This window comes from Larus michahellis, chromosome 2 (assembly GCF_964199755.1).
Source record: "Larus michahellis chromosome 2, bLarMic1.1, whole genome shotgun sequence".
In the NCBI taxonomy this organism is placed as follows: domain Eukaryota; kingdom Metazoa; phylum Chordata; class Aves; order Charadriiformes; family Laridae; genus Larus; species Larus michahellis.
Genome location: NC_133897.1, coordinates 28,688,736 through 28,760,824, shown reverse-complemented (window position 1 = coordinate 28,760,824; position 72,089 = coordinate 28,688,736). Strand labels below are relative to the sequence as shown.

Below are 72,089 nucleotides of genomic sequence, written 5' to 3'. Positions count from 1 at the left end.
CTCCATTGTTTCTGGGTGCCCTGGCCAGGATCCTGGAGCTAAGAAGTAATTAGTATTTTCCATGTCTGGAAAGATGGAGGTTTGGAGAACTTGGCATCCTTCACACTGCAGCTTTGGCAAAGGAGAAGGAGCTCAAACCACCTGCCCACCTTCTGTGCACCTACTCCAGCGCCATCCACGCGGCTTCTGCCCAGGGCATCCTAATGGCACGGTGGCATCCATGGTGGCATCCCAAATGGCATCCCTAAAATTCACTGGATGGGGCAGAAAATATCCAGCCTGTCTTTTCTGGTGAAGCAGCGGAATTTTTAGATGCAATTCAAAATGACTATTTTCTCCTTTTTCAGAGACTTAGTCCAGAAAGAATCAGATGTACAGTGGCACCTTCATACCAACCACATAAAAATACCACTTTATGGTTCAGTTACCCGCAGAGATGTAAGGGGTTTGGATGTAAATTTGGACTCAAAGGGTTAGGATTACTAGGGATTTTTAAAAGGTACTATGCAGGTGAGCTACTTTTGTGGCAATATTGACAAGAAGCTATTATCAAAGGTAATTACAATTTTGCTGCTAAGAGCCTTCCTCATATGTTTTTATGAGCAAATGATGACAAAATTTCTTCCCTAAGAAGACAGGTTTGGGACTCCAAGCGTTCCTGCACCGAAGGAGCTCACCTGGCCTCGCTGCCACTGGGGAAGCCGTGCCGACTCCGAGGGGAGTTGTGCATAGGAGTGTTGGCAAGGGCAGAGATGCTGGTGTCTTCCGTGTGATTAATGCAAGCCATGCTTGCGAAAGCAGGTGGTAAACCCTGACCCGCATTAATCACATTAGGAAGGGCGATTATTTTGCCTGTCACCACGATCAGGCTGTGTCGGAAGGCAACTTTTTCCACGTTTGCAATTATTAATATTTGCTGAAATGCTTTAAAGCGTTATTTAATGAAGCTTCTTTTGACTATGAATAAGGCCCTCTCTTGGTCTTCTCACCCAGTTGTCTGTATCATGCTGATAAGGGTGCTTTTGTCCCACCAGCCTTTGTGAGGTTTGCGGGATTTTTTTGCTAGTTGTGGAATTTTTAGTGTTTTTTGATGAAACTGAATCATGAGCTCTTCTAGTCTCTGAATTGTTTCGCCCTGTCGTACAAACAGGAGGTAACAATGACACCTAAGGGATATTTGCCTTCACAGGGAGGAGCTCACGGCTGGCCAGAAAACAAGAATGCTCTTTCACACACAAAAAAAATTCACACGTGATCTGGTTCCATGCAGAAATTACAGAGATATATTTTCTAGAAAGGAAAAAAAAAGAAAAAAGACACATCAGGGAAAGCTTAGACAAGCCAGTGAAGACTGAGATACGCAGCATCAGCAGGAGTTTGAATCTGGGTCTGCTGCATTTCGGTCCTCAGCTCCCTCCCTCTCTCTGACCCCACCAAAATTAAAGCAAAAGATTGTATCTGAAGGGATGCCCTTCTGCAGGGATCTTCATCTTCAGCCAATCTACATTTTGCAATGGGAAAACGTTTCATACACCAAACCTTCAGTTAATTGTAATATTTCTAGGAAACAGAAGTTTTAAAATCCAAAACTAAACTGAATCAAGCTGGAGACTTTGCTTCCAAAGAAGACTTCCTTTAATTATTTTTTTGAATTTCAGCACTGATCCATTAACTTATCAGGGATAATGGAGAGCATGTTGCTTCTTGTGTTACAGTGCTAATGTATAGCATTTGTCAGATATGGCAATTTTCTCTTTACAGGAAGCCAACATTTACCAGTCATCAGCCTTTATCCTTTTCATCTTCTTGCAGCAAGGAGTGATCTGTATTTTGTCCAGTGGAGTCATTGAGATTTGCAAGCCTTGGATCTGATATTATTCACAATGGGAACACTCTCTCAAATTAACTTATTGGAGAAAAAATGTAAATCAATTATATTTACAGCTCTCAACAAACAGAATTAAAATCTTCCACCAGTCTGCTTCGAGTTCCTAATCATTTGCGTGATTAACCCAGTCTCTGGGATTTGCAAGAGAGCATGAGATGAATTGGTTTCTCTTCATTATCTGACATGGTTCAGTTATTCCTGAGGTGTCCTACAACGCCCAGCAAGCAAACAAACCCCCCCTTAAAATCATTACCATTTAGAAAGGGATAACACCCACTGCCGTTCCTCAGGACCGATGCACAGCATATATGCAAGTTGGAAGGTCACGCTCTTGAGACGGCAAATGAAGCAAAATCAATCACAGGCCAAGGATAAAGGTCTGCCCAGCCTGGCTGAGGTCAGCCTGCCCGTGAGGGAGTGTGAGAGAGCGAAAGAGCGTTTGGCATATGTTATATAGAAATGGAATTCTTGAAAATAATGAGGAACAGATGAAAAGGTGAAGCTCAAAGTGCCGCTCACCTCCCCACTACAACATTTTAATATTGTCCCCCTGCAGTAGCCATTTCCCATTGATTCCACTTCTTTTGGACCAGTACAGCAAGGAGGCTTTGCTGATCCCCAGGGTCTGTCTGCTTTTGCAATCACGTTAAAAGACAATCCCTATCCCACATGTGTGATTTGGTTCCCGGCTCTGAAGAACCCTGGAGGGGTCTGCCCCATGCCACCCCACAGGTCCTGCTCCCGGGCTGACAGCCATGGGGGTCGCATCCGGGCTCCCCACCCCTCTCCTCTGGAGAGGAGGGATGTCTTTGGGCAGGTCTGAAAGCCAGTGCATGGGGATTTGCCAGGATACCAGGCTGGAGCTCTTTACCCTTCTCTACGGTGATGTATCACCATTTTTAACACTACCACCACTTTTGTCTTCCCAGCGCTCGTGTGAGGCAGAAGTTGCCCCATCATACAGATGGGAGATTGAGGCACAGCCCAAGGCCTAAGGGAGCGCAGGCTCCCAAGGTAACTAGCTTCCACAGAATTGCATTATTTCAGGAGAATCTGGTGTCCAGGTAGCGCCTGAGTGCCTACACAGCTTTTCTGAGATGCAATGGCTGGGCCAACACCACCTGAGAAGTCAGGAGGAGCTGCTGGGCAGGCTGTGCTTGCTCCACTGCAGGAAGAGTTCGACCAGACAGGAGCAAAAGGACCAAACCTTCACCCAGAGAAGAGATGAGCCCCCACCCAGCAGGGAGCAAAGGGACGAGCCTCCATCTCTGTGAGAACCCCAGTGCACCCCACTCTGCCTACACCCAGGCTGCCATGGGACACGCACTTGCAAATCATAGAATCATGGAATGGTTCAGGCTGGAAGGGACCTTAAAGATCATCTAGTTCCAACCCCCTGCCATGGGCAGGGACACCTCCCACTAGACCAGGCTGCTCAAAGCCCCATCCAGCCTGGTCTTGAACACTCCCAGGGATGGGGCATCCACAGCTTCTCTGGGCAACCTGTTCCACTGTCTCACCACCCTCACAATAAATAATTTCTTCCTAATATCTAATCTAAATCTACCTTCTTTCAGTTTGAAGCCATTACCCCCTGTCTTATCACTACATGCCCTTGTAAAAAGTCCCTCTTCAGCCTTCAGCTCAGTCTCCCCAGAGCCTTCTCTTCTCCAGGCTGAACAACCCCAGCTCTCTCAGCCTGTCCCCACGGGAGAGGTGCTCCAGCCCTCTGATCATCTTCATAGCCTTCCTCTGGACCCACTCCAACAGGTCCACATCCTTCCCTGCAGCAAAAGGCAGTTGCAGGCAGCAGGAGCATGATGTTCTTAGAAAGAGGAGTGTGCTGTTCTCAGCGGCCTTCACCCACTTCTGAATTTCAACAGCCCAGATCCTTCACATCCTTATGCAAATCACCGCTCATTCTAGAGTTTGACAAAATACATACCTTACGCACAGCCTGTACCAATATCTATAAATCCAGCATTTAATAGCTTGACACACTGATGAAATATCACATTATTTATGCCAACCTTATAATCAGAAAGTCAGAATTACAGTAAATGGAATCTTTTCTATCCTCTGTTTTAAAAGGTCTAATTATTTTATTACTCAATGTATGTACATGCGGATAAGTAATAATTATTCTGAGTATTATCCTGCATAATAGAGCTAGTTAATGCTCAGAGATAATAGCATAGAGACAGCTCATTATACCAATTTGTGCAAAAATAACAGAATTATTTTTTCTTCTGAACAAACTTGGTCTGCTTTGATAATAGCAAGTTTCATCGCTTCTTTATTTGCTGAAAGATTAAACTATGTGCATCATAGTGATTATTATTTCAATAATGAATCACCACGTGCTGGATTTATACTGGATTCAAAGAGGAATTTGAAGACAAATTTGTGTAAGGCGACACTAAAAGAAGGATGATCCTGAAATTATTGCACATCTGCTTAAAAACAGCCTTCTTACAGGAAGTGTCACTTATACGTTCATGCTGCTAACAGCTGAGAAAACTCGGATGAGCGTGGAGAGGAGGAAACGGTGATGTTTCCCAGTATCTCAGAACCACGCAAGTTCGAGGTGTAGAAAATCAGTTCAGCCACGGAGTGCGTTTGGTTTCGCCAAGGCTGAACTTGAAGCAGAACAACTGCAACACAGGGGGTGGCTTCCCTGCAAAAAGAAGACAGCTTTATTTCCTGATGAGCCATCTGCCCGGAATACCCCGTACTCTCTGGTGGACCTAGCACATGGAAGGGAAGTCCTGTGACAAAGCACGTGTTTTGTTTTTCCAGCCCTTTTTTCTTTCACCTCCCTTGATCCAAGCTCGCTTCATTCAGCTCCTCCTTACTTAATCCCTTACTCCTCTGTCACCCTGAAATAAAAAAACTCTGAAAAAAACCGCCAGAAAATATAAAACTTTCACTTGCCACTCTTGGATTCTTTCTCTCTTACTCTTGTTTGGTTTTTCCTGCCTGGAGGCCACAGGGGTGACATGGCCTGAGGCCACAGCCAGGGCCACCATGAGACCAGACAACCAAGCCCAGGGGACACGAAGCATCAGCCACCCCTGTGCTGCACAAGCCGTGGCACTGCGGGTGAGGGACGGAGAGGAGCTGGGTTTTCCCAGCCCCAGGAATTCCTCTTACTCCAAAAAATAGTCTGTGGCAGGGGGGCTCAGGGTGGGAGTAAGGAGGGAGGCTGCCCGCCAGTGCCCAGGGGAGGCCAGGATGGAGCGGGACAGCCCGTCCGACGCTGCTAACGAGAGGGGTTGTGTTTCCCAGCAGGGACCTCCGGGTCACCGTCGGACAAATGTGATGAAACTGCAGAGAGCAGGTTTCCAAGGAAAGGATCAGTCGGGGAAATCGAACCAGAGGAGTGGCTGCAGGTCCTGGGGGTCACCGTCTGCGCCAGCAGCTGACACGTGTTTCTGATGAATCCCCGTGTCTGTCTGTCCATCTGCTTAAAGGCATGATGCCACTGTCTCACATTTAGCCACCGCCTCCTCCCCATTAATCCTGTTTAGGAAGAGCTACAAATCTTTGCCATAGCCATTGTTGCATTCCTCGAGGGAGTCATTTATGGCTCTAAATTTATAAGTTTATAATCATTGCTAATTTTGAATAATTATTGAGGCATTTGTTTCTTCTTTAATACCAGCTTGATTCAGAGAGGGAGTTTGTAACGGGATTCTGGTTGGAAGTAAAAGCTGCTGTTAATGCTGAGCCAGCCAATGTCGCTGCCATGAGTTACCAGCAGGTTGGAAGGCACGCAAGAGGTCATGGAAGCGCTCGTTTGGCCCCTGCTGTATTACCAGTAATGCCCTCCCAGTCCCGCAGGCAGGTGTGGAAGCAAGCAGGACACCACAGCAGAGCTCCCGGGTGGAAACACCCCACCGCCTGCCCTTCTTCCAGCTGTCACCTCCCTGGGCTGGCAACACCAAAGCCATGCCCCATTCAGGAGCAGGGTCCCGGCAGGACTCAGGAGCCATAGCCACCTCAGTGACACCCACAGGTCACGGTGCATGGCCTACAGCAGAAGAAGAGCCTGGTCAACATTACCAACAGACAACCACCTTCATCCCACACCGTGTGCTGCATTACCAGTACACAGAGATTCCTACCAAACTCCCAAAACCCAACCTCACCTGCCAGCCCCTTGCCTAAATCCCCATGGATGGAGAGATCCCCACAGACAGAGCTGGGCTCGCCCATCCCCTCCAGATGATGGGTTGGCGTCTAATCTGGATAGTTGTATCAGAAACTGGCTAAACTTGGCTATTTGAGACTTTGTACAAGTACCTGATTTATTTTCAGTTTGCATAAAAATATTTTAAAAACCTCCAAACCCAGCAAATGTACCTGTGGGAAGAGCTTGGTCTTCTTCCAGCTGAGGAGCACAAGCATCTTTGGCTCTTGAGGGCAGTTTTGACCGGAGGATCACCAACCGCAGCATCCCCGCGAGGTCCCCTGGGATATCGCCTCAAAAGGGAGGCAGCTCACCCCCCACCTCACAGACCGCCATGGGGGTGGCTGGGGCTGCAGCTGGCATCTCCCCCAAAGCCAGCTCTGCCCCACAGCTGCGTCCGGGGAGCAGGGCATGGCCGGGCTGAGCAGCAAGGAGGAGACTGACCCGCCGCCACCTCCTTTTCTTGTGGGATGGGGGCTGCCAGGGCAGTGCCAGGGGCTGCTGGCACAACGACTTTCAAGGAAGGAAACTAACGCCCAGAGGAAGGACTAAAAATCTCCATGGAAAAGGAAAAATTTCATTTAAAGCCTTTCTGTCTTACATCCCTTGGAGTCCTGTCCTGCAGCGAAAAGAGAAAATCATGGCTATATTGAACACAATTTCATAGCTCAGTTCTGCTTTTGATGAACACTCATTCCTGTTTTGTTTTCTGCACCAATGTTTATGTGTGTGCCCAGGGAACGGGAAGGTTCCCTTTAACCAAATGAAATACTGTTCCTGCCTCTGGACAGACATTATGGATCCTTGCAATTTCTATCTTCCAGCAGGGGAGGCTGAGACTCTGAATTTATTTGTCTGTGGATTTGGGGGTTTTTTCTACTCTGGCTGCATGAGGGTGCATGAGTGATGCTGCTGCTCGGCCACAATCTGTCTCTGCTTTGACTGGAATTCCAGGCACAAGTGGTACCAGCCTGGTGGACCCAGTGAACTTTGCCACCTTCTCCCCTGAATCCGGGATTTATCAGAGGAACGGTGCTTGCCCATGTCCTGGATTCCAGCTAGTCGATGACGCTGATGGTTGCAAATCTTATTTCTACAGCGCTGATGGGTTCCTTTTCCGTAGATTACAAAGGGCATTTTTATCATCCAAATTGCATGAGTCAGCAATACAACTCACTAGAATATAGTACCTCTATAAATATTTCATAGAAAGATGCCAAGTACTATAAATTGTCTCATACAGCCACTCCCGAACGCCACTGGAGCACGGTGCACAGCAGAGGCATTGCAAGGCCTGTGGTCCGAAGCCTAGAGGAGGAGCTGCCCGTCCCTCCCATCTGTTGGCAAGGGGAAGAAAATACACTTTAAAACCTTTCTCAGACAAAGTATTCACCAGCACACCACCCTCTGTGACAGCTCTGAATTGTTATGGCACACAATCTGGGCAGAATGTCATGGAAAGATTAGGAAAAAAACCTTAATAATTATGGCAGAGACTATGAGCCTAGTGATGAGCCCCATTCCTGGGGCTCGGGAAGCCTTCTCCTCCATGCTGAAGGAGGCTGACCAGGGACGGCATGGGGCGGGGGAGCGGTGTGTGCCCAGAGAGCCGCTGTACCAGGTGCCTCTTAACACCCTTTACAACCTCTTATATCTGTTTATCCCTCTTATATCTGTACATCGCTCTCCAAGGGCGATCTCGGTGCCTGCCCCCTCTCCCCCTGCTGAGCAGATGTGCTTTTTACGCAGCAGATGTTGGTGCTTGCTCTGAGGTAAGTAATAGATCTTTCCATTGGCACGAGGAGGGAGAAACGTTTCTAAAAAAAAAATAAAATAACCGGCCTGTTTTGGGGCTTATTGCCAATGTTCATTAAAAAGTTTATGTTACGTTTTTTTTAAATGTGGCATTTTTAGGGTATTCTGTTTAAAAAGTTGGTGCTACAGGCCTTATGTGGTGCCCTGAGGCTGAAAAAACCAGCCTGGAAATGCTCTGATCTCTGATGTGTGAATGCCCGAGGGGAGGCAGCGATAGCACGTGGGCTCCTGAGTTGATGGACAAACAGTTCACAGGAACCCAACATCTGAGCAGCCTGTCCACAGCAGAAACTTCAAGTAATTTCCAGAAAGGCTCACCGGCAGTCCAGGACAGAGAAAAGGTACAAAGTTTCCTTTCTAATCCCCTCTGTGGCATGGTAAAAATAAGTCAGAAAGGCAACACGGATCCCTTGGAGAGATGCTGGAGGCCCCTGCTCATCTTGACAGAGAGGACCTTTTGTGCGGATCCCGGTGCACTGAGTCCCGAGTTTTCTGAAGCTTCAGACATTGCTGTAAAATTGCATCAATTTTAATAATCTTAACCAGGTTTGCAAACCTTAAGCAGGTTTGCTTATCTGCAAAGGGGCAGAGCAAAGGACTCTGCTTCCAGTCTAGTCTTTCAGTTTTTTCAGCTGAAAAGCAAATAGTTCTGAAAAGCCAATAGAAACGCCACCTTGGGACTGGAATAACCGTAGTCAGAACAAACACAGTTGGGACTGCGTTTGGTTTGATGCAATTTTCGGTTTCTTCCATTTTTTTCCCCCTGAGCAAAAGGTAGGGGTTAGCTGTGGGCACACCACCGCAGGCAGGAGGTGCTTCACTGGTGTGTTGCATGGGGAAGACGCAAACCCTTTGCAGTCCAAACCTCAGCCCCCTGCCGGCAATGGGCAGATCCCTGCAGGATAACGTTAGGATTTCCCTCAGCGGCTTTCTGTGCCATGACGGAAGTGTCCTTTCTTGCCATGCAGAGGATGGAGGTGGCTGCCCCGAGCCCCCTGAAGCTGGTCACACTGCCTGGGGAGGTACCAGGAGTGGGGACCGCGGGAAATGGCCCTGGGGATGGGTCACCCTTTCCCATATGGGGACACTCCCCGGCTCCCACCAGCACCAGCACTCTTTTGGGCCCCGGAGGATGCTGCAAGGGTGTGCCATCCAGTGAAACCTGATTTAGAAAGAAGCCAAATGAAAGCCTGAGAGTGGGGTTTAGCTTTTAATCACGGCTACGCATCACGCCTCGCGTTCCCAAAGCATCTGTGCTACAGCCATACGCCATTAATCATCACAGCTATTGGATCGCAGCAATCGAATCCCACAGGTAGCACTGATATTTCATGTTTATAGCTCTCCCCAGCTCCCTTTAGGCAGGGAACAAAGTTTTGCTCTTACAAATGACTACACCATAACTAATTACATAGTGATCCGTTTGTTTTAATAGAAGGGGTTATGTGGTAATGATGAGACCCAGAAGCGATCATAAATCACACGTAAGGTTCATGTGACGCATGCACAGAGCTGCCCAGAGATCTTGCTACGTATATTATGTTCAAGAGTAAGCAATAACATTATTCATTTTCTAAGCCTTTTTTTTTTTTTTTTTTTCTGGAGTATAGCCTAGGAATTTTCAGATTTCTAACAGTTTAGGTACTTGTAGGAACTTTTTTGTAGTGGTCTTAACCCTTGCCATTAGTTTTTGTAACTATTCCTGAACTTGTAAAGAAATTGCTACAATTTTTAACTTATCAAGTAATTCTTATGGTAATAAAAAGCTGAATTAAGCAGAGTGAAATATGAAGAACAGCAAAGCTGGTCATCTGGGATCCCATACCAGAGGGTAATTTCAACTTTGTAGAATTAAACAAAATCACCACCACCACCCCAACTTTATAGGAATAACCAAGGAAACAAGCTGGGGCAAGATAAAGTTACTTACGTGGAAATTCATGCCACAGCTTAACTATCACAATGCACAGAAAGTTAGCAAAGCAAATCCTGCAAAGTTTGGGATTTGCTCTGAGAAGCCCCTTTGACTCCTCGGTCACTGTGAGCTAAAGATTTGTCGCAGGTAAGAGCAGCAGAGACAGCAGCTCCAGCCCGCATGTGTGACCTGCTCTGCCCGGATCGCGCCACAGAGGAAAAGCACCGTACGTCACAGCAAGACAGAAGAACAACTGACTTTGAGATAGTATCAATGTCTTAACTTGCACTCGGCATTTGAAGACACTCGGGGGTTTGAAGGACCTGCTGCACATCTCCCACCTCCCTCTTCCAGTTCTCTAGATGTTTTCTCAGGAGCTGCTTTACTCTCCCTTCATTGAAAATTGATTTTTACATGGACTTTTGGAGCACATCCAGTTTTTGAGATGGGGGGAATTATATTGTGGCCTATAAACTTGCTGAATATTGGTTTCAAAATAACTACCTACATTGTAGGGTGTCAATAACATCTAAATAGCTTTTATGGGATTGCCTCTAACTCCAAGTACACCCTTGGCATACCAGGTCGATATTCCTTCCTTGCTTTGTCTCGCTGTATAGCTTTTAGTGAGCTTTTATTGTGATACCTAGTAAAATCTCTACCACAGTTAGGGATTAGGAATCAAACTAGTAAATTCCTATAACATGTTCCCTGGCATCTCACTTCTGTTTGGTTTTTTTGATTCTGAAAGCCAATTAGACAGGCTTTGAATCACTGCCAGTCAGCAGAGAGGTTCTTACACCCTCAGCCGGGCTGCTTTTAATGCAAGGAGGCTATAGAAGATGTTTACGAACAGCCAGGAGGGGACCTCTTGCTTTGGGAGCCAGCTGTGGCTTTGCAGAGCCAAATGTGAACAGAGAAGAAAAGAAAATGGAGAAGCCGATTCCATCCGATTTATTTGTGCTGGAGCATCTCCATTGGGTGGGCTGCTGTTTCTGGACTAACACACATCCCTGTGGGAAAGCACAGGGATTCATGTATGTCCCGTATCATGACAACCAGAAGAGGCTGCTGATGGATCCAAACGGTTCGGGATGGGGCTGCGCAGCTGCTGCCTTTGCTTCTTCAGCACGGGACTTCAATGCTCATAAACCAAAAGGGGTATTGCTCCACGACCCTCTGAAACCTGTTTGACCGCTGTGTTAGGGATGCCTTGTGCCTCCGCTCCAGGGCTTAAATCCTGTGACATCAAAATAGCTGTAGTCTGGCAGTCTCACTTTTTGGTGTGGATATGTTTGTTTTTTTTTTAAAGGGCAACCTATTATGCCTAAGAAGTGTCATTTTTTGATGTTTCAGAGCTGCTTTCAAAACTGTGCCTAAGGAAATACTGCAATAATCTATTTATTGTAGCAACGTGACCAGACACGCTTCATGCTTTGATCTGCAATGGAGCAGGGTACAGACCTCATGCAGTGTCATCACACCATTACTGATCATGTGCCCACAAGGAACAGGTACGTCTTTGTGCCTTGCTACGCTGCCGTGCAGCTCCTGCAGCGGGTTTTGCCTCAGGCAGTGGACTAGCAAGGGAAGGCCTCATCCGCAACCATTTAGGAGAAGGTAAACTCCCTGAATCCATATCCCTCTTGTCCAAAAACAGGGATTATAGAGAAAATGTGGGCAGGTCTTATTGTTAGAAAGCGTCATGCTGCTCTCTGAGCATCTGACTGTGACCAGTGCATGCGCTGAGGGGCTGGAGCAGTGGCTCTGGACGGGGAACGCTGGATCCTCCAAAGGACATGCAACAGGTGGTTGCCCTTGTGTCCACTAAGGCCCTGGCTCCTTCTCTAGCCTCTTCCTAATTCCTTCTCTGCAAAAAGAGACTGTCTTACCACAAAGACTTTTTTTTTTTCTTTTCCCGTCAACATTGTATTCCTTTGCGATACTGCTGAGAGGTCACTCGAGTTGTCATCTCATGTACCAAAAAATCATGTCAGTGATTTTTTGTGTTCTTTTGTTGGGGGAGGGCGTAAGATGAAGGAGACGGGAAACAGAACAAGTCATTACTACATAAACTCCAGTCTCCATAGCAACAATGAGAAGAGTTTTCCTTCCTCAATTTTACAATTCCAAACCTATAGTCTCACCTGAGGCTTGGGGGAGCAGCGAGAGGTTAAAACATTTCCTACCTTACTTGCTCATTGCGGAGGGGAAGTACAAGGAGGGAATCCCTCTGCGAGCAAGAAACGTGAACTGTGATCAGCTGAATTAGCCTGCAGCTCCTTATTGCCTCTCCACAGCACCCAAAAAGGGACAATTCAGGCTCTTTCTGTTTGGGTTCCTCACCGATTCCCAATGTGGGTGATATTCAGGATGATACTCATCCTATTTTTGATGTGGGTTTTTCGTAGAAGGGAAGAGCGTGGCCCGTTCCCATTGCTCTGGCAGACCTTCTGTGCTATAGATTCTGTACATTATTCCACCACTGTAAAGCTCAGTGATATCCTCCCTCTGGTACAACCCCAACAGAGTACTGCCAGCTTACTTTCCTCTACATATTTTACTGGTTTTGCTGTTAATCTCTCAGGATAAACATAACCACTATTTTAGATTCTGTACTAGTTGTTTTTCCAGTCAAAACCAGAAATAGGGACCTTTGGGGAAAAAATGGTAAATGTGTTAGCTCACTTAACAAATGATTTAAATTTCACTTCATCCCTCAAGGAGCGTAATTGGCATAAACCAGCAGGCTCATCTGTGCTGGAAACGGTGTTGCAAATGGTGGGATTTCAACAAACTACTTATTAAGGGCTTTGTAGCAGTCATACACACTTGTCTGGATGTTCCTCAGCATTTATAACAAGTTGACAGACATTCAGTAACTAAAGGTCATTTTATTAAATACGGGATTCTTGTTTTATAGTCTCAAGTACTAGCTTTGAAATTTTTAGAGAGCAGATTAAACACCGAACTCCCCCGACACAAGGATCCGTTGCGCAGCACCATGTATCACATAAACGGGCTTGTTGAAACACCTGACATGTACTCACGACACACACTGCTACAAGCGGCAAAACCACTCAGTTCTTAGTCATTTATACGTTCAATTTATACATTGACTTCTCGCTCTCAGTTTCAATGAATGAAGAATACTTTGTGCGAATGAAGAATATAATGGTTGCATCCAAATAAAATTTAATTCTCTGATCTTCACGTGCCTTAATCAGTAGACACAAACCACTGGAAAAGCTGGGAGGACTCAGTACTGTCGAGCCTGTTCCCAGGGCAGAGCCGTGGCCACTGAAACCGCTGAAAATGTTCTTGCCGAAGCCAGTGCTTTTGCAGCAGGTATGTAACCTCCATGAACAGCAGCACATCATTTACAATGCCATTATTGTCACTTCTAACACCAGCCATTCCATTCGCATCAGTCTTTACAGTGAACTTCCTGCTGTGGTTCAAAGGGGAGGATTCCCCAGTAGCACCACTCCTCACGGTGAGGCTCTTGGGTACCAAACGCTGGCAGGTGCAACCAAGGCTGGTCCAGCATTGGGACATGGATGGGTAGGAGGAGGTGGTCAGGCAGTTCTTGTTATCCAACAAGCCCTGCAAAACCTCTGTGGCTGCACCTATACCCTCCAGCAGGAACGATTTACCTTGAAACCCTTTCCAAGAGGTCTGAAAATCAACAGTTAAGCAGGACGGCCCGTAGAGACATCTTTTGCCCTAGAATGGGAGATGCCTTTTACAGTGATTCAGCTTTCACCCTTCCTCAAAGGTACGTGGGCCTGCTGTGTTCACGCTTGGAGTAAATCTGTCTGCTGAGAGAGTCAGCCCTCCCTCTGCTAGTAGTTTGGCTATAGAGAGTAAAAATTAAAACAGATGATAACAGGCAGGGAAAGGCACAGTATTGCTCCTTCATTAATTTTCAATATTTTTACCTAGAAGCCAATGAAAACTTGGCCACTGACTCATCGGTGAATAACCAGCCTCTCATAAATACATATCCAAGACGAAGAAACAGAAAGTCCACTGATGATTCAAAAAGATTAAAGTAAGTCCAAATAGCTGAGAAATGAAACTCCTTCATAAATCCTACCTTCACTATGTTAAATTATTAATTTATTTTTAAGCAAGAAATAGCACATTATAATAGCTCTTGCTGGACAGCCAGTTAAAAAAGCATAAACCCACATGACAGAAACAGTAAAACACTGAAAGAATGACATTTTTAGTTGTTCTTTTTAAGATGTATAGCTTTGTATTTTGTATATCAAAACTGGTAATTTTTAATGAGACAGATTTCTGAAAATTGTTTGCTCGTTGATAAGACTTCAGCTCCTGCCTTTTCCAGTTTCAGCTCCCTCTAACTCTTACCGGCTGCCAGGCGATCACATTAAGTATTACCACAGATGAGGTTTAGCCAAATTAACCAGCAAATTTTATCACTCTCTTTTAGTTCTAGAAGAGCCAAACAGATTTAAGGCCAACAAAATACAAAGGATCTTTCTTAATGGATAAGCTGAATGGAGAGAGGTCTTTTAAGGGTGGCAGGAGCTTTTCAGTGTTTAATTGTACAACAGCAACCCATACCAACACGCACAGAACACAGCTTAAAACTTTGTACTCATTTCTAAAGAGATCATAGCTATTTTTCATTATAAGGTGATTAGTATCTTTTTTTCTAAGCAACTCTTTTGCCATTTGAAGTAGCACACTGCTTGTAGTTTTGTAGTTTTGAAGTGATTTTGATAGATGCTTTCATTTGCTCATTATCCATCAAACCCTGTGTAAAATTCCCCACAAAAAGTGTCCTATACCTTAAAAAAAAAAAAAAAAAAAAAGAAAAAGCATCTTTGTCACCCTACCTTTTAGTGGACAGGATGAGAAGCCCGTTGTCTGCCGTTAACACTTGTAAATCAAAGAATTTCACTCATGCACGGTGGTGTTGGCATTACAAAACTTCTGTGGAGCCACCTGTGCTCATCATTTGTGTAAGCGCTGCTCGGACCAGAGCATGACTTACAATTAGCACCAGCTGCCTGAAAGCCAGCAATCTTTAAAGATGTTTCATTCCTATTGTGGAATTTTGGCTTTAGGAAGAGTTGTTTTAAACAAGAATACAAACATTGTACGAAAGACAAGCTACCATGAACGAAAAAGTTGTCGGATTTATTAGAAAAGGGGCCGTGGATATAAAGATGTTTACCCTCATCTCCACCTCATTTTAGGTCTTATTGTAAGTTTCATTTTTTCATACCAAATAGCAATTTTTCATTAGAAATTAATTTAGCATCTAGAAATGTGCATCATCTAGGTATATATACGAGTAGGCAGATGCAAAACAAGTATTCCAACTAGTTTCACTGAATGAACGAAGAAGTTTCATTATACATGTTGATAAAAATAACTGTGCTCTAAATTGCAGTATATGAAATCAATTGGAAGCAATCTGGATATTGACTGGAAAGTAGGCACAGGTGTCCTAGCAATTTTACTGTCAAACACTGGTTTTCACATTAAATCTGAGTAGTGACAAAAATTAGTGGTTACTGTACATCTGATGGAAGTGCAACAGAATACATGCCCTAAAACTGGGGAGTTGAACATTTCTACAGCCTTCGGAGTTTAAAAAGAAAAAAAAAAAAAGATTTAGGTATGTGCCAATGGCAGCATCAGAGACAATTTTCAAGCTTCCTGCATGCCCCCCGAATCTGCTCCCCACTTTGATGCTGGGGCAAGACCTCAGTACACAGCAGGCTACAAAGGAGCCACATTCTCTCCAACCATGCCCTTGAAGGGCCAAGAACCAGGACTTGTGAACCTCAGCCCCGCAGCCTCGATCTTCATCTCCACCCTTCTACCTCTGTTTTGGATCAGGCCCTTGAGGCTAAAGGATGTTCCTGCTGCTCAGGCAGCAGAGGTTGCAGCAGAGGAAGACGGAGCAAAGCAACCCTACACTGCAAAGGAGTCTTGCAATCGATATTTTAATAGAAATGAACAACCTGCAACCCAAAATCCTAGCAAAGAACTGGGAAGAGAGGTAAGGGCTGCTCCCCAAATTGTCCCCAGTCAGGATCCAGGAGAGCAGCTATGGCAAACAGCATGTTGTTACAACTCGAGACAGATGGAAATGTGCTTACTTGTCAAAGCTGTTATCCCCCAAGAGGAAAGAAATTATGTTGTCTTGAACACGCTGTGGGTAACAGACAGGGAAAGGTCCAGAAATAGAAAGCAACTAATAAGATTAGGTTTTGGAATATGAAATGAAAGCTGTCTTTTGCACAGAAAGGGGGTGTTTCTTCTTAGCAGATAAAGAAGTAGGACTTTTTTTAGTCACAATGGTATGAGCATTGCAATAGGCACGCACTGTCCTGATGAAGACTTAACCTATTACCTATAAATTACAGAAGTTTGTTATACAGTATTATCAACAGGATAATTTCTGTGATTGAGGAGTTTACACATTCTGGTCTATATAAAATACTGAATAATATGACATACTGAGCTTTAAAGAACTTCTGAATCCTAACTACAGTACAACCAGCTCGTGAATGTTGATTTTTTGTTTTTTAAATTTTCGGTACTAACAGTAATCTGAGTCTAGCTTTGAAAAAAGTGCAGAATTTTCTTCATCAGCCAGTGATTCCTTCAAGGTCCATTTAATGATGAACTAGATCTTTTATTTCAAAGCACATTTCACAATAAAGCTTAAGAAGAAAACGAACTTCCAATTTCAACAGCAATATGTGTTTCTAGTACTGCTCATTTCTTTCCATTGAAGTAAGCCCACTCTAATACCACACTTTTGTTCTTCCTCTACTGAATCTACATCAGAAAACAGATGCTAATTGCATCTTTTCCATTAAGGCAGAGGATGATACACAAACAGAAAGCTGTTTTGCCCTATGGGTGCTAAGATTAAAAAAAAATAAAACTCTATTTTTAAAACGTTGATTTACTTTTAGCGAATTCTTGAAGTCTCCACCTTCCATTATGTATCGGGTCTGACTGAGATGGAGTTAATTTTCCCCAGAGCAGCCCTCACAGCGCTGTGCTTTGTATTGGCAGCTGGAAAGGTGTTGGTAACACACCAGTGTTTCGGCTGCTGCTGAGCAGGGCTGGCACAGCATCAAGGCTCTCTCCAAAATCCCCCCTCACCAGTAGGCTGGGAGCGGGCAAGGTTTTGGGAGGGTGACATAGCTGGGACAACTGACCCAAACTGGCCAAAGGGATATTCCGTACCATACTGACGTCTGCTGAGCAATAAAAGCTAAGAGAAAGGCGGGGGGGTGCATGCATTCATTATTAGGAAGTTTGTCTTCCCGAGCAACTGCTACACATACTGAAGCCCGGCTTCCCGGGAAGTGGTTGGACATCGCCTGCTCATGGGAAGTAGAGAATAAATCTTTTGTTTTCCTTCACCTCCATGTGCAACTTTTGCTTTTGCTTTATTAAATTGTCATTATCTTGACCCACAAGGTTTTTTCCACCTTATTTTCTCCCAACCCTGTCCTGCTGAGGTGGAGAATGGTAGAGCGGCTTGGTGGGCACCTGGTATGCAGCCAAGGTCAACACACCACACATTAGGAGAAAAAAATATTGCAATTAACATAAAATTACCATGATTATTCCATTTTAACATTTATTCTTGCATAGAAAGCCAAATAGCCAGAGACATCCGTTTCAGACAAGTTATGACATCAGCAGCACCCATTATTCTACAGAAACCACATTTAAGTGTAACTGGAAAAGGAAGCCTCAAAATGCTTCTGTATGCATTAAAACAATTTTAAAATCCTTTTAGTTATTCTGTTCCGAGTCCTTAGAAATGGTGATTTTTTTATTAGGTTTGGTAGCCTCATCCATCAGTTCCTTCAGCTGCCCAATCTGTTCATCACGGAAGTCATTAAGTTTTTCTTCTGTGAGCTGGATTCCATACACAGTCTTTTCTCTCAAGTTTTGTTTGTCCTCATTAATTTGTTGCTGTATCAGTGCTGCATAGTTCTAATGAGGAAGGAATACAAAGGTCACAAAAACGACAAATGCAGGATTCAGGTCAACCTTTTTTAATGCCATTTTACCGTAATAACATACTCTTACTCAACCTTCTACAACAGTCTATTAACCAACACCAAACGACAAAAAAAATATACTTTTTATAAGAAAGAAAAAGTTATTAAGACATTTCTAGTATCTACGGTCAGTTTTAAGTAGATAGTTTAAAATGCATATCATATATGTACAGATTAATTTAATTCTGTCATCTCATGTACTACCACTGAAAACAAAACAAAATTTAATTATAGATCAGATACATCTACATAGTTTTAACTATTAGAACACATGTTTTCTATCTACCAGGCTATCAATAGGATTCACTTTGTAAACTTATAAATCTGGAAAAGTATTATTCTTGAAGATATGTGTTAGAAAAAGCGATCTATAATTATACAATGTCCTTAAGCCTTTCTGCCTAACCACTCTCTGCATTTCTGGGAACTAATAAGGTCGTTTGCATCCAGCCCTGGACTGCTCCAAAGGTGGTAGGAATTCAGCAACTGAGAGACTTCTGTCGCTCCATCAGCTTTGGAAGAAATTAGATATCGAAATTAAAAGTTAGGGGAGAATAAGAAGGACAGATACCTGCACATTGCATACTCATTCCCTAAAGGAAAAAAAAAGGATAACCACTTTTCTGTACTGTTTTGAACATAAGTAAATTTGTTATGACTTACTTTCAATCCTGTTCTAAGAGAAAGCATTTGGACCACGTTTACTTAAATAACAGCACTTACATCAGTGGACAGGCAAAACGGTCGGTATGTTTTACATCAATACCAGGCTGGGGACCATTATAAAAGCAAAACTTTCTCAAGGGCAGAAATGGAAGTGGCCAACAGGTCACAGCAGCAATGTGAGCATAGTTGGAAAATCGCTTTCTCACCACTTTGGAGCAACCTTTGACCTTTACGACTTCTCTGAACTACACCACTTGAAAGTTTTGCAAATTTAATTCGGCTACCGGTGGTACCGCTGACACGGCTGTGTTCAAAGCCCATCCAGGGGCTCCTGTGCACTCCCCGTCCCCCTCTGCCCAGCACCTGCCTCGCTGCAGCCGCTCTCAAAGAAGTTGCGATGAGCAAATTTGTCAAAAGCCTCATGGCGTGCGTACTCACTGAAGTCACTGAACCTATTCGCATGTTTAAAAGTTAAGCCCACATTCAAGCACTGGGCTGGAAGGGAGTCTGAACTTTTATTGTTCCTACAAGGAACTTAAAAACAAACTCCACAATTAAGAAATCAATTTCAAAGCTTAATTTTTATTTGAAAAAATACAGGTTTCCTTCCTATTTTAGTAAGGTATCCTTTAAAGTATCCTTAAAGTTTCAGTTGCAGCTCTGAATATAGTATGAGAAATTGAACTAAAAAACCCATTCTGAATAAATAAGAATGATGACTGTGTTACGTGATAACATCTTTTTTTTTTTTTTAAATAAAGGATTAAATACCATGAGTATTCAAAAGCATGGGATTTTGGCAATGAGATATAAGCATTATTTTAATTTCAAATTTTCAGCTGGAAGGAGCCTCATTATGGAATACTGAATTGTTAATCCAATTACCAGCAAAGTTACTAAAGCCACTGCTTCAGCTGTACGTCTAATAATTCCAGAGAAGTGGGCGAGAAGGAAGAATGTTATTCATGAGTATGTGATAAATTTCAAAATGACGTTTACTAACACAAATACACTACATTGTTTATAGACCATGCCAAGTCTCACTAAAGTCAGCAGGATCTTACCAGTCCTGCTGCAAAGCTTAATTCATGGCTATTTAAAGAAAATACATAGATAAAACAAACCCAGCCAACAAAGGCAAGTTTATATTAATACAGACTCTGAACTAAACTGATTCCTCATCTCTTTTAGAGAGATCTGTAGCAACAGAACTTTGCATTAAAGTTACCTAATAAGAAAAATAACGATTTTTATAATACCAAGATTCTTCCCCACATCACCTCTCCCTTTTTTACATTAAATATGCATTCAGGAACAGTGACACTACTGTCAATCCCTGCAGTAACTCTACACCTCAGTGGTATTGCCTTATGGTAGAGTTGGTCCAAGGTTTAGGAGGAACTAAACACAGTTTTTTCCCAATGACTGAACAATAGACAAGAGGAAAAGGGATAATGGGTTAAAAACTCTTCAACTTTGTGATTTACAGAACTTCTCATCAAGGCAGACGGACAAATGCGACCTCTGAAGCAAACAGCAGACCAGTAGCACACTGACATCTTGCGTAACTACTATTCCACCTAATTCTATCTTCAAATTTCTACACAGAACAGTCCACTCAGTACTGACTCTGGACTCCAAAGAAAGAAATTCTCATTCTACCAAACAAAAACATTCACAGCATATAATTCAGAAATAATAGCGAAAGCAAGCAACGTGAAACTCTCCATGTCTTATCAAGAGACCTAAGTGTACAAACCCCGAGAACCCCTCCGTGAGATGTCCTACCACTGCAGGTTCCTCTATGGGACAAAATACCTCCCCACCGCTGTTGATCAACCACCTGGGAGCAGGTTGGGGCTACTGCTGCAGGCATGGGCTACGGTACCTAGAAATAACTGAAGTCCATTTTAAAGACTAGTTACAATTTTACAAACTTTGTTAACTAGAAGATCATCTTTCCCCAAAATATCAAATTAATTACTGGTAAAGAGTCTGCAATATTTTTTATTCTTTTTTAATCAAGTCATCACCTTTCACAAAGCATCAGCTTTAGAGAATTAAGATCTCAGAGCAGTGGTCCCCAACAAAGCCACAACGCCCACTCTCACGGATGCCCCCCATCCAGACAACACAGCGATGGACTGTATTTCCCCAGTCCTTGATGCCAGGTGTTCCACTTTACAGCATTCCGTGCTCCCATCTGGACATGTCACCACTGGCTCTTTCTCCCCTCACTCATTTTCTAGCTGAACAAATGTTTTGTACATGCCAGAAAGCCTCAATAGTTGTGGGTTCACATCGATTTATAGCGTGAACAAAAATTCAAAATTGGACCCTGAAAACATGCTGGGTTTTGGCTGGCTCATGACAGAAAATTGAACTTTCTCACCTCGTCTTACCAAAAGGCAGTGATGCACCAAAGAAAACATGTTTCAGCCTTTACGAAAGCGCTGGGAAAAGACCAAATATATGGCATATCCCATTTTCTCCGCCTGTGATGCCAGATGAGGAATGAACAAAGCCTGGGGTATTTAAATGTTTAACACATTACTGTTCCCTCAAAAATTCATACTGTTATTCCATGATCAGTGATTTGTGGAAAGGTACTACATAATTTGCTGGTACATAGTTCTGTAATGTAAGATTCTATACAGAAAATGCACCATTTTGCTACCTGCACACGAAATTTAATATGTTGAACTCCAAAGTTCAGTAATAGGTTAAAAAGCATAATGGGGGGGGGGGGGGGGGGGGGGGAAACACCACCCAAACGACCAAACAAAACAAGTTAACATTTGTTCTTTCAATAATATACCTCTGGCCATGAAATATGATGATCAAAGTCCCTCTCAGGCAATAAGGAGGAGCAGCATGTTTGCGTATGCTCTAGTTTGCAGTAGAACTTAACAGACACAGAACTTAACTATTTATGACTGCCATCTTCCCTACCAGCAGAACGTTTCAGTTCAAACCCCTGACTTAGCTTTCCCAAACAAGGAAAATTACTTTGCTTCTGCCTTTCATTTTATTTTACATATAACTACGTCTTCCAAATGTAACAAAACTCCTTTTTCAGTCATGACACAAATCCCTGGTGGATACTTCAAGGGCATCTTATTCCAATTACAGTTTGCATTCTGCTCACAGAAACCAGCAACAGGGGACACGAAACGGGAGACAAGCAAACCTGCACCCTCGCAGAGCCAGGCTCAGCATACACAAGGCTGGCAGAGGCACACAGGCGCTCTCCTGCCTTGCATGGATGGTCAAGTGTGACAGGTCAGGCAGGGACAACCTCTGCACCTCTGGGGTTTTTTTGGGTTGGTTGGTTTGCTCTTTGCAAGTAGCTCTTCGTGCAATGATCCACTGCCTGCCCCAGCTGTACATTTTCTAGGCACACACATGAAAAAAAAAAAAAACAAACAAAACCCAAACCAACAGCTGAATGGTAAAAGTCTTTGCCCCCTTGTATACGACTACCACAAAAAGCAAAGAGGATCAGAATCAAGCCCAAGTCAAGACAACCTCTCCTGAGCATTTACTGTCAAAAGATGGCAGATTTATCCTGTATTCAATCCCAGCATGCTGGCCATTCAAATCACAGACACCCTCAGAGTCCCGCTCCTCCCAGCATCCGTCCCAGTCCAAAAGGAGGTGCAGACTGGCCAGGTCCCTGCATTGCCAACTGTACGTGCAACCACAGAGACACCCCAAAACTCTCCGTATCGTCAGTGCAGAGAGGCAGATGCCTCACCTGAATGCCCTGACGAACGCCTTAGACGTGCTGGTTCTGCCCACAGGTCACGTTAGCATCTACAGCACACAAGCCGAATCTACCCAACAGGCTCTCTTAAAATCCTATGACATGATTAAATACTTGAACCTCTAAGTGATTCCTACAAAAAAAAAAAAAAAAAGAAGGTGAGTATTTGCTGTAATCAATAGCCACAGGGTTTTTTTATTTAAATTCATTAACTGAAGCAAAATACACGGTTTTCTTCTACTCTCTGATTCATAAGCATTCACAGAATGCACAAATTCATCAAAAGGGCAAGGGGATGGGTGACATTTGAGGTTTTAAATACCACACATTACAGAAAGGGTGTAAGCTTTGTTTTTTCCAAGTTAAGAAAGGAGTAAATGCAAAAAAAAAAAAGCAAAAGCCACACAACCAAAAGCCCCACTCCCTCTTTGCCAGATATATAGACTCCTACCTGGTCCAGTGCATGCTGACAGACATTTATCTCAGATGCGAATACAAAATGCTGATAGACATTTATGATTTAACTGTAAGATTAAATGGGTTAAGAGCTCATTTGCCCATTTTCACTGGGAAGAACAGTAATCATCATTTCTATTTAATCTGGCATCCTCCTCAACATGTACAATGCTACATTTCGGACAATTGCTCAAAAACAAATCTAAGATTCATTTAGATAGAAAAAGTCAGCATACATATGTCTGTTCACAGTAACTACCTGTATGATTCGCTTGCTTGCTAGATTTTCTCTTAAAAAGAGATCTAAAACGTTAATCTCCCTTAAACAGTTGAAGTATAAGGCCGATGTATTTATCCGTTGCAAAAGACTACCCCCACTTGCAGTCAAATTAATAATACTGATAAACAACAACATTACTGAGGCCAGATCAGAAACAACTACTCTGAGACATGTTAAACAAACAGGGCACAGTCAGGCACTGAAAAACACTATCAAATTATTTTTCCCCAGGGTCACATCAAAAAAACAAGGACAGCCTGACAGGCCACCCTCATCTCCCCGTGGAAGTTAACTTAAAATTGCAGCATTTCAAGTTCTTCTGCTGATACTAGGAGCAAAAATCAAACACATGCTGCGAGGATGGTAGCGCGAAGAAACAACTGTGAACGAACAGCACAGCAAGGAACAACCTGTTCTTGTTATTGTGCAGAGATATGTTGAATTAATTATTTTTCTACAACTGATTTTACTGTATTTTTTACTACAAAACTGGTCGGTCTGTTAAACTAATTGAGTATCATCAAAAGAGGAATTTTTTATAGACGTGATTCTTAAATGGGAGCTATACCTCATGAAATTCCAGAGCATCTTCATATATTTTACCTGAAGCTGTAAGTATAGTTAGAAATGTAGTAACAAACCCAAGAAAATTCTACCACACTTAAGATCAGCTTAATACACAATTTCAGTGGTACTTTCATACACTTGTGTACACGTTAAGCTATAACAAGCTACATTTCACCCTACAAGACAACTTAAAATAGCCCACAAACATTTTTAAAATTGCATAAAATACAATTACTGTAAAATGAATTACCCAATCTGAATCAACACCTATATGAAGTGACACATCCTCTAACAGGAACAATGTATTATCAGACCATTTCAAATCACTTTTGTTTTCGTAAAGGACACACCACAATCGTTTAAAAAAAAAAAGAAGTCAATATACTATAAAGGGTGGTGTGTAAGCCTTTCTCCTGCTTTGGAAAATACCCATCAAATGGTATTTGAATGATACCAGGTAATGACATATGGCTGGCATTATCAGAGCTTCTTACATGGAAAATCCAAATAGTAATTGCTGGGAAAAGGGCAACAGGAGGAGGATGGGAATTTTGCTCTGAGGTACCCAGCACACCAGGGAATCTCTGAGGAATAAAGATGTCCAGCTCCTACTGCAAGTCTTGACAGAAGGTGAAAACACAACTTTCTCTTCTGGAATTTACATCACCTAAGCATACATCATATGCGTAACAGCAAACCAGGGCAACTACTAGTGAGAAGAACTCGCATGAACCTTCAGAGTTTTCTTAACATTTACGGGTCCTACAAAAGCTTGAATGATGCAGGACAAGTCGTTACTGCTGGGTGGCTCTGCAAAAAAAAAAATTATTAACTGTAGTGTGAGTATGAGAGGGAAATCTCGAAGATTATTCTCTCAGCTTTCCAAAAACACTATAGGACTTTATGTGTGACCCTGGAAAACACCAACATCCAGAGATATGAGGCCAAACTTTTCATTCACGGATGCTCCAGCTCTGGTGCAGCAGCCAATGCTCGCATTCTGAGGCAACAGTCAGGCCTCTAAAACAGCATCGTGCTCCAGTTAAATAAAGCATGAGAAACAAACTCATCTTCATAAAAATAGGGTTAATCTGTAAAAAAAAAAAAAAAAAAAAAAATCAACAAGCTTATTTATCATAGAAATCAGTGGTTTTTCTCATGTTTTCTTGTTCTAGCATCTCCTTCATTACCAATACCATAGCACAGAATCCATCAACAAGATGCTTAATACCTACTAAGAGACAGAGAGTTGTGCAAGGTAACAGTGAGTTTTCTGGTTTCGAAACCAGGGAGATTTTCCCAGCACGGAGATGTTAAAGAAAGCCACAGCACGGCCCTTCAACAGGGTGGTTTGGGCTAAGGTAGCCACAGCTGCGATGTCAGAGACCAGACACGGCGCCTATCTTGATGTATCGCTAAAATAATATTCTAATCCTCCTCTCATTCACACACAAACCTCTGTCACTCAAACTAAACACACTGTAAACTCAAGCTGTTTGGCTTGAGTGAAGCACCACGGTTGCTAACGGATGGGATACCAGCGACTATGCTATAGGCTACAGATGTAATTAGCTGTTCTGTTGCATGATTTATTTATATTTCATGAGAGCAATTTGGTTATAAATGCCGCTGTTCTGAGATCTGTTTACCACCTTCTGACAGCTCTTAGACATAAAGAATAAGACACCTTAAACAAGCTGAAAAATCTGCTATTTCTTTTTCATTTCAAATTCCAGCCACCCTTGACATTTTCTGTTAGTAACAGAAGAGTTCAGTTAAGCAGATGTTAGGATGTAACATTAAATAGGTATGTTTTACTCAGAGGTTTGCTATGTATAAAAGCATGAACAGTTAAAAAAATGCACTGAGTAGCTTATATGACCAGTCATAAGAACACTAGGTTGAAACTTTAAGCACACATAAGTAAGAGTCGAAAGTGTATCAGAAAGAGTGCCTTATTTTTATTGAAGCTGAAACACTATTATTTTTTTTTAAGAAAAAAAAAGCACTCTTCTCAGAAATTAAAGGAAAGCACATTTTCATACATATTTCTGAAAAATTCAGACTATGTGAGAAAAAAAATTTTTTTAAAGCATTTTTTTCTAATTCAGCAACAGTGCAAAATGCATTCCTCCCAGGATATGACCCCTGTTCTTCCCTTGTGCATCGCTACCTCTTGAGCAGGGGAAAAAAAGTCCCAGAGCGGGGCTAAACCAGAGTAGGCAACTCATGGCCACTGTCCCTGTGCCTCTTCTGATGCGGCCACTACAATGGCACTCCAGAAAGGGAAGGAAAAATGAGGACTGCAGAGCAGCAGATAAACAGAGTCCGTTTAAGCACAAATGGAAAACACAAAAAGTACAAAAATAGTTTGCCACAAGTCAAACTGGCTCCTCAAGCACCCTTCAAGATCACAAATCCGGAGAACCCATCTCACTATGGAATGGAATACATGTCCTATCCCCGAAGAAAAACACTGCAGGTGAAATAAAACCCTCCCTTTTCTAACAAATATATCAAATTGTAATTACGGAGGTGCTCTAAAAGCAAGTTGTGTGAAGAGCAAGCAGCTAGGGTAAGCTATTTTGTATTTCGGTCCATTATTAGACGGAGAGATTTGCAGAGGCCATTTCAAGCCAAGAGAGGATAGCCTAGCACTTGCGATGGGATTGTCCATATCTAAATGCTACACGTCTAAGTGAAGCTAGAGACGCAGGTTGTCTTTGTGCTGAGCGTCAGAGAGAGACACTTCTGTCTTAGACATGACGTGATGACTGAATACAGGGTCCTCCAGAGATGTGAGTCTCATCACTGTGAAAGAAACTACATCTCTCTCTCGCTGGCTGTAGGTGACTGGCTTCAATCAACTTCTTCCTTTCTTACGGTAAAAGGAAAGTTTCAATTAGTTGTTTTGTTTCGCTGTTTTTAATTACAAAAGGCAACAAAAGTACCATTTCTCTTTTAATGAATCTACAATTCCTCCCCTGGAGTTTGTTTTCTCTTTGGGTAACCCTGCTGAAGTCAGACTGAGCAACATCCTGACGTGAAACACACGAAGGGAAAAAAAAACCTGCAGTTCCTTTTTATCCTTAGAAAACTTTGAATTACATGTATTTTAATTTCTGAGGACAAAAGACCATGTCACCATTTCTAATTACAACACACAGAGGTAAAACAGATTTCTCCAGGACAAAGTCACTGGGTCATAAAAATGGGAACAACCAGAAAACTTCAAAGTTTTCTAAAAGTTGATCTGAAAGGAAAAGCCACAAGAACTTTAACAGTATCATGGTTTTTTCCAGGAGATTCAGGAAGACTGCTAGAATACGCAATTATCAACCAAATTTCAGGGTAGCGATCACAGTAACACAATGATGCACACACTACTACTACACAGAACTGTTACCGTGTAAGGGGTTTGGGTTTTTGGTGACTTGCTTGTTTGCACTTTGGGAGGAGAGAATAAAAAATTGTTCAGCTAAAATGGAGCCAGGTAATACAATTATGTAATACTTAGTAATCAGCACGGAGAATTATTATTTGATCAGGAAGGTATAAATGGACTACTTTTTTTGAACACAGTTTACTAATATTGTTAAACTGGAAGAAATGACATTTATTTAGAGGAATGTGAAAAAAGCTCAAGAACTAACTCAGCTTTGTTTATAGATTAAATAACATGTTATTTTACTGTCCTATTCTCATGTAAGACTTATGAGATCATAATTTGAGGTGAAAGTGGGAAGTTTGTGGCCTGATTGTCAAAGTAACAATGTATCAATGCTATGAAGACCAAAATGGATCACATCGGCATTACAGTACATCAGAGTGACTTTACTGTCATTTGTGGAAAAACAAGCTGTGATTAATTATTTCTTTCTGGATGCACAATACTTAGATCAGTATTGTACATCAGGACCAAAATCTAGGTCACTAAAAGCTTTTTGCACCATCTGATAACAACCATAATCTTTAAGATCCTCTCCATTTATGTTAATAAACTTCATCTCAGGCCTTAAATAGAAAGCTTGAGCTCGTTCTAGGGAAGAAGAAAGGAAAAAAGAAATCATAACATACTTGAAGGAAAAACAACATTTAAGAAAGAAATAAAATTACCAACTAAGATCTGAAAAAGAGAGATCAATCTGAAATGTAGATGCACACAAGAAACGGGGCAGGAGGAAGAGATGGGAGGTATAACGAAAGAGATGGTCACACGAATGGGTTCCAATGGCTCAACAAGATCCTACGATGGTCCTCTTCCCTGGGACAGGCTGTATCATCCAAAGCGTGAGCTTTCTCCACTGAAAAAAAACTTCTTTTATGAAAGAATGAAAAAAAATATTCTCCTCTGAAGTACATATGAGTATTTGAGGGTCTTTTAAATTGGTACTGGAGACAAAATTCTTGGAAGAGAAATATATTTTTTAAAAAAAGATTAGGACTTAATATAGTTAACAATTTAAGAACAAAACATGAAAAATTATTCAGTCTGGACTTTTATCTGTAAAAACTATCACGAAATTACACTGTTTCTAATACCAAACTCTAAGACTACTGTGACTAGACAAATAAGCTACAGACCAGAAAAGTTAAACTTCTTTCAAGAACGTTGTTTCATAATTTCATACAAATCCTAATAAGTCCTCAGCAATTTGAAAGATGGTTATTTCTTGACTCAGTTTCTGTTTTGCTTTGACATTTTATGTTGTGCATGGCAGCTCTTTGGCTAATAAAAAAGTTGTCCTGTGCCCTTTTGTCTACTGCTGATGTTTTGTCTGGCAAATGTTATGTTACAATCTAACAGAAAATTCTAGGTTTTATCACGTGCTGCTAAAGCAGGGCAAGGGAAAAGACTAGAAGTGATAGTATCAGTTTGTTTTTAGGAACTTAACCTCCTCAATGCATTAGTTATATTTTAATATTTCTATTTAAATATTAAGCTAGGAAATCTTGGCAAAGTGCTTCACTGCAGACAATTCCCAGACAAATACTAAGTACAGACATTTTACCTAAAAAAACCTAAAGACTGTTTTAGCAACATAATTACACAACTATAATTAAAGCTGACAATGCAAACATCACTTACAGACTCCCGCACCAATTCTCTAAATAGAGGACAAGCATCTTAAATTTGTGGTTCTTTCTTTCATAAGTATTGCTTCCAGATTTTCAAGGAAGACAATGATTTCACATCTAGATATTCGCAAAAGGAAAATAGAGACTGTTTCCAAGACAACCACATTAGTTTCCAGACTGCTAGAGACTAACCAAGAACATGCAAAAGATTACATATCCCAGATGATGACACTTGAAAGACTTTCCATGCATGTTCTTCTACTCAATTTATACTCAATGAAGCATTTCAAGCATACAGATATATCCAAAAGAGATTCAGTATTCTTATTTTTCCATTACTCATATTCCTACAGGCTCATTAAAGCCAAAACCTTAAACTAATACATTATACAGTAATGAAGAAAACCTCAAGTACAAACAAAAATTTAATCTGCAAATAGGCATCTTGCATTGATTTCACTGATACCACAAATAACCCTTCTGCTGAGGGTACACTGAATTTTTTACTTTAATGGACCTGTAGAAGAATAATGTGCTTGAATGAATTAAGTAAAAAGTCATGGGCAATATTTAATAAGCAGACCAGGAGATCATTACTGTAAAAGTCAGATCTGTCCCTCAGGACAAACAGACAGAAACTTCCCCAGTTTTAAATGAACATATTCTACGTTCCCTGTTCCAATACAATACATGGGACACTAATTTAGCAAAGCAAATTTGGCAGCAGAAAATACTGTCAAAGGCCGATTTTCTTGGCCATTCTTACCACAGTTCCCCTAGTAACACGGGAGGGAGACAAGCCCTACCTGCGTGTTTGTGGAGACGTTTAAAACAGACAAGCAAGAAGTCATTAAAGCTTATCTACCTGCTGCTTCAACATGGCATTAACATTTTGAGGTGTGTTCTTCACAGAGACTGTGAAGGAGATTGGTCATCAATAAAAGAAAGCCCACATACAGGTGGACTCGTATGATTTCAAAAATAATTTAAAAATATTACCACTGGGAAACACAGGTGAGTTCTTATAAGCGTGTTATTTAGATATCCAAGTATGGTGTTCAGTCTGGTACTTCTGATAGTCGTACTTTACAGAAATAACTCAGTGTATTTGACCACAATCATTTGTTTACAATTCAGTCCTTCTTGCTTTTAAATAGCAGCAATAGGGCATCTCTGTGAAAATAAATACATACTGATGTAACTGACATTTTCCTTAAGACAACTAACAACATATTGGTTTATATTTGTAAACTCATTCTATGGAAAGAAGGCTTATTACTGCAATTAACATGTACTTCATAGTACCTAATAAAAGGCAAAAAAAGATTAATTCATTTGTCTCTGTGCTACACCCAGTGCAAATGTTTAAAGTTCTTGTTGCTGCATCAAAAGACGTTCAAGTTTTAGACCAGACATACACTTGGTATACGCATAAACATATCTCTGTCAAATAAAGTTAATAATATATATCGTTTAAAAAGTCTTCCATATCCTCAAAGAAGTAGAAGAAATCACAGCATTTCCTTCTTCTTTAGTTCTATTGCTCTCAAAATTACAACAGAAAGTTCTTTACTCTGTTTTATTTTCCTAAAATATTGTGATATAACATATATGCAGCCAGAAAGTCCTCTGATAGAACGGTGCAGACAAAAAAGGTCAGAGAAATTAGAAGTTCCCATCCTGAACATAATTCTAAAATTGTGTTTTTAGCAGTTTCTTAAGGTCAAAAAACTTTAAAGCCTACAAAACTATGTATCTTACAAAGGGTTTTTAAACTGCAGATTTTTATACAATCTCAGAGCTACTTCAGAAGTAGCCACAGAAGTTAACTGAAGAAAACAAATGTGTCATTGGTATGTTCAAGAGCTGCTATAAAGGAGCGTGCATCTCTACTGACTACATCAGAGCCCCCAAATCTGAAAAACCAAAAAAAAATTCTGTAATCATCTGCAAGTCACTATCTATTTATCCCTTTATCCAATTGCTCTGACATTTAAGAGGATTTTTATAGCATCTGTCACAATACAGCAGGTATGGGCTGGGCTGTCACATAAGACTGGAGGGATTAGGTTGAAAAAAGAAAATTCACTGATCTGCTGAACAAGCTTCAAAATTCAATAAAGTACTGTAGAGACAGCTAATTTGAAAGCACTTCTGAAAAACTCCATAAAATATTCTGTACTGTTCTTGGGGAGATCAAATACATATCAAACTCACGCCTGAACACGTTCTCCTGTAATCTCTCTACAGCAAATACTTCAAAATTAACTCACCTAAATCTTATTCTATTCCTTCTTTTTTGTTTCTGCTATTACAGGAGGTTTTCCAACTATTAAAGGGGGCTTGCTTTGAATTAGCAAATGACAAGGAAAACAGGGTAGGGGAGTAATAAAGGGATGGAAATCAAGTAAGTCAAATAGCTTAGAGTTGTACATACTTCATTTTGAAATGAACACTCAGTTAATAGAAACTTAAGCTCTTGCAACAAAAATCCAGACTGCCTGCTTATTCCTAAAAATTCTCACCCACCTAGAACCTCTCCTTTTTCTCTGTGCAACCACAGGCTGTCTGGTCCCAAGCAAAAATGCATGTGGAACTGAAACAGAAAGTAATTTACCTCAATAATTTAAAGGAAAGCATCTTAAAAAGATGAGCCAGGAAAATACCACAGCAACCTTTCAGAAACACGAACGCACCACATTAAGTTTGGTCAAGCTGGCTTAGCTCTGCACTCTGGCTGCCAACCTCCCAGGTGCTTTCCCAGCTGAGAACCACGGTCTTCAGCTTTGGGTAAAGCATTAACATTTGGAGCGGAAGCAGCCTGCCTGTATAGAAGATATCAAGAATGGAAAGCGCAGCATATTAGTTCTACTTGTATGTCAAACAACCCTGAGATAAACTACCTCTGCTCTGCGCTAAGCGGTACCATTTAATCATTTTGGTATGGTACATCCCACCCGCTCAGATGCTCTCTCCACACTAATACAATGATACTTTGATTATTAGCGTCAATGACAAACTGCTCCACTGTTTGTTTATACTGTATTAAGAAACAAGTCCTTTTTCTACTGTATATGATCAGGAAGAGAAAAGAGTTTTACAAACTGATTATATAGTAAGTTCTAGAAAAAACTCGGCTTGCTGTCCACTGATGATGCGAATAAATAGGTTGCCTCCAGGTTTCTACCAGTCAGAGAATACTAAAACTATTCAAAAGGTTTCATTTATGTTTCAAGACTTTTCAACATTAAGGAATTATCTGAACTTACATTTGCATGGCTTTAAAATGACTCTGGACTTGTCTAAAGCAATGCAATGCCATATGAACAATAACAACTTGAATTATTTCTGAGTTGTTTATATGTCTTAACGACTTTTCCTTGCTAGCCAAGAAACATATGGAAAAGAAAGTCTTGGGTACATCTGCCCACAAGCAGGCAGTTACATGAGAATCAGGATGACTTCTTGTCTCACTCTCCATTCTGCAGGATGGCTTTTAGAGCTACCTAATTAAGGTAAACTCCCCATTAAGCTACTCTGCTTTTTAATGTAGTCACAAGATTCCCTATAGAGTTAGGCCAAAATAGCAAACAGGAAAAATCTCTCAAATAAGTTGCCTGAAGACACCAACAGAACAATCCTGAATAACATTTACATCACGTAGCAGCCAGCAATGCTTCACCTTGAACCGTACTGATGGTAAATTATGGGGTCTTCGTGAGCAGGGGTTTATTTCAGTCTTAAGGGGGGGATGAATATTATGCTTTGCTGTTCTGCAGAATCTTTCATGTGCCTCTGAAAAAAAAAAAAAAAAAAAAAAAAAGGAAAATCATGCTCACTAAATGGGGGAAAAAAAAAAAAATAGTAATCCTCCAAGTAACATCAATCCCATTGCATTTGTGAAGCCACCAGTCCAGGGGAGAGCTTAAACTAGTCAAACTAAAACTGCTTGGTGATGTCGTGAAAACTTCTCCCACTCTCCAGTATCATGAAGATGAAGGTGGTGAGCACGGCACACAGAGGCAGCAGGTCACAGCTCTGAGCACAAGAAGGCACTGGATAGCAAGGGTTCTTCTACCACTGCAGTACATACCCCATTTCTATCACAGAAAAGACGGGCAGATTAGAATAAACAGTTGTTTACACCAAAACCCACTTGTGGGCTGCCCCTAGGGGCTAGACATTGAAGGCATCTGGATGGCTGGTCCACGGGCCATGGCCCAGTATCGCTTCGGTGTCCTGACTGTACTGCGCTTCCCAGCTCACCCCAGCTCCCGGTGCATCTCTGACCCACAGGCACGTGCACTACTGTAAATTCAACCATAAGTTGAGTCCACCTGCTGATATAGTGCAGGACTAGCCTTTACTATTGACTGCTGGCCTAGAAAACCAGAACAAAACATAACTCATCTCCTCTGTGTCAAAACATAACGTTCTAACATGAATTTTTAATTTCTTAAAAGAGGAAAACACTGAAAACAAGACCGTACACCAATGGGAGGGGGGGGATCAATGGGATCATTTGTATTCTACTGTATTTATTTATGAGAAAAATACAACAGATCTCCTCATCTTCAGTGAACTGCTTGCTATATTCACTATGGCAGTGCAAAACATCCTCCTTTGCAGAACCCAGCTTAGTAATGCTTTATTTCATCAGGTGGGTGGAGAATTTCCCTGGGAAAGTTCTGCCACAATTGCTGTCAAAATTATCATACCTATTTGATATACCTTTAGGATCCTATCTTCCCTCAAAACCACTGCCTACAAGCAATCTAATCACAAATGAAAACAAAGCAAAAAGTCCCATTGCTCGTGAAAAAGGAAACCTTTAGCAAGTAATCTGGTAACACGTGCCAGCGATAGATGCATCGCTGTACCAAAAGCTTTAATCAACAAATGGGATATGCTAAATAGTACAAGGGGTCATGAGAACTTCATCTCACACAACAGAAGGGAACATCTGAAGGTGAAAAAAAAGACAATGCCAAACAAAACAAATTAAAAGTGCTCATTCACACTGCAATTAAACCCATTACACACCGTTTCGTGCTTTCTGCTAGACTACTAAATAAATTCCAGTGAAGTACTGTTAGGTATCAATCTAGCTAATGCATCCTAAAATTGTAATGCCATGAAAGACTGGAACTAAGTCTTTTGGATGCCATGGAACTGATTTTCAAAAGAAAGATCTGCACAAACTCATACACTTAATTTATTCCTACCTATACATGTTACCATGCATTAAAAGTGTATATTTGTGTAAATAAGTGCACAAACAGTCCATTAAAACCAATACAATAAAAATTAATAATGATGTAGACAGCATTTGCACCCAGTATACTACTAGTCTCCAACTAACTTCTAACTAACTTCTGTCTCAATGTGAAAATCAGATAAACTAAACCAAAGCATACTGAACATATTGTTGAAATGTCAACACACAGCCAACATCACACCTACATAGTTACATTTATATATAAACTAAACAAATTATTAGGCAAAACACAACTCTGTGATTTACAGTTCTTTGGGACGTATTACTCCTGGATTGAAAACAAGTTATTACATGTACCACAAAGGATATCAGTGTGTGTCAGTGATCACATATTTTCAGAGTACTCAGCACTTGTACTTCAGTCCCATTTAGTTGTGAATGCTGATTTAAATTATGACTTTCTGACTTCTGTCATTGTAATTTTTGAATTTTGAAAAATTTGTTCAAGTTTCGCTTGAACACCAAAAACTTCGTGAATTTTCTCAGCTAGCATTTGAAAACTATACTGTAAGTCAAATCTTTTATCCACATCCTCTACACCAAACAGCAAAAATCAGAAGGATTTGTGACTGGACGAGGCCCTGAGCAACCCGACGTAAGATGGCCTGACTCTCAGTAGGGGGCTGGACCTCCCGAGGTCCCTTCCAGCCACAGTCTTCCAGGCTACCTCTGCTTTATTACTCTACTCATTAAAACGCCGAGATTAGTCCACGTTATATTTTGATGACTATCCCTAAGTAAAAAAAAAAAATATTTAAAACACAAATCTCAGGCTACAGATAAAATCGGACGTTATGTTTTGAGGATTACCAGATTTTTAATTTTTTTATATTTTCCAATACTAAATATATTATACTACAGCAAATGGCTGTTTCCACCCCACCCCCCAAGGCAAATGTATAAAAGCAACTAAAGCAACTACAAATTTCGCTTTAAGACAGACAAGTTCACGTACTTAAGAGATTAGTAGCAGAATATTATGGCCATTCAATATTTAGCTGATTTATTCAAACTGTATCTTTTGCTGAATGCATGCATAAGCTAGTTTCCATCCTATTCTTTTGTAACAAACTCAGAACTTCATTGGCAGCTGTTTCTCAGAAAAGAAACACAAACTGCATTTATTTTCCTTACTAAATTGAACAGTCTTTGAAGCATTAGTTGTACAATATGCAAGTGAAAAAAAGAACAAAAACTCCTTTCCACTTGAAACCAAACACACATTATGCAACAGCAACCAAAAAATATCCAATCAAAACTCATATGCAACACATCTTACAGATACCAGTTCATCCAATTAGGCTCAACACCAACAATAAAGCATAAATTAGAAATGCCCTAATCTACAAACTGGCATTACCCAAAGAGAAACAAAGTTTATTTTCCGTCTGCTTTTCCTTGGGTTGCTGTATAAGATGACAGTAGCTCTAGTTTTTCCAGGGAACTTGGGAGTTCCCCTATATCCATCATTACCCAAGCAAATTTAACCAGGCTTCTTCAGGCTGCTCGTCAGTCATACAACACCCTCTTACAGGCACTGCACACAATAAACTTCACAATGTCACAGTCTTGGCCATTGTGGCCTATGAAATCTTGAACTTGGCCCATGCCATTTCAGAAGTGGGTCAGTAGAAGGGAATGACGAGAAAGTGGGCTTAGCTCACTTATCAGTGCAAAGGGCGAGTATAAACGACAGCTGAAACTATTTTCTCAAGGGGACACTGAAAGGGTTAATATAAGTGAACGATCTCATTGCATTGAAGCAGAAATGAAATTTTAAAGAAATAGGAGAATTCAAATAACATTTTTCAGTTCTAGCATGCAGAGTAACAAGACACATGTCTGGCAATCCCTCCTGGTTAGAAAGACAGCAAGGGTTGGATTTGGGTTTGGGTTTTTTTTTGCTTTCTTTTCCTTCCAGGAATATATTTTCCACTTATTCAGAGCAGAACATTCACAATTGCTGCTGTACAGACACAGTGCCCAGGTTTGAGATGCTATTTCATAAAGGCCTAGTCTCCCCTTACGTTACCAGACCAGAACCAGAATAACATTAAACAATTCAGAACTTGCTCCTTGAAACAGCTCAGATCTGCACACAGGTTCCAGAGATTTGGAGCAGCTTACGTAAATCTAATGACTGAAGAGAATCTGATACTGCAAGAGAAAAAGAATCCAGCAGGAAGCAGCACTTGCACTTGACAGCAGAGGAGTCAGAGCTCTGTCTGCAGTTAATGCCTTAAAACGGTGCCAGGGAATGCTCTGAGAGGCTACCAGACCTCAGCCACCCACCCTGGGAGCTTGGTGCCACGCTCCCTGGCACAGGTTTGGATGAAGGGTAACTAGCTTTCTCCCAGACAACTCCCAGGCCCAGCCAGAGAGCTGGCACAGGTTGTGGACTGCTCCCAGCAGGCATTTTGGATGTGGCCACCCTGCTTTGGGGGGTAAAAGTGTAACAGCAGGGACAGGGGCTGCTCCACTGCCAGCTGCAGAGCAGCCCCAGGTACATCCCATCCAGCCGTACAGACACAGCTCTAGCCCAGCAGTGCTGGGGCCAAACGGTTAAACTGACAGATCCCACCACGCTCTGCAAGAGGTGTCTTCCCAAGTCAAATGCTCATCTCACACACTGCTTGGTTTTGGCTTAGAGTCTCCTCTGTGATGTGCAGTTTTTGTATTAGGATCGTTCTTTCCAAAACCTTATCACTCAGCCTGTGAAGAGTCCGGGTGGCGGAATACACAATCTGAAAGGGACAGGATTTAGCAGTATGTTATAATAGGTTATCAAGCAGAATTAATAAAAAGGTTTGCTTCGATGCAAACGGGTAAATGCTTAAGTTCTTCTACCACAAAATTCAGACTCCCTTCCCTTAACCAAGTGCTCTAATACATGTATGACTTTACCTTTATAATTCAGTAAAAGAGTTGAAAGGGACATCATCTTCTCCTACAGCAAGCTCTCCACACTTCCTAGCAAGGTAAGCAATAGCTAGAGATTGCTGAGCACATTAATCCTTACTATTTTCTTCCTAACTACTGGTACCGCAATGCCTCAACTTAATTCCAGTTAAAAATCCACTATTTTCTTTTTTCTGTTTTCCTTGTCTTTTCTTATCTAGTTTCATGTCTCATCCCTAAGTGTCACTTATGAGTAGTTTAGATAAAAGCTACTGTCTAAAACTGTGCTGTGTTGAATACAACAGCAACAAAAAGTATTTATTTACTTCCTTAAGCAAGACACAAATTGGTCTTCTATTTGAAAATTTTCAATTCTACTTAGTAAATAAACAAAAAATGCATACCATACCAAGTACTCCTTATATTTTACTGTACGTATTTATTTTATAAACAGAATAAACACATTCCAAGTACCAGTGACAAAATGGCAACAAAATTCCTCAAGTTTGTTCTCTGTAGAATATCTTGCAAAAAATAGGCGGTGGTCTTCAAAAATGCCAGTCACTGTGAAATCAAGCACACTTCCAATAACAGAGTTTGAAAGTTCAATGTATGTCAATTTAGCAAAGTGAAAACAAAACAGCAAGAAACCTATAAAGTATTTCACAGACCCCCTGCAGACTTCTGTCTTTGTTTCAGCCAGCAGCGTCACAAACTGCAGCATGTTGGAAAGCTGATTATTTTGTCCAACATACTTTGTTCTAAAAGAACAGCAATTTCAAGATTGTTTTCTTTCTTACTAACCTAAAAGCTCTTCAGACGGATCTCAGTTTCCTTCGGGAACTATTCCATAATCCGGGCAGACAACATCTCGTTACACTTAATTTTACTCCTTCGAATTTCACTGGCTACCCCTCTACTGGCATCACCACTGAACTGGCCACCTTCCAACCTAAAGGAATCATCAACGTTCTCAATGACAGACAATTCTGCCAGCGTGAACAGAGGTAAAAAAGGGGAAAATTTTCCAATTTTTTGTCACTGATGCTGCCAATCAGGTTGCCGTGACTCAATCACAACTGTGCTACTGTCCATTGAGAAGACCGTCTCGCACATCTGCAGTTTCAGAAGAACTCACTGAAATCATCTTATGATTTCAACATGCTTTGCTGCAGGTCATAACCATTAAATACTCAATGAAGTAGATTGTGCCAAACGCCTGAAATACACCATATACATAGAATGTGTATCTATCTATCTATCTATATATATATATATACAGAAAAACAAAACAAAACAAAAAAAACAATCCTAAAGGGTTGGAAGTAGTTAACATCTAGGAAATTGAGTTTGTGAAACACCTGTTAACACTGGATAGTTGATACTAGTCAATGCTTCAGAAAATGTCCTTAGGAGAAGCAAGTTTGTTGTAATGTCAAATGAAGTCAGAAAAACTTTTTCCTGAAAGTGATATGAATAACACGAAATGCAGACTACAAGATTTCCTAGGAAGAGCTGATGAATATAAGAGCAAGATCCAGAACCCTGAATAATTCCATATTACCCTTTATGAAAAAAGGTGAAGTAATTATTAAACAAATACTAATAAAAAATTCTCAAATATCTTTTGAGGCCAGACACACATAAAATTTCTATTTTAATTGGCTTGCCATTCTGCACTGGACTAAAACATTTTTAAGCGTCCCTTTATATTTTTTCAGTCAGAATAAGTTGAATATAAATGACCACAGGAATGAGTCTGTACCACTGGAAAAACATTCACTCATGACAATTACAACATCCTAGTTTTAATTCATTAAAAAATACTATTTTTGAAACATCTCAGCAACAGAGTGTTACATTTACAAATAAAAAATAAGCAAAACAAACTGTTTTCATCTTACAATTACTGCTTTTCCAGAAAATAAAGCGCTATCAAGGTTGTAAAACCAGCAGCAAGGACCAGACAGCGGCAAACAGGAAAGGGCCGTATCTAAATCGACACATGGTCTGCTCCGATCCTGCAAGGTCTTGGGCTGCCTTTCTAGCAAAACCCAAACTATAGAACCCGAAATAGAATTTAAAGGAGCTCTTTCCCAGGAAACATGGAGGAATGCAATGATACTGGCACAGACGACTTTTTTCACAGTTAATTCTCCAGGGTTCAAATGGCGTCCCCATATCACCACAGGTTTCCCACCAGCAACAAGAAAGTGATCCCCGTTATTTTTAAGGGGTAAGGGGGGAGAAACATATGTATACATAGAGAGAGAGATTGCTTGCTAATAGATCTTCTCCCACCAGGAACACAAAACTAAACCCTTTAGAACAAGACCCACAGGTGAACACGTGTAAAAAAAAATATCAACAACTCATTAGCCATCCCAGGAAGCCTTCCAATACTGGCAGAATGGATCCATACATATGGAAGGTGTTGGGTTTGGAAAGACGGCATCCATCACCTGAGTCCAGGGTCTGCTGGTCCAACCGTATTTACCAATTACCAAAATAGTCTTCCACTGCAGATGTCTGCAGAGGCCAAGACAGGCCTCATCCACATCCAAAACATCAGCTGTTAAAAAGATGGTGTGTTCATCTTTTTTAAAGTTTGGAGACAGCAATATGCCATTATTCATGGCCCAGGACATCTAATCACAGGACAATGTCTTTCCAAAATTTAGAAAAGCGAAACAACAGAATATTCTTGCACAGGATTCCCTTGTCTATTTTCATTGCACGGCTTTTTAGTTCTTCCTTGGCAGATGCACTTACAACTTGGCCAGCTGCTTTTCAATATGCCTAAGGGTTTTATAATGACTTGTCCTAGTGCAAGTCATTGAGACTTGAGCTTCTAAGTCATCCTCCTCATTATAGTTTTTCAGCAACCCTGATACAGACACCCTTCCACCACCCAAAATCCTTCCATAATGAAGCTTCCTGAGTCCTGAAAGATTTCTGGGTCATCCTCTATTCAACTAAAATACTGCCCTACGCAACATTTTGAAGAACAAAGGCACCTTACTCTACATACTGCTGGTTTTCCAGCCCTGAGGTTTAATGCATCAGCAGGAAACAAAACTTCAAACAACTCCATCATAAAAAATAAATATTTAATTGTTTATAGCACAGGTTGTTCTTATCAAAGAAAGCAAAGACAATCCCAGGCAAACTGTCACTAATGTTTCTAAAAACAAAGGTCTACCACAACTGTTTTCCTCTATCTGGTCAAGTTTGGGAAACTAGTCTGCTGCTGAGGAGTGGCACCTGCTGGCAGGCAGGCACTCCACAAAAATCACAATCACAAATAAAATTTTTAAAAAATAAAGGAAAAAATAGAAAAAAATCAGAGTTCACGTTATTCACAAAGCAACTTTCACTTGCGGCTTGACTGATAGGATGATGATGTTTTTCTTAACAACGTAACTCCATTAAGTTACAGCGATGGTACTGAATTGCCCATGAACCAGAACGACACTGCTAGCGCTGCCTATGAAATTTCTTTTCACTAGTCAAACAGCAGCAGAACTAGTGAACAAAACCATCAGTTATACAAGATCTCATCTTTGTAAAACACTAAGGACATAATACATGTTTGCTATCTAATTAAAACTCTTCACATTATGGATCTCTTAAATAAATTCTTACAATGACTCACTGTAACAGATGTTAAAAAGCTCGCTAGCATGCTTCACTCCGAACAATCAACTGAATTTAAAAATTCAAGAGCCCCAGAAAACAACTGAATATTCCGACTTGCTGTATACCTTAAAATTAATTCTAAGCATGAAACCAAATTTAAACTACTGTAAATGAAGTACATACATAGAAAAAGTCAAGCCACTTCAACATGAATCAGAATATCCTTAATTTTAGAGCAACCTGCTTGTACCACAGCCTAAAGCTGATCTACAGTTTCCACCTGATGCTATTCTTTTAAGACACAGTTCCCATAACTGTCAGACTATAGCTTTTTGGCCTAAAATATCACGGTGATGACTGACACATGCCATATTCATTTTGGAAGGGAGAGAAAAAAAGAGATTAATTTTAAATGTTTCAGCCATTTCCAGGAATGAAAGTAAGAATAAATATGGTTTTATTATATTATATTATATTATATTTTCCTTTTTAAAGAAAACTTCCTACTCTCAAAAACACTATGCAATACCAATGTACTTTGCAACAGTATCTAAAATATGGCATTATTAACAATAAAGCTTTCATTTTGGTGAACAAAATATGCATATTGGGCATCTCCCCTGATACCACAGTAGCAAAGGTGCGCTTTTATGTCACTGAAGTATGACATCTGACATCAGATCTGCAAAGAACTGGCTGGTTATCCAACTACCATTATCCGATGGTATCTATCTGAAACATCAACAATCGTTCGATTGTCAGACTTAGAAATTAAGGGAGTCTGCTGTTGGTAAACACAAGCCATGCTCACAGACTTAGTCTCCAACTGAGCGCTGGTGTCCTTGTCACTCCACTGGGGATCTGGTCACAGCACGTCTGAACTCTCTTCAGCCCCACAACACTAGATGCCTACAGGTGGAAGCCATGCAGCTGCTGTGCATGTGATTCTCATCTCTGTGCTGAGTCCAGGACGTAGCCTAGGTACGTTCACCGACAGAGGCATGATAGGTCTTTCACGGCGCCAAGAATGCTTGCTGGAAAGTTTATTTTACTGATGTAGATTACAAGACGTGAACTTGTAAAGAAAGACTGCAATGAGGAAAAATAAAGAACAAAATACTACATGGTATTTCAAGAATACGTATCTATTAGGGAGCACAGAAAGAAGACAGTAAGTTACTAGAAGTGCCAGAGAAAAGCTTGAAGAGGAACAAAAGAAGTAAAACTATCCTGTTGGACCATTTAATCACAAGACAATGGGAAAAAACACTCTGAAGAACTCCCAGACCTTGCCAACTGCAAGAAAAAAGGAACTTTTACCATGTCAATGTCTGTTGGAAAAAGTATAGTCATATGCTGATGAAGTTCCTAGAATGTCATTAGGATTTTTTCTTTAATTTTTTTTTTTAATATTGTGAAGGCTAGTGCAGGGTATTTATCTTAGACTGGTTCTCCATCACAGGTTTGATTCAGCTACAAATCCAATTGTGAAAAGCGATTTGAGTAAAAATCATCACAAAAGGAGAGATCACCACCCTAAAAATGGAAGAGCGAAAGAGGAATGTATGAGATCCTTTTGCAGAGAGATCAGAAATATTTCTCAAATAGAAAAAAGAAATAACGGGCTTTAGAAAAGCAAACTTCAGCACGACTGGGGAATGTGAAGTGCCAGCGAAACACCTAAAAGGATAACAGAATGTCACAGGTGCCCTTTTCCCTGCAAACTACTGGGGTACCTACTGGGTTTCGCTGCTGAGTTAGCAAACTACCCCAATGCAAATCAAAACCAGAAAGCACATCAAGAAATCATTATGGCTAAACCAGATGGAAACCACAGTAAAGTTTTTGAATTAAAAACGCTTTCTTAAAATCTGCAGCAGTACATTAATAAATCTATGTGTTTTAATAAATAATTTAAAAAGAACAGAATCTGTGAAAATTCTTATTTATATGAAAGTCAATATCCTACTTGGTTCTAGTCTAGAAGGAAGCCCTCTCAATTTAAGCATTTGCTGCCATCATGTGTACACTTCAAAAACTGCAGTCTTATGAAGGATATTTTCAGTCAAAAATCCACTATCGGACTACGCATGAGGGCATTACAGACTTCACATAGAAGGTGATGAAGTTTGAAAGGCTGCTCATGTAACAGAAATTCTTCCCTCAGTACAGATTGCAGAGCTGATAATATTACACATCAAACAACATACAAACTCAATTCAATTGCACAGACTACGCGCCTTCCGCTGTGATCATAAAAAGCAAGAAACTGGTTAGGAACTAAATGGTATTTGGTGGCCTACAGAAAATAAACAATTTCTCTGGTTCATTCTATACAGATATTAACACCACCAACACAATTCAATGCATTCAGTCATGACATCTCCAAAGAAGCAATGGTGATGGGGACATGTCTAAAGTTCTCACCCTTCCACCAGGCTGCTTCTGATTCAGATTTAGAAAAAGAAGAAAAAAAAAAAAGGAAGAAAAAAAAATGTTGCAGTGACCTAATCATCTGTTCATTTCCTCTAAATTATGGAATAGAATAGTTCAGGAAGAAGAAAAAAATAGCATAAACAGCATAGAACTAGTGCATCAATTTTATATCATTCAGGAATTTCTGCAGAGCAAGGGAATGGGCATCTATGTTTTAAGGATCAGTTGCTACCACTCATGAAAGATGGGTGCAAGATCAATTTAGAAGATATTCTACAGATTTAGGTAGTTACTGCAGGGGAAAAAAAGCTCATCCTGCTCTCTCTCATCTCAGTCTGCTCTGTCTCCCACTAATACTCCTGCAACAACAACAAAGGAGAATATTAACAGGACTCAAACTCCCCACGTATCATTAAGCTTAAAAACCAACGCTCGGTAACTATTTCTAATAACACTTCTAACTCACTTCTAATATAATGAACATTTCATTAAAAACATCTCATCAACGTTACTTCTGGAAATGACCTTTAAAAACCTATAAATTCAAACACTTTATCAGACACTATGATTAACGAAGTTTTCCAAATCACATCCTTCAAAAAACACAGTTTGAAATTAGCAGTTTCAAGACACAGAAATAAAAATATTTCAGCAGAAATTTTCTGCTCAGTGTATTCCCAGGAGTGAGCTGCATAAACGGCAGGAAAACAATTAGAAGATGTATGGCTGTAGATACAGTCAGCTTCAGCGTTAAAACAGCCAAAGCTCTTGGCATTATGAAAGACAGCTAAAACAACATAAAGATTGATAGAGATGCCACGACATAAGAGATTATCAAGTCGAAATCTGAGGTTCAGCTTCTTGCAAAAAACCATATTTGATTAACTGACTTTAACGTTAGTGAACTGTATAAAAAAGCCTTCATCTCTTAATCGGTCCAAATACATCAGTGTCTCCTAACTACAGGTCTATATTCAGATGTGATACACACATCTGGGGCTTTAAAAATCCTCCAATTTCTATAATGCCACTTGTGCAGACACCTCACATTAAGCTTAAAAAAGAAAAAAAAAAAAAACAATTCTGAAACAATTATCCAGATGTGCTCCAGATTCCATTTTAACTTGCAGAAAATATCAATTTTGTGTCTACACAGGACAGAAAAGCACATCTATACAGTATGCACAATTACAGCACTCATAATATTATTGCAGTAATTACAAAATATGGTACTTGACAGCACTTGTGGAAAGTTGGCAGTGTTTATAGTGTTGATAGTGGAAATGCATTGAAGACATAGTAAAATCTACCACGCTTACAAAACACTACAAGCTGACAATATTCACACAAGTACCAAACAAATGCTAGAAGGAAGGTGTCAATAAAATACAAACAAGCAGAAATCCTTATAAATTCTCAATTCCAATTTGTACTCAGTTTGTCTGTTTGCCCTACTACGTTGTCTTAAAATATGACACAGTTCAAAAGATTTGTGGATCAGTTACCTCAATATTATCTTCATCTGACAACCAAACCTGGTACGGTTCTCCAAATTCCACTATAAAATAATTTAAATAATAAAAATAGACAGTGCTGGAACATCAAGATGGGCGCAAAGCAATCGGAATACTCATCTCCTCTTTTTTTTTTTTTTTTTAATTCTAGGAAGAAACAAGAAATCTAACAAGACTCATACTTGCACACATACAACTTCAAGACAACTTTTTAAGACATCATTTCTCTTTCTGTAACCTGTACCGAGCTAAATTCTTTGAAATGGCTGTCAAGGAACACTGAAAAAGCTGAATCAGGCTAAACTGCAGCAAATAAAATAAACTGTTAGATTCAAAGAGTCCTCGGGAATCTGGATGCACACCACCAAAATAACAGATTCCTGATCATTACAGCTCTAACTTGAAAAAATCTGAAGGCCCTGAGAATTATGTACTATTGTGTATATAATTTATACATAGTAAAGGCTTTTGATTTCCTAAGTTTCACGCACATACATAAGTAGTACAGAGTATGTTAGCTAGCATAGCTATGCATATGCTGTGTCTCATATGGCTTGGACAAAATTTTATACCACCACTAGATGGAAACCTGAATTACCTTTTAAACACAATTCTGTAAATGCTCCATTGCTGGTTCTGCTTCTACGGTGTCTGACCATTCCCATTTTCTTATTTAGAGATCTAATCACACGCTGGCTGTCTCAAACTTGTACTCATTAGAAAAGCATCCATGAGCAGGAATGCACAAAACTTCTATGGTGCCTTTGAATGTGAGAGCATCAACATAAATACTGGCCCTGTTTTACCTCACACCAGGACACCTGCTCATTTCCCAAGTCAGTGCTACTCAATGCAAGGAATAAACTGTTATGTTTATTAGAGATTCACCCCACTTCTACAACGATTTAAACTTCTCAATCTAAGTTATAACTAATAAAAATTGCTGTACTCTACCAACAAACTTCAGTTGGGATTTAATTAATGGCACACTTTAAATATCAAAGGCATGTTATATACTTTACAAATACATGCAACAATCAAATAGTCTGAAATTTATAAACCTATTTGCACACCATGTATTTATACAAAGTTACATCACTTTAATGGAATTTATCATGTGACGTATTATAAACCCAAGGTGACTGGCACATGCAAGTGACTGACGTTACTGCCTGATGTGACCCCAGTGACTCAGGTTTTATTTCCTGCTGTGTTAAAACAGTTGTAAATAAAAACCTCAACTAGCAGACAGGCACAGTTAACAGGACAGCCATCTGACTAGCTACATGCAATCACTGATATGATAATATAGAGATAAGTGGCATAGTAACACGACAGAAGCATTGACAGTAATGATGCCACAGCTTATGAAATTTTGAATTTGGAGAATACGGTAAAGGTCTAAAGCAAAATCTCACATTTGACTTTAAGTCCTACTTCCATCAACCCCAGACCACACCATTGTTGAAACAGAAAAAAAAAATGCGGTCTATTTACACATAACAAAATTAAACAAAAGAAGTTAATCAAATGCTATCCCACACCAGTATGTACACAGGAAAAAAAAAAAAAAAAAAAAACAACCAAACACCAAGAAATCACTGGCCTAAGCAGTGAGCAGATGAATCTGGAAGAGAATGACACTGATTTCCGGATGAGAAGTACCAAATGCCTCTTCCCATCGTGGTCGTGCGCCACACACAAGCCAGCAGGTATCCACCAGGTTACCCCAAGTCTCTCTGCATCAGGAAGCTCCCAGACCACCTGGGTTCTCCATGGAAAAGAAGTTCCTTCTTCTAAACCCAAATTTGAAGGAGCACTGAAAGGGCAGAAGTGATGCCATAATATGAAAAGGATCTTATTACCATGAAAATTTGCTATAGGGATTCATGTGGTCAACCTTTGCCTTTATTTTTTTCATCAAAGGGACAACTGCATATGAATGCTGGTTCAGGAAACTCACCAAATCATGGGCGCACCAAGGCAAAATTGCCATCTTATACAGATAGACTTCAAATCTTATAGCAAAGCAGGCCACCATGAACGCCAGGTCAGAGCAGAAGGCTGATTTCCTGCGGCTAGTCATACCTGAATCCCACATGCTCTTCAATTTATGAGCCACAACTCCACAGCTCTCAGGAAAGTGAGAAATTCTTTCCTGCCTTTTAAGAAATATCGAAGAAAATAGAGGAAATTGCCTCCAATTTAGTTCTTACAAATTAATACCCAGTGAACACCCTAAGTGGGGGCTAAATACGTAAGTCTCAGTAGGAATTTGCTCTTAATAAGAAGGTTTTCATCCAGATAGCCATAAAAATCACTAAAAGCAAATTCCAATGTATCCGGTAATGTTACAATGAAATACTACTCTTAAATCCTATTTCACAACTTTTATTAAAGTCATAAAATGGCAAAAACCTTAAAGTCGTATTTCACTTCAAAAAAAAAAAATCTATTTCTTTGTCAGGCAAAGAAGAGATCACTTATATAATGCACTTCACTGAAACTGAGAGCAGAATACAGAAAGTCAGTAGCAGTTTTAGACTTACGCAACCTATATATTTGCTGTAAGACAGTACAAAGGGCAACCCACACGTCCCATTCCTGTTCCAGTCCAACTCCAGCACTGGCTACAGCTTCCTCTTCCACCCATCCAACTTTCTTTAGTTATTTGCTCTTCAAATTCTCCTTTCAACACCTCAATGTTGAGTGCCAGAAGCTTAAAAATAAATCAAGAAGGGGAAGGAAGATCACACTAGCCCAAAGAATTAAGAAGTCAAAAAAATCTGTAAGCGTATCCACTCACGAGCAGAAAAAGATATATCAGGACAACTATGTCCTGGGAAATATCATGAGACCATCCCACAATCATCCCAGCAAACTAAACACTGCAAGTGACACGGGCAATTGAAAACAAGTTTGATGAATGACAATTATTTGTATCACATCATATATCATACTGATTCAAAAAATTAGCCATTCTTGAGAGCTTACGTGACGAGGTTCCCCAGACAGAGAGATACAGCTCTGCCTTAATTTTACCAATATAATGCCTAGACTTGTTAAGAGGAATTAAAAAAGTGTCACCTCTCTTCTGAGCATACAATAGCTGATACCAGCTCCCAGGTCAGTTCATTTGAAAGCTTATAAAAAGGCTTCCAGAGTCAAGAGCGGCCAAAGCATTTCAAAGGCAATTTATTCAATCTATTTGATGTGAGAAAATGTCATGTAATTCTGCTCATCTCAAGATAGTCCAGACCTTCCCATCTACAGGGTCAGGCTTTTTAAACAAACTAAGTACAAAATGATCATTTTCAAAATTAAAAGAAGAATTAACTTAAATGATGTAAACCAAATGATTACTGAAATTACTTAGCTGAATATTCTGCATTATATCATTTGTAACCTGGAATAAAGTAATCGATATTATCTTAGTATTACCTATTCTTAAGTAGGCATTCTCATCAGCTACCATATGATTTAGAAGATTCTTGAACTAATTCACTTGTATCTGTCAACATTAATTCGATAGCATTCCAAGGTAATAATCACTATCAATCTAATTATATCAGCCATCTCCTGTAAATAAGTACCAATTATTTCAATTACAATATTAAACATTTAGAAAATAGAAAGGAACATATATTAATAATTTATATACTTAATTTGAATCTACCTGAATAACCCTAATTCCTGAACAACAAAACTTGCTTTCTTTCTATCGCCCTCTAATACTTTCCAGAGGGTTTCAAGGCTCAAACCATTGATCCAACACCAATGATAGGAAAAAACGCAAAATTTACTTTGTTCTACTTTTATATAGAAGTATATGTGCTTGCAGACTATTTCTATCAGTCTTATTCACTTATGAACTCTTCCAAGAATATTCAAAGGATAGTTTTCCTATTTTGTAAACGCAAACAGGTCAGTTCAGAGTTCCCATAAAAATGACATCAGCCATCTACACAGCTGGGTTCTAACACAAAACCGCTCAATTCCTGTACGTGGCAAACAAGGGGCAATGTTAGAAGCTACAGTTGCTTGAATGCCCTGTAAAATTAAGACTCCTGTAACAGTTCTTTTTAAAGCTTTTAACAGTAAAATCCTACAGGTTTTTCCCCATGTTTCTGAAGAAATAAAGGGAATTTGCTCAGCTTATTCTCCTTGATAAACAGTCAATGTGCCCAGTTCCCTTGAATCAGCATGATTTAAATACCAAGGGGAAAAAAAGAAAAAACTATAATGCAGTTAAAATGCCAAGCCTGTTAAATAAACAATTAGCAAATACGAAGCAAGCTGGAGGACAAGAAAGTATACCACAAACGCAGACTATGAACTAGTATATTCAAGCACACACAGAAGGTTTGAATATCCTAAAAAAGCCTGAAGAGTTTTAACAAAAGTCAAGCAGTCTCATATTAAAATAAGTCATCCTTGCAAATTTTCATTCAAAAAGCATGCAGGGTGGCTTATTAAGATTACACTTCATAGTGAAGTCCTTATTCAAAGTCAAGAAACATTGATGCAATCATCATAACCATAATCTTTACCCTCTGGTGAATAAACACTAAGATACACTATTTTAATATAAAATAATGAATAATATTTTTCTGTAATATGAGACATCATGCCACTCTATACCAAACACCCTGCACGAAATGCAAGAGATGAGGAAAGAACTTTTCCAGATATAAGTTGAATATTGGCAACACTGAAGTGCATACAGTAAGGTACACACATACCTTAATGAACAAGCAAATCGGGAAGAAAACCGGCTGGCATGTGCAACATGCCAAAATACTATTAACAGAGCTGTAACTTTGCATTTTTCCCCACAAAATGGCTAAAACTTAACAGGGAATATAAACATCATTTTGTATTAATGTTGTAGTGATTTCTTTGGGGTTTTTTTTTGTTTGGTTTGGAGGGGTTTTTTTTATAAAAATAGATATAGAGGCTAGAAGTACAGTTATGGTTCACGTATGTAAGGCAGCATACCCCAGCTTCGTGCATTCCTAACTGTGCGATTCATACGCCCTTCAAGAACTGGTGTATGCTGTGTTCTGCAAGAACCATTCTAGAGCCTCCAGCCTATTTCTGATTAGAAGAGTGCCCTGCTGCCCAGGAAGGTGCAAAGAGGACTCCAACATGAATTGGAGCATCTTTCTCTGTTACCTAGTGCAAGTCATCTACAGTCCACCTTCCTCAGTTACCTAGTTCAAGCCGTCAAGGGGCCGGGAACCACAGCAGAGCGTAAGATGCAGAGTGAGTCCCACAAACCAAAAATGCAAAAGTCGGATTTAAATTCCACCCTTGAAACAGATTACTATTTGGAGGAGAAAAAAAATCCCAGAACAAAACAAAAATTAAAGATGAAAAGAGACATATTAACTATGTGCTAATACCTCCCAGCATCTAGTTAGAAGACAGACATATTTGCAAGGTTCTTTATATGCACACACTCAAAACAGTTATTAAATTAGTTTCCTTTCCTTGAACATATCATAGCTAATGGCACTAAATGTCAGGTTTCAAAATTCAACTTCTGTTCCTTGTAGTCTAATTTTTTTCCCAGTTTTCGCTATAATCTACTTTTAAAACATTTTAAAAATGAGAAACATTTTCACTATTTGTTTGCTTCACAGAAATGGCTAAAAATATTTCAATGTAAATATCTTCTTCCTTTTCTAAAACTATTTCAAGGAAGATTTTAGCACTGAAAATAGCAACCTGTAACTTGTCTTTTTAGCTCATGTTAAAATTGGAAGCAGCGATGCGGAAACATTTTGGCAATATCAAGTAAACGGCAATTGAGAATTACAATAGCATGAGGCATTTGAGAGGTAGATACAAATTTTCCCGACTTCAGGATCTATTAGTTGGCAAGAAGCAATTAAAATACACTTATTCCTTTCCTCAGAAGGGAATACCAGGCAGTGTTCTCCCTGCTGGTTCCTGATGCTCTGGCGCAAGGGTAATGGAGCTGTTTTACCCCCCAAGATCTCAGCTACACTGGGTGGAAGGGATGGGTCAGATCTCACCACATTACCCTTCCATTGACAAACTGGGAAGGCACTGGGCGCTGCCTATGCTAACCAGCTTCCAGGACAGAGCAGAATACTATTTTCTTCCACAGAAAGGAAAACAGGTTTGAGATTCAAAAATAATACCGAACCAGTAGTCCAATGAGCACGAAAGCTAATGGGAAGCTTGTCTATAGATGTCTCTTGCAGTTGTTTCAATGCTTTAATTGAAGTTTTTCCCCTATGAAATGTCTGTAACATTTATCTATCGTGTGGATTTTCGGGGTCTATTAATACGCTGGCACCTGCTGGAATTCAGGCATGTGGGGAAATCACCTCAGGAGTCTCCCTCCTTCTGCTGCTCCTGAAACTTCTTACATCCTAATGACTGGTGAGCCGTCTGCTCTGCTGTCTCTGGGGAATCCAGCCACTGAGCTCAGGGGGAGAGGACACGATGTCCACGCGAGACTCGCCTCCTCAGGAAACACTCTGGAAACACATCACTCAGAAACGAAATACAAGTTCACAGGGAAGCTATTTACACCTATGTGTGTAGCTAATTATAATTAATACAATTAGCTGTGCGTGCAGTTATAAATCTATATATACACATTTATATAATGTATTATTTTAAGTTATACAGATAATTTTGTGTGTGCACTTTTACATATGTATATATAGCTAATTGTATAACTGTTGCTATTCTGTTATATATACTTGTGCGTGCCTAGTTAATAATCACACCCAGATGAGGCAAGGAAATAAGAACCCTAAAAAGATAAGCTGCCCAAAGATGCAGAATTACAAGGAATTTCCTAACTCTGCCACAACTCGCGGGTCAGTGGAAGCCAGTCGACACCTGGGCCAACAAGCACGTTCTGTCTCCCTTTCTATGACACATTTCCTTCAACAACGGGTAAGGGCAGGGCTGGCGAGGCTATGGCCGCAGAGGCCGAGCCCCCCTTCCCGAGGTGGCCTCCTGGGCCACCGCCGGCCGGGGGAGGAGGCAGGCGGCGGCCACCGGCAGCGAGGGCCGGGCCCGCCACCTCCCGCCGGGCCCGCCGCCCCCGCGGCTCGGGAGGCGCCCCCCCCGCCCCGTCACTTGCCTCCCATTCCCGCAGGAAGCGCTGGGCCTCGGCGGGGCCGGCGGCCTTGTGCTTCCTGAACTCCTCCTTCACGTAGCGGTCCCCCAGCGCCCGCAGGGCGGGCGGCAGCGCCCGGTGCAGCAGCAGGATCCGCCGGTACAGGCCCCGCGCACCGCCCAGCATGGCGGCTGCCGAGCGGGGCCCGGCGGAGGCCTGAGGCGGCCGCGCCGGGGGCGGGGCGAGGGGGCCGAGCTGCGGGCAGGGCCCGGGGCGGGCCGCAGCACCTTAAAAATCTAAAATCAGTTAATTTTTCATTTCTGTTCTCACCATGGGAAGAAAGAGCTGTGCACTGTGTCCAGCTTTGGAGGCCTCAGCACAAGAAGGACATGGCCCTGTTGGAGCGGGTCCAGAGGAGGCCACAAAAATGATTAGAGGGCTGGAGCACCTCTCCTGTGGGGACAGGCTGAGAGAGTTGGGGTTGTTCAGCCTGGAGAAGAGAAGGCCCCGGGGAGACTTTATAGCCCCTTCTAGTATCTGAAGGGGGCCTACAGGAAAGCTGAAGAGGGACATGTCCTTTTTACAAGGACATGTAGTGATAAGGCAAGGGGTAGTGGCTTCAAACTGGAAGAGGGTAGATTTAGATTAGATATTAGGGAGAAATTTTTCACTATGAGGGTGGTGAGGCACTGGAACAGGTTGCCCAGGGAAGTTGTGGATGCCCCATCCCTGTGAGTGTCCAAGGCCAGGCTGGATGGGGCTTTGAGCAGCCTGGTCTAGTGGGAGGTGTCCCTGCCCATGGCAGGGGGTTAGAACCAGATGATCTTTAAGGTCCCTTCCAACTCAAACCATTCTATGATTCTGTGACTTTATACCTGGATAGAATGTGGTGCAAATTAATTAGTCCATTAAACCCAAGCTTCATAAGCTTAAATTTGATTTATCTGCATTTTTAAGCATGGGTGAGAAATGAGAGAAGACGTAGCAAGAAATACGTGGGGCTCCTTGGGACTTTGTGCCACCACCTTGTTACCACTGAGCTCCTGCTTTCTGATACCTCCCACCTATACAGCCCCAGCTGCAACTCCCCAGCTCTCCATGAAGATTTTTTCATCACATCGAACCCGCCCACATGGGAATATCCTCAAATGTCAACAGTTGTGGATATTTTGAAGGAAGAAAAGAGTCTGAAAATCAGGTGGTGCTGGCAGTGGCGATGAAAGTCCTGCCTCATCGTGGGTGCCTGTTAAGTTCCTTCCAGCCAGTCAAATCATTGACACTTCCAAACAAATGGAAATATTTCCATAGTCCCAGTGAGTATTAAGCTTTCCCAGGATACTCAGAAATGTCATAAAAATGTATTGCCACATCAAAAGCCCCAGTCGTTGTATGTGAGCAACAGAGGAAGGAGCAAACTACAGACTATTTCACTCACTACCATTTCTTTACGTTTGTTCATTCTCCCAAGCACTTTGGTGATGGAATACCGAAGTTCCCAGTAATACAGAAGTTACTGAAATAAATGAAAATGGTTATAGTTTCACTTTTTCTCACTGGCAGTTCCCAGTTCTCTTTGTGCCTGTAATGCGCTTGGGATGGGCCCTGGCAGGGGCCTGATCCTCAAATTGATTGATCTCAGTATGTTTTCAAACTGGATTTTCTGCAGATGTTTCTTTGACGAAGGATTTCTGGACCTAATGCATTTTGTTTACCCCTGTGCCCTTCAACATGTTCAATTTTTTAAGACTGAGGTTAAAAAAATTATTTGCTTTATCAGTTTTATTTGCAGTGATGCAATTCCACACTGAATCATCTCAGGGTGCATTCATTTAAAGAATTTATTTAAATCTTTTTTTGCATAATGACCACTGTACTTAAGTTCCATGTTGACAGCTTTCTCCTTGCTACATCCACCCTGTGTGGTTTTTAGGAGCCCTCTTCCTTTTGTGGCCTGCTTAAACCCTCTGCTGGGCGCTTGCTTTGTGGCTGAAAAAGGCTAACCAGGCTGCATCAGCCAGATCTATGACCTTCAACATTTTTTACACCTTCTCTTTCTGCCCACAGAGACCAAAAGCCATTTTGCCCATCCCGGTGGTTCCTGCCCGACAGAAGAGGAGGATTCCCTCAGCATCTGTGCACCTCCTGGGCTGCTTCAGCTGCGCTCTTGAGCCTCCCCCTTGCACCTTCCCTAGGCACTGACAGAGGAGCGAGGAATTTGCCAGTAAATTCCCCATGGAGCAGAAGATAAAGCTGTAAGCTCAGCAAGCTGTTTGACAACGTGCTAAGTTGTCAGCCTTTGCCCATTAACAATTTTTATATCCCAAAGTCCTCAAAGGGCTCTGCACTATCAGGGAATGTGGAGACGCTTCAGAGGCAATTGAATGCCATATTACTTGTGTATGGGCACAAAAGGACTCACCATGAGAACTCTTTAAGATATAATAAGATATTAGAGGTATTATTTCCATATAATGACCTCTCAATCATCAGTACTCAAAATATTCATGCCACAACTTGAGTCCAGACATAATTTTAGCTAACGTACCTGAGTTGAACTGCTCTGCTTGCCTCTTGCAGACACCTGCCCGTGCTTCCAGGCAGTGCTGCCTCTGTTGGGGACCCTGGGGCATCTGTGCTGCAGCCCCTGGTGCTCCACAGCCTGGGAGCGCTTCTTGGCTTGCATCAAAGAAAGAGGCACCTCAGGAGAGGGATTTGTCCCACCCTTTTTGGGCAAGTGGTGGCGATTTATCCCTACTTCTTTTCAGCTGTCCACAGAAGGATGTACTGGGGTATATGTGATTTAGATACCCCATAAAGGGTTCTTCTGTATCCGGCTGAGCTTTTGAGCTCTGGTCAGTGTTAGTTATGCTAATATCAGAGAGGATCCTACAAAGACACCAGAGTATCTCTGTCCCGTGCTCCATACTGCCTTTGGAGCTGGGGAGGCAGCATCAGCTCTGCCATAGAGCAGCACAAAGTCAGGCAGAGTGGCTTAGACAATATACTACATCTTTATTTACATGGCTAGGACTCTGTGAGTAGCACCTCAGCCTTTTCCCAAGGATACACAAGAAATCTGTGATAAAGCATAGGTGCAAAGTGCTGTAGTTGCTTAGCCATCCCTCTGAGCTAGCAGCAAATCAATAAAAAATAAAAGACAGATTTTGGCGCTGTGAATCTGACAGAGTGGCCATGTTGTTTGATACAGTCCTAACTCCAAATGTAGAAAGACTGGAGGAACATTTCCATGTTTATTTTTCCTTTTATCGGTGATGTGTTGACTAAAGAAGATGAAGCTGAAGTATTTATTGAGCTGTTATAATTGCTATAATTTTTAAAATTATCAAGAGCATCCTGAGAGGAATTCTTTTTGTGAATCAAAATAAATTTTTAAATACAGAATGCAAGGACGTGATATTCCTTTCCAGAACTGTTGGTAGTCCTGACAAAGCTAAATTATAATGTTGTCTGTTAAAAAACAGGATCATCTGCAATCTTCCTCTCTAAACTGTGGGTAAATGTTAAAGTACAGTCTAATTTCCTTCTATTAAAAAAAAGGAGTATATAGTCCTGTCCCATGTTTCCTGTCCCATCTTTCTGCATGTGCAGATCACAACAAAATTGCATCTCGTACTGCAGAACTATGAAGTTTTTAATAAACTCCATAAATATTCAAATATATTCAAGACAGTTCCTTTTTGCATACTATTCCAGACCAGGGCAGACTTTTCTGAATCAGAAGCCAAGCCAAAGATTTGTTATGACGGCACAAATTGCCTGCTAAATATTCTGCGGCATCTTCCAGTGTGCCTCGTAAACTAAAAAGATGCAGAATTATCCCTTCTTTGTGGGAAACAACTGCAAAATGAATAGTTTCGTAAATGACTTAGAAAACACTACGGATAATTGGAGATTCACAGGATGCTTCTGCCTCTGTCGATGTGGAGTAGAGCTTTGTGCTTGATTCAACGGGAGCAAAATTAGTCCTAGCATAGGACAGTCTGCTTCAAAACCCACCAAAATGTTGGACATGCAAACTGTTATACATGGATGCTGTTGAAAAATGGACCAGCTCTTTCCCCAAGGCTTGGGGAAATACAAGTTGATGAAGATACCAGCCATGTTTGTTGTAGAGACAGCAGCCTGTTCCATGCCTGGCCCAGGTGAAACCGGCGTTCTTCACACAGGCTGTGCTTGGTGTGCCCCAGGCTGGTCAGCAGGGCATGGTAGTGAGAGCAGGACAGATGGTTTGCATTCAAAAGCTCCATTTCAGCGAGGAAAAAAGGTGCCATAATAAGTGCTGTTTGGTGTAACTCATCAGGATGTCTTCAGGTACTCATGTATGCATCTCATAGTAAGATGAAACCAAATAATAGAAAGTATTTCTTATGAAATAAATAAAGCACATGACAATTTTGAAAGGGAGAGACAGCCAGCTGTTTCTGGGCTTCAGCCAGTTGCATGCTTGGCGCGTTGATAGCTTTTGGATGTTAAAAGGAAGTTCTGCTTTGGTTCAGCTTATGCTTGAGCTGCTCATTCATTGCAGGATTTCGTGTTCTTTCATCTGAAGCGTATGATCTGTATCATCCAAACCACATTTTTTTGACAGTCAAAAGAAGCAATTCCTGAGGAAGCTCTGCTTGCCTCCTGCAGACTTGAAAGATGCCAAGAGTATTGGAAATCTTCTGAGAATCTAGCTGCCAAACTCTATCAAGTTTCTGCTTGAACATGTGTGAGCAGAGCTTTGCAGCGAGCCAAATATAGGCAGCTTGACGCCAGCGGAGTGCTAGGCTTGTATGTAGACCCTCCTGCTCACCATCTCCCCACCTTCCTCTCTCTACTCCAGTGCCAGATTGCGAAGCAGGGAGGCACCAGCACTTCTCAGGTAAGGGGTTGTGAAAGAAAGGGAGAAGGATTGCCAAGAACCTGTGGGGGTTTTCTCTCAGATTGTTCTTTATCTACTATTCAGCTGAAATTTTCTAAAAGAGTTCAACTCGGTGAACTGATCCAAAACTAAAATTTTGGGGTAGAATGATTAAAGAGCATCAAAACTCTTTTTTGAGATTTTCCCCTAAAAATATTTTTAGGGGAAAATTCCTACACATTCCCTTATAGGCAACGGTGCCAAATCAGAGTGTGAGCTGGAAAAATCATTTTTGTCCTTAAGCTTTTATTGTTTTCAGCATTCAAAGAAAACACCCAAAAGATTGCCTGTATTACAGAATAATTTTTCTGGGTTTGAAAATTCAAACAGAAACGGAAAATGTCAATATTTAGAATCACTGTGTGTCTTCTCCTTTTATGAACAACTTTTTTGGTAAATACGCTGCTCATCCACTGGGTTACTCTGCCACATGTGCTGTTCTGTTCGACTGCATTAAAATTCTATAGAAGATGCAATATTCTCCTGTTAATTCACATAAGAAGAGTTTGAAAGAGCATGTTTTGTTATTTCAAACGTAATATAAAGAGTGCACCATTCATGGGTAAAGCTTTGTTTTCCTGGTCTACTTAGTCATCGTAAAACTTAAAGCCATACAAAGATGCTTCCACAAATCCATTAAAATTCCTTCCAGAAGAACACAAAAAGAGCACAGAAATTGTTATGTTGACGGTTGGAACAGAGGGGGAAAACAGAACAAGGGAGAAGATGGCCAAACTAAATAAATTAATGTTTTGAAAAGCTGCAGAAAAGACCGTATGTGTGTGTGTGAATGCAAAACCATAGCTCAGCCTCGGGGCGTCAGGAGGGGAGCACAAGCGAGACCCTTCTGAACAGCGGCGTCCATGGATGCTGGGAGCTCCAGATGACACGCCGTTGGGCCCCGGAGTCTAAGCTCAGGGAATAAAACTAGCTAGGCTACATCACTTCTAAGCTTTCAGCCCAGCTTCACATTAACCCAAGGGGAATTTAAAACACAACATAAACATGTGTTTAAATGAAGTTAGAAGAAAGCTTGTTGTCCTGTCTCCTGTTTTAATTAAATATGTTTTATATGAAAAGCATAGCTTACAAATGCAAGCTATGTGGTTTCTCTGGCAGCATTGCAGCTCTAAGTAAACACACTATAGTATTATTTTGTTTGCTTTCTTCCCTAATTAAGTTTTAAAAGTTTCCTCAGCTCTCTGTGTGGCTGCTTCAGTTTTGGCAGCAGTACTGTGGCAAAGGGGACTGGGAAGAAGACCATGCTTTCCCTTTCTCCTTCCCTCCACCAAGTAAACCAATTGCAGATCAATTGGAAATCCCTTCTGGGTTTTTTTTAAGATATATAGGTGACAGAATACGTGCCCTATGGGTCATACCAGCAGGAGAGCCCATACCCTCTCAGTGGGAGAGCAATGAAGCAGTTGGCTGCACTGGTCATGGGAGGCACAGCTGTGAGCGCCCAGACAGTGCTGCATGTTTCAGAGCAGAAATCAGAGCTGAGCCGCAAAATTTGAAAACAAACAATGAATTTTGTCATCCTTTGAAGGTGTTTGGATCCCTCCTTTTACCTTTCTCAGAGGCTATGGGTTTTCAGGTTCAAAGCTTTGCTGTAAAACTGTTAGCGTTTCACAAATCTGGATCATTGTCCTCTGTTTAAAAAGAAGCATGCGTAATCCAATGTCATTCATCATTTTGGCATAAACAATATGCTATCAGCAAAGCACATTTCCCATCTCGGGTTCTTCCTAGCCCTTTGATAGCCCTCTGAATGCATCCGCTCTGTCCAGGACAATATAAGACACTGGCCAACTATTGGAATACTTAACTGGCCTCGCATTAAAACACTTGGCATCACCTGTGATGTGAAGCGCTGGATAGGCATCTCTTGTCTCTATCCAGTTTCTGATGTTGTAATCAATCAGGAAAATGAATCCAACACGAAACTGTGCAGCTCTGTAACTTTTTGTGTCTGCTTGTGTCTGTCCCCTACCCTTAAATTCAGCACCACATTGCAGGCTGTGGGGTATCTGGGTGGTTACTCATCCCGGCTGTATTATTCACTGGATCTGGTAATATTTGAGGTTACATTTCTCAGTAGTCAGGATTTTCCTTTGTGGTTTCTTGATATAACATCACATATTAATGGTTAGGATTCAGGATGGAACTATAGGATACCACATGAAAAAAAGGTAGCTTTAACATAAATATTCGAGGTTCCTTAAACCTGTTTCATCCAACAGCACTATCACAGTTCATCAATTCCTCCCTCCGCCCCCTTCCCAAACCACCTGAAGGCAGGATCGGTAGTGATCAAAAGATGAGCTGCATTTCTTAGTATTGAAATGATCGCATCTGTGAAATATGGTTTTTAATAATGAGCTTATTGCTGTTTGCTCTGTGAATTATGGCTTTGCACTTCTCCTAAACCATAACAAAAGTTATTTACAAGGTACCACAGGAATAGTTTTTGGACTGAAAGACAAGTAAGTTAGTGATCATAAACTCCTCGCTGTTCTGTGAAAGTGGCATTTGTTTTTTTACATCTTTGAGATTTAATTTTACACTGAGATGTTGAATGATAATTTGTTCTTGTATGCTATAGAGCAGTAGCAGCTCCAGCTGCTTAGAGAGCACAAAGCCCTTCAATTGCAAAAACAAGCTGTAGGAAAAAAAATATTATCAACTGTTTCAGTCTAATGTGTTAGAGGGTAGGATAGTGACAATCTCTTCAAAAGAAAAGAGATGGAGACTTTCCACTGATGGGAGATAGCAACTACAAAGTGCCATAGCATCGTTTAGTCTCCTTTTTCCTTTTTTTTTCACCATATTATATCATTTTTATATTAATTAATAGGGTACAAAAAAAATCATGTATATTCTAAAATCCTTGACAATGAGTCTTGAAAGCAAAGTGTTTAATGGTTCAATGATGTACTTCTGGAGCCTGTGGTGAAAACAGCATTCTGTAGGACAGCTGATTTTTCTGTGAGCTCTAAAATTGAAACATTTGCTGCATCATGTTGAGAAATTGGGGAATCCCGTCCAGGTCTAGGGTATAGTCTGTATGTCAAATGTCAGGTTGTTTAAGAAATAGATACCCAAAATGAAACACCACCTTTAAAAAATATCCTGGCATTAATATCTGACAAGTCTTACTGCGTTTAAGGGATCGTTTTTTCTTCATGGAGGAGCACAAGCATACCATGAGCTGTACTGGAGGGGATCAATACTTCAGAAACTCTTCAAAAGGACAAGAATTGTATCCCTCTGTTGTTCATCTTCATATATCAGCTCTTCACAGCTTCCAGAGGGCTTTGCTGTGACTCATTTACTGTCTTCCTGCACTCTGTTTTCAAAGTTATGCCCTGGGAGCAAAACTTCTCATTTAAGACCTGGATTTCAAAGTGCTCTAAAATCCACAGGCATCTCCAACATGTTTTGAAAACTGTTATACCTCATCAGAGCCAGGGGCAGCATTATCCATGCAGGTCTGAAGTCAGTTGGTCTAGCAGGTCTTCAAATAATACCCTTCTTTTCAACCTTCCTAGGAGGATTTCATTTACTACGATCTGAAATCCACTGGGATATGATGATTGTCTTGAAAACTCAGTCGTGACAATGACTGCAGGACACTCCACGGTGGAAATCTGGGGTCATTCCTCCATCCCTGTGGAACTCCTTATAGCATTTTTTGATTCTTGCTTTTTCATTAACAGCTCTGGGAAATCTGAAGGTATGAATCCCATGGAATGTGTATATATTACGGTCTGATGCTGAGCTCAGTTCTTCATCTGACCAAACCGACGTTACTGAAATTTGGTAAACAGACAGCTTAGAAATATTTAACACTACTGATTGATTAGAAAAAGAGTAAAACAAAGTAAAAAATTGCTTTTGTGATTCTAGAACACAAATCATTTTTCTTGCTGTCAGTAAATGCTTTCGATTCCTGCTCAGCTATTGTCTGTATGATACATGTGCGGTTGTACAAGCAAAAGAATAGATATGCCATAGATATGCTACACCAGTAGTGTCTGCATATATATGCGTGTACCTATTTTTATATGAATGTATATATATACACATACACCCACATGCCCCTCCAAGCACACATGTGTATGCCTATACGCACACACACACACACGCACACAGAGGAGTGCACACAAAACTGTTTTGTTATTGTAGCGGCCTGAAGTAATGTACCAAAACCATATTTCCCCGGTTTACTTTGTAATCAGGTTTTTTAAGGTTTTTAATACGATGACTCTTTCTTTCTGGTAACTCATCCCAGTACTTCCCACAATATAAATTGTACCCTGTGCATGTGTACTTGACACTCACCAACTGCTCTGCATGCTTGCATTTCAAAATGAGCCTCCAGCTACATTAGGATTGCCTGTGAGTGCTACCTCCCCATTCAACAGGTGGGAAACTTGGGAAACGGAGATATCCGGCAAACCTAACATTCAGTAAGACAGTGGCAGAGGTGGTAAAATAAGACTTTCCTAGGTCTCAATGCAGCGCTTTAGCCAATAGCTCATATTGTCTTTGAGGTTTGCACAGCTTTGTATTAATCCACATTGTGTCAATGTGACGGCTTTTACTAAAATCTTCTTGGACAATACCTAGTCATTGTGTGATAAGTTATCCACACAAAACCAATGTAAAGTCTATGGGAAGTTTAGTACAATCTTTCTATATACACTGTAGAGGCTCACTCGACAAAGGGAGCACGCCGTTATCGAGGTTTGAAGTCTTAACCCTAAAATGAACTGAAAGATGTTCCCGCAGCAGAGTTGCAAATGCCCCTAGCAGCAAAAGACTTGAAAGATACTGATTGTCTCTGATTGATGTTGAGTAATAGAAATATGTCTTAAGGCAAGATTAAAACACTCATTAAAGAGGGAAAATAAAACAGCATTACAAAAAAATGAGGTTTCCCCCTTGCACTTCGGTAGTTACAAAATATTCTTCAGGCTCTTTAATTGCAGCTTGCAAAGGCTCTATACTGAGTCATTTAGTTTGTGTAAGTAACAACCCTGTCCCAGCCTTCTTATTGGCATTTACTCCTATGCCACCCACATTGAACTCCAAATCTGGATCCAAGGATTGCTGAGCTGTGAAGACTGTATTTGTATAATTCTGCCAGTAACCACCCATATAACCTCAGAAGAATCAAAGAGAACTAAAGATATGCTGAAACATTCAAAAGTCATTTAAACACCACTACCAGGAGATGCTCACAGGTTTAAGGATATTTTCTATGCATCCTATTCCGTTCTCTGGCTGTTTTTTTCAGGGCAGAAAGGGATGGGAAAGGGCCAAAGATGGCTGTTTGTATTTGCTCATTTAGCAAAAAAGGAGTTTTGTATTCCATCCATCTCACCTCCAGATGGTGGTAAGTCAAAATCTCAGCACAGTGCCACACTGCAGGACCAAAGGAAGGCAGCAGAGCATTGCCACAGGGCGAAAAAGCGTTTTTAAAAGGAGATGAGGACTAAAAGCTGCTAAGAATAATTGGCATGGCTACGCTGTTTACCCATTCCACAGTTTGCTCGTTCATCACCTAGTAGTCACCCCTTCCTCAGTGGGTAAGCGTCTCCTTTTTGCCTGCTTTCTAAAGAAAATGAAGAGATTGACCCAGGGCCAACCAGAGGTCAAAGCAAGAGCAGAGCAGCCTCAGCATCCTCTCCTCCCTCTCCTGGCTTCACCCCTTACCCGGGGAGTTCCCACGTCCAGTTTTGCATGTCCCAGAAGACTTCTGTCTTTGGGCTTGACAGAAGTTGCTGTAAGGCTGGAAACAAAGTCTTCATCACTTCCAGTGTCTGAATTAAGTGACCTGGAGATGGCACAGGCTGTGTGATCCCGAAAAGCAGATTCTTCCAGGATGTCTCAAAGTGAGCGCCCAAAGGTGAATAACGCCAGCTCGCTCGTGAAATGTGCCCCGGGGGAGACTGCAGCTCTGTGTGCAAAGCTCTCTGGTTTGTCTCTACACACGAATGTGAAGAGCACACACCTTCATGCATCCACATACACAAGCAGACCACTGTATTGAAAACGAGACAAAAATTGACGTAAAAGGCCTTTCCCCATTCTGTTTAACTGGCAATAGCAGAGATCTGGCTCACCTGAGGACAAATGTTCTTCCATCTGTGTTTTTAACGAGGGTGCTTAACCCTCCCACCTTTATTTTCTGAGACTTTATAAACATTTTTCAAGTATTTAACTGCCTTTCTGTATTTCCTCATTCTCCCAACTCAGACAAACAAAATGGGTTGATTGGTTTCAGGTTTAAGTAATGAATTTCTCATCATTTTCTCTCCCTGACTCCCATGCAGGAGCATAAGGCTGCATTGTCTGGGATGCACTGGCCTGCTGGAAGATGTTTATTTGTAATAAAGATATACCAAAATCCCCTCTATCCACTGGAAATGATAAACATACGAATATCTCCATGAGTCCTTGGTTTGTTAAAACCCCCTATGTTTACAATTACTATCTTTAGGTCCCAGTTTGACATCACAGTGTCTCTTTAAACAAATAACTCAGGCGATGCAATGCTTTTTGGAGGGGGGTCAAAGGTTACCACTGACTGTCTTCTTGCTGGTCAAGAGATTCAGCAGATTTTTGGGGTTTGGATGGAAAAAACCCAAACCCCAACTTTTATTATCTGAACAAATGTTTTTTTCTTAACAGTTCCTATGTAACCAAGTTCATGGGAAATGTAAGTCAAAGTCAAACGAGGGAAGAGAATAACTGGGTGGACTCTGGAAAGTGTTTGATTATTACCCAGAATTGTTGTGGAACGCACCTGTGGACACATACACATGTGCACACACCTGCCAGCGTAGAAGGCAGAAGGTTTGTATTAGCACTAAACAAGGACACGAGTGTCACGTTTATAGTTTTCAGGCCGCATCTCAGTTGGTTACTGCAGTAAGAGAACCATTAACATACATGACCACTTGCAGAAGTCACGGATGGCGTGGTAATGCAGGACAGCAGCCCGGAAATCTGCATCTGATCTATTTTTTTAATCATTATTAGGTGTCACGGTGTTTAACATGAAAGTTCACATCCCGTAAGAGCTCTGTTTAAAGAAGTTACACATATCAGCAAATATGGAAGACATTTTCTTGCTCTTAAAATTTTTTTTCCCCAATACAATACAGCCATTCAGAACCAGAACCCAGGATGTCATATCCAAACAAGCAGCTTTGCAGACGCACACATTCCTGTTTTGTCCTGCATCCTGAATGCTGCCAGTCAGGAATCAAATGCCAATTCTGACGCTCTGAAATTATTTGAGGAGGGAAATCCAGCCCACAGTTGTTCCATTGCTAGCATCCCTGCATCCTCTGCAGGGGATGTCTAAATCCAATGTATAGAAGGATACATCTGCTATATATGGTCTGGTAAGGACTTTCTGTAATATTTTGACTGACAGATCATTTTTATCACAGATTTCTGGTTTTTTTGCTACAAGGAAGAGCACTTTTAGATCATTATAATCACAGAAAACTATAACACCTTATCATTTTTTTCTTTTCCGTGTTTTGCCTCTTCTCCTCCCATTTCCTCCTTCTCCCCCTTTCCCCTTTTCTTTTCTTCCTTGCAACCAGCACTGTGAAAAGCCCATTGTCAAGCAGTGGGGTTGTGACATTAGGGTCAATTCCCTACCCCTTTGCTCATATTCCCTCTTCTGCTCTCCAAGGGATGAAATCTAAGTGAGAGAGTAACGCACGAAATTGTACAGAGATTTGGACTTGCTTATGTTATACCCAGAGCCTACAAGATGATGCTTCACTTTGAGTGACTCCCGCTAAAATCAACGTGCGACAGTTGATTGGACTCAAGTGTCCGTGGGTTAGGGTGACTGCCTTTAATGCAGAGCTTTATAGCGATGTGTTGCTCATATCTGCTGCACTTGCTTCCATGCACAATATTGGCCCTTTTTGGACAGCCTGCATTTTGTTCTCACCACCTAGAAACCTGTAAAACCCTGGACTAGATCTAGTCCATGCTGTATCCCTCAGCTCTGGATTGATTTGCTTCCATGAACTGGAGCCAAAGCTTTCCTTTCAGCACAGCATATTCCTCTTCTGGATGCTACGCTGATACTGAAGTTGTGTAACATTTCCAACCCAGTGTCGCTCACTGAATAAATTGGCACAGCCTACCCGTTTTAGAAAGCAAATATGATGATTTTTGGAGGTGCCGGTTCTGCTGAACTGCATCATCTTGTTGAGGCAACAGAACTAAAAATTATAGGAGCGGAGCTGATGGAAGACAAGGGATTTCAAAATGATACACTTGGAACATAAGAAGTGTGAGCTGGTAGGAAATTTATTCTCTTTGCTATCGTTAGCATTTACATTTTCAGAAACAGACATGTTTTGATTGCCTCCTTTATTTATTTTTAATAACACTATTTGCAAGAGAAATACCTTTCTGCTGGAGCACCGTGTGTTTGGGGTTGATTATGTATAATTTTCTGCAAAAGACTTATAGACATTGCATCATGCTAAGAGAAAAATGCACTAATAGCAGTGCGGTGCAGAAATCAGGACTGTGTCATTTTAGGATATCAGAAACCCCTGCTTACACATCTCTTTCAAGACCAGAGGAGACACGCTTGTGCATTTTGGGGTCTTGTTTGTGGATTTCAGCTGGTTACACCCAGCGTAAGTTGCTTTAACTCCTTTTTTTCACCTGACAGCCATTACTGAAGACAATAGGGGAGCTTTGCACCATCAGAGGACTTGGCCAGTGTTTTGCTTGTTTGTTTGTTTTTCAACAATAAACAAGTGGTACATAAGTAAAATACCTTATATTCTGTTTTGCAACTTCCATTGTATTACTTGAGATGACTGTGGATGTTCTGATTTATCATCCCGCCTTTCAGAAGGATGACATCCCCTTTCCTCGCAGAGCTGTTTTCTGCATGTAATCCTCCTGCAAACACTCCTACAGCCATCTGCATTGACCAGTAGATGTCATTGTGTTTCCACCGCAGGAGCACATTGAACATATTCATCTGGCTGCAAATGCATGTCCAGTCCTGCAAACAATGCTGTTGACTATTTAGGACTTTTTCTACCCTGCAGCAAAATATTTGTTAAAGATGCTTAGCCAGAAGAGTGAAAATTAAGTTCCAAGCATTTGATAGCTGTGACTAACTAGCCAGAATAGCCTTGGTCTCAGCTAATACAGTGCCAATGGTGTTATACAAACACAGCTTACTCAACAGGACATAAATCATTGTTAATAAACTATTACAAAAGATGCCAACAGAAGAGGACAGAAATAATGTCTCATGGAATAGTCAGCTTCTTTAAGTAACCAGCTTGCTTTGCTGTGAGGTAATCTGCACTTCAGTACTTGAAGAGGTAGAATTGAGGATTTATACTTCAGAACTTTTTAGACCTTCAGAGTGTAATGAAAAGTGGCTGCAGCCTGTTATTTTTCAGCTATTTTATCCTGGACTATGTTAACAGCTTCCTAATTTGCATGATATAATAATATTTGTGATGTAATTAGAAAGTTCCATTTGAGGTCAAAATATGGTAGCAATAGAGAAGCAAACACTTGGCAGTCATCCCAGAGGTAGGGTTTTCCAGAAAGTCTGACATATTTTTTATCAGCAAAAACTCAAGAGACATCATTTTAGGTTTTATTTTTAGCCGTCGTTTCATAAACTTAATGAATGTAAATGGGCTTTGATATCTAAAAAGCTACATTCTCAATTGCAGCTTATTTCCCAAGCTAAAGAAGAAGCACAAGATGAACAGAGGGTGAAGTCTGCTTGCGACATCCGCGCCAGAAATGGCATGTAGGGCCAAATTCCTCGCTGGCAGCAACCAGCGAGGCTCCGCTGGCTCGAACAACACAGGAGACCCTTGACAGATTCAGCAGAGAGCTGGCCTTTTGCAATGTGTTTTGAGTCCCAGGGGCCGGCCACAAAAGTGAGTGAAGTCAACGGAAATCTTTTGCTTGCCGCAATGGGCCGCGGACGAAGGCATGAATCAGGTTTTCTGGAGGCCGGGCGCAGCACATCTGTGTTGGGGTGAGGCAGCCGAGAGGCGCGGGTTTGGATTTGAAAGGACGAGCTCCATCTCACGAGTCTCTCTCTGCTCGAGCTTAACTAGCTCAGGAATAACCTGAGATGATAAATGACCTTCTTCCCCTGCAATGCCTATGGGAGCTATAAGGAAAGTGGCTCATCCTCCTGCTTGCTCATGGAAACACCAAAGCCCCTTTCTGGCCTGGGAGACTTTTGCATGGGGAGGAATCACAGAATGGTTTGAGTTGGAACAGAACCTTTGAAGATCAACACCTCCAACCCCCTGCTATTGGCAGGGACATCTTTCACTAGATGAGGTTGCTCAAAGCCCCGTCCGACCTGACATTGAACACTTCCAGGGATGGAGCATCCACAACTATGGATGGGAACTGTGGCTGTTTCCAAGTTCAGATATGAGGCATACGCTGTAGGTAGAGAGACCCTGTAACTGAGGACCCCTTTGGCTGTCTAGACCACCAAACCTTTCCACTGGACGAGCAGAAGGGTGCCCAGTGGGGGCCCATAGGTACTGCTGCAGTTTCCTCTGGGCTGTAAGATGCGTGGGGCAAGAACAAGGATCAGAGCAGCATCACCTGCAAATACAGGAGCGATCCACAGCATAGAACTTGTCTTTACTAATATTGCAATGACATCCCTCATAAAAAAAATAATTGTGTGACAAAATATAAGCCTAACACTATTAATGATTCCGGCTACAGGTGACATACCCATTTCCCACACACGACTCCACACTCTTGTGATACATCCTACTGCTGCTCACTTTCCGAAGCACGCGGAGAAAATTCCGCACTCCTCAGCTGAGGCTGGGCTCGGGCTGCTGAGCTCCCAGTGCTATGCTTCCAGGCTTTCACATTTACCTGGGATTTCTCATCGGAATAAGATAATTTAGAACTGCCCTCGGGTAACTTTTTAGATCTACATCAGCTGAGCCATAAATAAGAAACATGCAGCCACTGTCTCAAAAAGCTGTATTCCCAGCTTAGTGCTTCCCCATCTGATTCCTCTCACTGCTCCTCCCTGTCCCACGCAGCCAGGGCTTGCTGGCACATTGAGGATTTAACCGACTAAAAGCACATCAGGAACTTTTCTACTTCCAGGTACACACAGTTTTCAGGCAACCTACTACTTCATTACAGTGCGATGCTGTCAAACATACACAAAATGTAAAGGAGAAGAAAATAGAGCCCTGTTTTTCCATCTGCCTGAGGACATCCACATGCAGGCAGAGACGGTGGCATGTACGTTGCTGGATTGGATGTGGGAGCCCAAAGAGCTGGCTTCAATCTGGACTCCAGCAAGTCTCCTCTGTGCCATTTTTCCGTCTCAAACAGGGGAGGTAATGCTATTCATTATCTCGTTTCACCTGAGGAAAAATGTTATCAAGGTTAGTAAGGCACTTCCATACTACAGAGACTAGAAAATTCCCACGCCTGCAGAAGATCACGAAGAAGCGACTGACTCTACTTGTTGTACCAAGTGCAGAACCTAAGGGAGAGGATCACTAATTTAAAAATTACAGTAAAAATACTGACCTATCTCACTTCCTAAGCATGCCTTGGGTATCCTCGCCAACACAAATGTTCCAATTAAAAAAAAAAAAAATTAGCAGTTGATGATGTAATTAGAGCCTGCGTTAGAACACACTTCCATATGGGAGATGAATGAAGACTTTTTGAATATTGCACATTTGGATAAATCCAAGGTTTGCTGTATTTGGAGCTGCCACTACCTTAATATTCTTTAATTTTGAATGTAATCATGCACGAGCTTGAGTTATCTTTCCTTGCTTAGAGCAGATCTGAGCATGGGAACGGTCAGGTGGAGGTGGAGGTTTTGCAGCAGGGTTCGGGGAACCAGGGCTGCCCTCCGCAGTGGCCGGGGAGATGTGTGATCCTGGGGTGGCTGCGCTGCTGGCCTGTGTGGATGGCACTGCAGGAGCATCTCCAGTGGGGTTGATTCCCCCTCATCGCAGAGGCCTCAGAGAAGTACAGAGCCTCTGAGGAACTCAGGGATTTCCTGAGTCTAATCCAGGAATCGCTGGCTTTAGACTCATCACCTGGGATTCCTCTGCACACCACGGAGGCAGCTCACGCACTGCACACCCTGCCTTGCACAGCCATGAGTCTATAAGACATAGCACTGAGAGGCATAAAAAGAGGTGTACTGGAGGGTTGGGGATTTTTATTTTTTTTTCTTCCATGGTATTTTGTTTCAGTTGCCTTTCTTTACCCCTCTGGGTGCAACTAGGCTCTCCTAACTTTAGCTGCCATAAAGTTGGGCAGGGAGGCTAATTCACTTCTCTAGGCTCCCTCTGCAGTTGGGACCACCATGTCCCAACAAAATCTCATCACGTCTTAAGAGACGAGTCTAACACTGATGGTTTAACCCCCCTTTGGCCCCTTGAGGCATCTGGTCATGTCACTGCCCAGCTCAGGCACTTGACTTCTGAGGGACCAAAGACAATGGAGTGACTCCTGACTCCTGGTGGGTGCTGTGCCCACCTTTGTGAGCCATAACGGCAGGCTGTGCACCCACCAGGCTCTGCATCCTCCAGCCTCAGGGTAGCTTTACCTACACCTTGAATCTCTTGGCCATTTTTAAAAGAAAGAAAATATCGAACTTTGCAACAGCTGAAAATTTAAGCAAGAAAACCTGGTCGTGTTCATGCATAATAATTACTCTTCAGCAGGGTTATTTTGCATTCTACCTGTTCTTAGTACAATATCATCGCAAAACTCTTGGTGTGCTCAGTGTGGAAAGTCAGTTGAGATGCTATAATGATGTCGAAATGAAATGCTGTCAGTGCAAATCCATAAAATGACATAACGGTGTCAGAAATGAAAGGGAATCATATCAGAGTGTGTTCCAGCACCACTCAAAAATTTGTGAGAGGAAAGGGTGCCACAATTTGGGGACAATGTTTGTTATGACAGAAATGCTCAAACAGCTTAAAAGGGAAACTGCGTTTGCCAGCCGCATCACTTTTTAATCCAACAGATTTATCAAGAAGTTCTGCTAATTTCCTCTATAAATATCTCTGTGAGAGGAACGGTGCTTTGTGTTGCAGAAAGTGGTTTTTAAGTAGTCGCAACTCCGGGTCTCTTCTGAAATGGAACAGGAAGGTTCATTGCATTGTTCACTTAAATAGATGGTCATTTCTCTTCTGAGAGAAGGAAAAAGAAAACACCTCTCATCCAGTTATCCTTCTTGAGGAAACCCACATCGCCATGTCTGTCACACCCACACCATCCTAAAGAAAGGATTCTCTAAGCATCACAGGTAGGACAAACCCAAGCCTGTTTTTTCTACTTTGTAATGGTTACAAGTGCCTAGAAATTCCCACACCCTTTGGGGAAGGGTCTGTATTTTGCAGCTGTTCACCTCCCTACCATCTAACATCATGCTCGGAAACAAAGACTGGGGCAGAAGAAGAAGAAGGGGGGGTGGGGAGCTGGCTTCCAAGGTGACCTGTGTTCGGCGACCGGCTGGGCATCAATCTGCCGGTGGGAGGTGGTGAGCAGTTGCCTTTGTTTTGCTTGCTGTTTTTTTTTCTCTTTCCTTCACCCATTAAACTGCCTTTATCTTGACCCGTGAGTTTTCTTGCTTTTGCTCTTGCTATTTCTCCCACTGTCCCACTGGGTGGGGGGAGTGAGTGAGGGGCAACGAGGGGGTTTACATGCTGGCCGGAGCCAACCCAGCAGGGAGGTGAACTGACCGGCACCGCCGAGTAAAACACAGACCTCACAAGCTTTGGTAATACTTTGTATTTGCCTTATTAAGTCTGCCTCATAGGCTTTGCTAAGCTATCTCATAACCAAAACTATTTCTAAATACTTCTAAAGTCGTCCTTAAGGCCAAGCGCTGCGGGAGGACCTAGCAAAGGGTGTAATAGCGTGCTGCAAGGGCAAGCAGCCAGCCTCATCTGCTGCAGCACAGGCACAAAAATTCGGCTGGTGGCTCCTGTCCCTGCCCCGTCCAACAACTGATCTACAGCACATCACCGCAAGATGAGAATTTGCAACGGCTCAGCGCTGACCTGACTTTGCTTCTGGGGAAGCCCGTGGTAAACCTCCTCTGGCACCAGTGGGAGCCGCCTGACTCCAAAACGCTTTTGACTTGGTTTGCTGATGGTAATGACTTTTACTATGGCGTCTGAGGCTTGATTACCTTCATTATTAAAAAGAAGCGGTATCATTTCTCTTTGGAGCACTCAGACTTCAGCTTCTCCTGCCTAAAATCTGGGACCACATCACGTTTGTCCCTGTGTTTGAACAGCCAGCCATAGTGGTTGGAGCAGCAGACGTGCCAGGGGATGCTCTGGTTACCTAGCAGTTTAAAGAGTCAAACATTAAACTCACGGCGTATGTGCACACAGAGCAAAACCCCCTCTATCTGCTGGTTCTCAGTGGATCTCCTGGATTATATGCAGCTACAGTGCTAAATACTCAGACTGTATTAGAGACGGTCTGCAAAGTACTCCTGACAAGTCAAATTAATGCAGCTTGCCGTGCTTATATCAGCGTCCACAAGTATCCTAAATACTTGGGTTTGACAATGTTCTTGGTAGAAGCAACAGATCAGGTATGTAGCGACACAGCTGTCTCGTGATATCTCTCCTAGGAGAGAGTGACCCCTCCTTGAGACACATCCATCCTTCTCCACCTCAGCAATGGAAGCTGAGGGTGCTGGCCTGGATTTGAGAGGCCTGGATTTTAGGTGGCTAAAATAAGGCAAGCTGCAAAGACCATGTTAATGAAGCTTACTGGCCAGATTGCATCCGACGTTTGCTGCTGGAACCTTCAAAAAAGACAAAAGAGGTTGTCTTGTTCAGCTGATTTAAGAAATCTCAACTGATGAGAAGAATTTTTCTAAGTGCCTATCCACTGTAGGGGCTTACACTGCCTTTGCCAGTGCTTGATTTCAACAACAAAGTAGGTTCTGATTACTTTTTTTCAGCCAAAGTTGTCTTTCAGTAAAAACTGTAAATTTGCTTACTCAAAAAATGTTCCATGACTTGATTTAAGAGGGTTTTCTCTTCAACTGCTCATACTGAAAAAAAAAGACAAAATAGTATAGAAGCCTAAAAAGTCCACACTGATGTTTTACAACACATTTTCATTCTGTGATTACAAAGTTTCTTTCGTTTCCTTTATACAGAACCAAAGACCTTAAAGAAACACTCAAAGCTGAAGTAAAATGTTTAATTTCAAGTCAAGAAAAATGTTTTACATGACTTGAAAAATTGGTCAGAATTTCTGATTTCTGCAACATTCAGAATAATTATTGAATGATCATTCAAAATAAGTTTTTTAAAAGATCCATCAGACTTTCCAATGAAATAAAATCCTGCCTAAAATGCCTGGACTTTTTGAAAAGTGATTACCTCATATTAGCAATATTGCTAATTTCAAGGGAAAGATATTTTTCTGCAATGATTTTGCAACTTATTTCTTCAATAGAAATAGTGGTAGGAAAATTTCAATTTCATTTCTAAATAGGTATTCAAGCA

The 72,089-nt window shown here is 41.3% G+C and overlaps 1 protein-coding gene across 2 annotated transcripts; it reads right to left on the bottom strand.

Annotated features, from left to right (window-relative positions):
- Positions 1 to 16,456: 16,456 nt before the first annotated feature.
- SDHAF3 (succinate dehydrogenase complex assembly factor 3) lies at positions 16,457 to 51,793 on the bottom strand. 2 transcript variants are annotated; one of them, XM_074574730.1, is made up of 2 exons: positions 51,594 to 51,793; positions 16,457 to 17,817 (listed from the first exon to the last, which is right to left on the bottom strand). In XM_074574730.1, exons 1-2 carry the CDS (start codon positions 51,753 to 51,755, stop codon positions 17,614 to 17,616), a joined length of 366 nt encoding a protein of 121 aa, XP_074430831.1. In that variant the 5' UTR covers positions 51,756 to 51,793; the 3' UTR covers positions 16,457 to 17,613. The 2 variants fall into 2 exon arrangements, 1 of the variants encoding a protein (XP_074430831.1); XR_012585474.1 differs by lacking the exon at positions 16,457 to 17,817 and adding an exon at positions 24,575 to 24,711 and having other exon boundaries at positions 51,594 to 51,735.
- Between the last annotated feature and the right edge of the window lie 20,296 nt (positions 51,794 to 72,089).

What these genes read in the sequence shown, in the direction of transcription:
- SDHAF3 (XM_074574730.1), bottom strand. Translation starts at nt 51,755, where the DNA reads ATGCTGGGCGGTGCGCGGGGCCTGTACCGGCGGATCCTGCTGCTGCAC. An exon ending in GCTTCCTGCGGGAATGGGAG is followed by an intron (nt 17,818 to 51,593) that starts GCAAGTGACGGG and finishes CTTCCTCATTAG; the next exon opens with AACTATGCAGCACTGATACA.